Below are 52111 nucleotides of genomic sequence, written 5' to 3'. Positions count from 1 at the left end.
GGCAATATCCTTGATGCAATAAATGGTGTTATTTATACATAAAGCTTTTAGTTTCATGAAATTGTGTTTTATTTTGTTCATCCTGCCCTACATAAAATACCTAAAATTTGCCCATGCTATGAGGTGCAAGATAGGTGGTCAGAAAAACCTGATGTTCTTTTTCCTTTCTTTTGAACAAATGGTAGCATTTCCAGAAGTACCAAACTGGCATTGCTATACAATCTTCTGGCAGTAGCAGGGGTAGCAAATTCTTACTTCTCTTGGGGCTGGTACAATAATGCTGGAGAAGTGTACTCCTTATTGGGGACTTTGGTTAGCTGAGTAAATTCTACATTCTCGTGGAAGAATTAAGAGTTGCATTATACCCTATGGAAATTGGTCTCCATAGTGAATAATTATTCATTGAGCAACATTCACTATAGTCGTAGCCTGGCACTGATGTCACAGAAAGGGATAGTGTATGTTGCTAGCAAAATATCTAAATGGGGCTAACTCCTGGCCTAACGAAGGTTATTTTTGTAAAAACTTTTCATACAGCAGAACAACTCCTCTATAGATGTAGCCCTAAGGACAGAAATATGCTATGAAGTACAAAGCCTTCTGCTTCCTTTTCCTTCCCAGAATGTGACATTTCTGTCAAAAAGTGTATCAACCATTCAATTATCCCTTTTCCCCCAATGAAAATAGGAGTTGGATCATCTGATTCATTGGTAAACTTCAATGCTAAACTCTCTAGAACCATGGGATATTCGGAGTTCTCTGTGAACAACAGGAGCTGTTTGAAGAAGGGGCTGGCATCTTGATTGAACTGAAGAATTCTTTAAGAGGCATGGATTCAAACAGAAAAGCAGGTAAAGTGTATTCTGAAACAGACTAAGAAAATGGCAAGTCGTATCTAACAACTATAAAGACCTTTCAGGATACAAAATATAATTTTGCAAGCAGTAGCACTTGGAGGAAGTTGAAAGGGGGGTTTGGCAATATCATCATTCCATTACCCATAAAAACACTACATTGTGGAAAACTATAGCCCCTTAAACTAGGGTTGCCAGCTCCAGTTTAGGATATACTTGGAGATTTGGGGTCTAGGGAGGAGAGGGACTTTAATAGGGTATAACATAATAGAGTCCACTTCCCAGGCAGCCATTTTCTCCATGTGAACTGATCTCTGTAGCCTGGAGATCAGTTGTAATCCCAGGAGATTTCTAACCACCACCAGGAGGCTGGCAACCTTACTTAGGGCTACCAAGTCCAATTCAATAAATACCTTGGGACTGGGAGGGGGGCGGGATGTGTGTGGAACCAGGAGATTTTGGGGGAGGAGACGAGACATTGGGGTGGAACCAGGAGCAAGGGTATGAGAAGCATGATTGAACTCCAAAGGGAGTTCTGGCCATCACATTTAAAGGGACGGCACACCTTTTAAATGCCTCCTCTCCATTGGAAATAATGAAGGATAGGGGCACCTTCTTTTGAGGCTCATAGAATTGGACCCCCTGGTCCAATCTTTTTGAAACTTGGAGGATGTTTTGAGGAGAGGCATCGGATGCTGTGCTGAAAATATGGTGCCTCTACCTAAAAAAAAGCAGCCCCCCCAGAGCCTCTGTAATGTACTCAATGACGAGACGTGTTGAAGGCAACATACTTTATTAGATGGTACATCACAAGAGGGAGAATGGCGGGCCGGGTCCCGATTATATACATGCCCCGGAACAACCCTCCGTGAGGCCAGGTCCAATCCTGGTCAGTTAAACTTCCCGCCACAGATCTTGATTGGCGGTGCGTATTAGCGAGCTACATCCGGGGACCAGTGGGGTTCCACTGGTTGTCTCTGTAGCGTGCGCTGTGCTGTACATAGAGATTAGAATGCAGGACATAACAGCCTCACAGGTTAATTCTCCATTATACCCTATGGAAATTGGTCTCCATAGTGAATAATGGAGTGCCCAGCAGGCATTTCCCTCCCCCCATCGCACTTTTTGATGATGGATTGAGGTTCTTCACAGCATCTACTCACCTTCCCTGGCCTGAAGGACGTTCGACTTGCCTCAACCAGGGCCAGGGCTTTTTTGGCCTTGGCCCCAGCTTGGTGGAATCAGCTCCCTGTGGAGATCCTGACATACTGCCATTCCATAGGGCCTGCAAGATGGAGCTATTCTGCTGGCCCTTTGGTTGAGGCAGTGGACATCCTTATTTCATCTGCTTGGCTTCCCTCTCTTTCTTGCTTGCTTGCTATGATGCTATCTTATTTCTTATTACACCCTTGGGCCTAAAGCTGTTTATAGACTGTGTCCAATGGAATAGGGTTGCCAAGTCCAATTAAAGAAATATCTGGGGACTTTGGGGGTGGAGCCAGGGGCAAGGGTGTGGCAAGCATAATTGAACTCCAAAGGGAGTTCTGGCCATCACATTTAAAGGGACCACACAGCTTTTAAATGCCTTTCCTCCACTGGAAATAATGAAGGATGGGGTACCTTCTTTTGGGGCTCATAGAATTGGACCCCGTGGTCCAATCCTTTTGAAACCGGGAGGATATTTTGGGGAGAGGCACTGGACATTAAACTGAAAATTTGGTGCCTCTATCTAAAAAAACAACAGCTCCCCAGAGCTCCAGAAAACTGCGGCTCAATTCTCCATTATGCCCTATGGGAATCGGTCTCCATAGGGAATAACGGAGAGCCCAGCAGACATTTCCCTCCCTTTCCCCCACTTTCTGATGACCCTGAAGTGGGGGGAGGGCCTCTAAATAGGGGGGACCTCTGCCCCCACCTGGGGATTGAAAGCCTAAGAAAACATGTTCAAAAGAGACGTTAAACCTCTCAAAAAAGTCTCCAAGGACTAATAAGCAACTTCAAAGAGTTGCACAGGCTCAATGCCAAAAATTGTTTTTACTGCCAGTCTAACTAGTAAAGCTGTGAGCTCGTTAAGGATACAAAGCCTGTTTTTTACAAACTTACACCACTTATACAAAACATTTACAAAATTACAAAATCACAAATCATACAGAAAAACAAGTTACTTGAAGACTCCACCCCAGGAAGGGCTGCTGAAGTCGCAGTGTTGACACACAAATCGCTCAGTAGAAAAACAAAGTAGTTGTTGACAAACTCTCTGAACAACAATGTTGCAGTGTAGTGAAAAAGACAAATAAGAAGTATAATTGATAACACATTTCCCAGGTAAAATTTATGTGTTTCGATACCAACTTCATCTGATCAAAATACTTCAATAATCTCAAACTAAAACAAATATATACAGAAATAAACTGCTTGCACAAATACAGAAAACCCTGCAGAACACACCCAAAAGAACAGCTTACCCAATACTCTATCATAGTATGCGCGCACTTAGTAAATTACTCCAAACAGGCATTAGTGGTTCTCAAGTGAGAGACGCCCAGCCAGATCCTTAAATGTCAACAGCTGATAGAATACATTTTTCTTTAAAGAGAGAAAATAAATTTAACTGACATAGTATGTGAGGTTGCTATAAACAGGCAGTCAAAACCAAAGATGAGTTCAGACCATAGGGCATAACAGTATTTAACTTCTGAATGAAATAAGATTCCTTCAGTAACAATAACCTGTGTATGTCCTTTACATCATAAGGGTTATTCTGCTGCAGTTTAAAAAAAACAACACCCCTAAATTCCTTAGGATCATGGCCATGTTTTTTGTATTACATAGGATCCACCATTAGACCATTCAAAGTCCGTTTTTTGGAGCATCTCTCTAGAGTAAAATTGAAAGTGACGGAACCTCCCATTGTGAGCCATTACTCTAGAGAGATGCTCCAAAAAACGGACTTTGAATGGTCTAATGGTGGATCCTATGTAATACAAAAAACAGCTATGCCAGAGATAGTAAATAATCCTGGACGTTTCACAATTAGAATAATGTTTCAGATGCCATTATTGATGCATACCTCATCTGACTGTATAGTATGCTGGCATATTGCGCAGTTCTTCCCGCACTTAAAATGCTCTGAGGGAAGATGTGCAGCAAAATCACTTTTTAAAGTCACATCAGAATGCACAAGGAGGTCCTGCAAGTTACATCCTCATTTCCAACCCACTGTAGGAAATTCCAAACTTCTTAAGGAGGTCTGTGCTACATGCCAGTGTTTGCAGAGGATCTGAACCAATTGCCTGTCCCTAGGGGTATGTGTAATGGAGCAAATCATGTTATTCGGATCTCTTTTCTTCTGTAAAAACAAATCCTTCCTAGGGACAGAATCAGCCCTACGCTTGGCTTGCTGTATCACCTCAGATGGATAGCCCCGATTTTTAAAAACACCAGCCAAATTATTACTGCTCTTTTGATAATCTTGCTGAGAAGTTGAATTCCTTTTTAAATGTAAGAATTGGCTATATGGTAAACTTTGTTTAATATGTTGTAGGTGGAAAGACCTGAAATGCAACAAGGCATTACAATCAGTGAGTTTTTGAAATAGCTTAACTCCTAGACTAGTAGCACTCTTAAAATAAACAGTAGTGTCAAGAAAATTTAGTTGAACGTTACTACTTACATGGCTAAATCTAATTGAATGGTGGCACCAATTAACAAAAGATTCAACCATTTCAGGGTCACATCAGAAGATGTCATCAATATATCTATAATAAGCCACAATATTTTGAAAAAAAGGATTAACATCTATATTATAGAAATTTCAATTTGTTCCATGAAAAGATTGGGGATTGGTAACCCTACAATGGAATCTGCCACCTATGCTATGTATATTGTTTTGTTTTTCTGTATTGTTATGATTTTAGCTTATAAGTTTTAATTATTTTAACATTTGCTGTTAAATTGTTTTAACCTTGGTGTTATCTGCCCTGAGCCCATTTGCAGGAAAGGGCGGAATATAAACTAACAAAATAAGACAAAATAAGTTGGCTCTCATGCAGTGCTCCCTCTAAGCTGTGGAGTCTTATGAGTAAAAATTCTACTTCGTGAGCTACTGCCATTACAATTGTGAGTGAGCAATTTGGCTACTGCATAAATTAGTTTGCTCTGGGGCTATTTTTCCTGAGCTAAGACAAATATGTGTGACCTGGAGGCTAAAAAACTGAGCTAGCTCACACTAACTCAGGTTAGAGGGAACAGTGCTTGCATGTACATTTGCTTTCTTTTCCCTTTTCAGTGCTAGTTTTACTTGTAATGGTAGTACCTTTGGATAAGCTTTGTAGAGCCACATTCTAACATGTCTTCTCTGGACACAGTGAGCAATTACAGATGGTGCTCTGTGTCATGAGCCCTGACAAGGAGGAGCTGGAAGGGTTAACAGACCTGGAAGAGTTGCCAGCCAGTTCCTCAGCTGAACAAACAGCAGCTGGCCCATCAATCACTCTCCAGGCACCAGTGTCAGCTGTTGACAATCAGTCTCCTCCAAGCTCTCCTCCTCCCATCTCAAGAGCTCAAAGCAGGCTCTGGAAAGAACTTTCAGAGCAAAGACATGAGGCACGCCAATGCTTCAGATCTCTCAGCCCTGAGTTCTAGCAGAGTCACTGCCACCCAGGGAGCAGGCTGATTGAGACTCCCATAGAGCTCCCACCCAGGACCTGGTAACCTTGTGGAAGCAACAAGTCTATTCTCTGGCTTGCATCCACGCTCCTTCCTGATCCTGACCTGCTTGATTTCCTTGGCACCCTGACCTTTTGGCTTTTGGACATTGACTTCTGATTCCAGTTTGTGATTCTGGCTCCTGCTTGAAATCCTGGACTTTGACCTTGGCTTTGGACTCCTGCCTGCCTGCACTCTGAGAACGTGACAGATTGCTTCCACCCACACACTGCACAAGATGGATGAGGAGGCAAGCGGAGGCTCTGGGCGGCTAGCAGCCTTGCTCACTCAGGTACAGCACCTCACTCAAATGGTGGCTCACCTGCAACAGCAGCAGCAAGCCACTGTTGCTGCCCCATCCAAGTGCCCGGTGCTTCCCCCAGAAAAGTTCACTGGGAAGGTGGAGGAGTTTCCTGCATTCCTAGCACAGTGCAAATTGTATATTGAATTACGTGCCAGAGACTGTCAGACGTGTAACTTACTTGAACCAGACCCTAGCTTAGAAATGCTTGACATGACTAATGCCATGATGTATCTTAATGTGACCCCTGCTTTACTAACCCTGAGAAATGTAGCAACCACCTTTCTTCAAAGCATTCTGTAACCGCAAGGAGAAAAATCTCACACCCGGCCTAGAAGCCATCTGTGGCCTTTGAAGTTAACATATCCAAGGTTCCTTTCCCTTGGGAAGGAGATAAGCACCATGGGAAGCACCGACTGTCTTCGGGGGTGTGAAAAGGCTGTATTGTTTCCTGCTTTGAAATGTAGAAAAGATTGGTTTCAGCCTTGAAGGGCATCAAACTCAATTTGCCTCCTAACTAGCATGTTTGTTCTCAAATAAATGGATTAATTTTACAACATTATGATCCGTCTTTATTTGAAGTTCCACGTCTTGACAGAGACTTCCCCAACGACAAGACCAAGGTATGGTTCATTGTCAGCCTCTTAAAGGGGCAGGTAGCTAAATGGGCTTCCCACTTGCTTCTAGCCCCATCGTCCCTGCTGACTGACTACCTGGGCTTTCTGGATCATATGGCAATGGTGACAACCCTGATGCACAAGAGTCCCAAGACTGATGACCCCGAGCCCATGCAACTCGGGGCTGCATGGTCACGGCTCACCACCAAGGAAAAATCATGGCGCAACTCATAGAATCTCTGCCTGTACTCTGGAGGGGCAGGGCACTTTTCCTCCGGCTGCCCCGCCAAGCGCACCCAGCTCAGTACCATGCCACAGCCACCAATAAAAGACCAGCCCCAAGTCTGAGTGGACCCCACAACTTGGGGCACCTAGCCGGGTCCCTTGAACCCTGCGTTACTGGTCAGGGCCCGTACCTCGTACCGATCACACTCGGCTTGCTGGACGAGCACTGGCTGTTCATCTACGCCATGGTCAACTCTGGGGCCACTTGCTGCTTCGTCAACATGGCCTTTGTGAAGCAACACCAGATCCCAGTGCAGGACAAAGACACCCCGACCCTGGTCAAAGCCATCGACGGGCTCCTCCTCCGCTCCGGTGACCTAGGCGACCCGCCCGGTCCCGCTCCAGATCCAACACCATCAAGAGCAAGTACAATTCGATGTTGCTCGTATGCCTCGCTTTCCCCTCATTCTGGGACTCTCCTGGCTTGTAAAGCACAACCCCCTCATGGACTGGGCATAGAGAAAGTTGAGCTTCAAGGACCCTTGTCCTCACCAGGCCCGGTCAGCCACCCTGGCTGCTGCCATCCCGGCTGCTGGTCCTCTACTGCCCCCGACCTACACAGACTTTGCCGATGTCTTTGAGGAAAAGGGGACCGACTAGCTTCCCCTGCACCGGCCTTATGACTGCGCCATCAATTTGGTACCAGGGGCATCCCTGCCTATAGGGCAGCTCTATCCCATGTCTGAACCAGAGCTAGCAGCCCTGTGGGACTTCCTCACCAAAAACCTGGAACAGGGTTTCATCTGGCCATCCACGTCCCTGCTGTCCGCCCCTGTTCTCTTTGTCAAGAAGAAAGGCGGCGAGTTCCGGCCCTGCAATGACTACTGGACCCTGAACAAAATCACCAGGTCTATACCAAGCTGGACCTCCAGGGTGCATACAACTTAGTGCGGATCTGTGCAGGAGATGAATGGAAGATGGCTTTCGGGACCCGCTATGGCCAGTATGAGTATCTCATGATGCCCTTCGGCCTGACCAATGCCCCTACTGTCTTCCAAAGGCTGATGAACAACGTCTTCCGCAACCTGCTCAACCGCTTTGTGATCATATATTTAGATGACATTTCAATTTATTCCCAAAGCCCCGCCCAGCACACAGGGCACGTCTGCCAGGTCCTGCAATGCCTGTGCGAGCATGGTCTCTATGCCAAGCTAGAGAAGTGTGCCTTCGACTTAACAGCAGTTGAGTTCCTTGGCCACATCGCCTCACCCCATGGGACTTGGATGGACCTGAACAAAGTCAAGGCAGTCCTGACCTGGCAGATGCTGCGGAACCACAAGGACGTACAGCGGTTCCTTGGCTTTTCCAATTATTACAGCCAGTTCATCCCTACCTATGCAGACGTAACACCGCTTCTGACCCAGCTCCTCCGGCCCAAAGAGCCATTTCACTGGACTCCAGAGGCAAACCATGCCTTCACCATCCTGAAAACCTGCTTCACCACCGAGCCGCTCCTGCATTACCCAGCGTTGTTACACCAGCTACCAGCAGGATGACTGGACCGCCTTGCTACCCCTGGCTGAGTTTGCCTACAACAGCACCGTACATACGTCTACGCAACAGACCCCATTTTCTGCCACCTATGGGTACCACTCTAGCTTCTTCCCCGCAGTCCTGCCCCCCACAGCAGTCCCTGCTGCTGATGCGCACCTGCAGGAACTCTGGGCTCTCCAAGACTTGCTCCAAGAGCAGCTTCTACAGGCTAAAGAGGCCTGCAAGACAGCCACCAACCAAAAGCGACAGATAGGGCCCCCACTGAAGCTCAGGGACCACGTCTGGCTCTCCATTACCTGTGTCGGCCTGGTCGGTCTTGCAAGCTGGACCCTCGCTTCGTGGGGCCTTACTTGATCATGGACCAAAGCAACCCCGTTGCTTTCCGGCTACAGCTGCCGGCCACCCTCCGCATCCACCTGGTCTTCCACCGGTCCCTCCTTGTTCCTGCTACACCACCGGATCCCATCCAACCACCGCCTCCAGCGCCGCCGCCTCCTGTCCTGGTTGATGGCGAGGAGGAATATGAGGTCCACCAGCTCATGGACTCCCAAATCCACCGTGGATTGGGAAGGCTATGGCCCCAAGGACTGTTCATGGGAACCCGCAGACAACCTACACGCCCCTGACCTTGTGCAGCAGTTCCACACGGCCTACCCTGACCGGCTTGGCCCGTCTGTGGGGGGGTCCTGCAGGGGGGAATAGTGTCATGAGCCCTGACGAGGAGGAGCTATAAGGGTTAATAGACCTAGAAGAGTTGTCAGCCAGTTCCTCAGCTGAACAAACAGCAGCTGACCCATCTATCACTCTCCAGGCACCAGTGTCAGCTGTTGATGATCAATCTCCTCCAAGCGCTCCTCCTCCCATCTCAAGAGCTCGAAGCAGGCTCCAGAAAGAACTTTCAGAGCAAAGACATGAGGTATGCTGATGCTTCAGATCTCTCAGCCCTGAGTTCTAGCAGAGTCACTGCCATCCAGGGAGCAGGCTGATTGAGACTCCCATATAGCTCCCACCCAGGACCTGGTAACCTTGTGAAAGCAACAAGTCTATTCTCTGGCTTGCATCCACGGTCCTTCCTGATCCTGTCCTGCTTGATTTCCTTGGCACCCTGACCTTTTGGACATTGACTTCTCATTCCGGTTTGTGAGTCTGCATTGGTGACTTGGCTCCTGCTTGACTTTCTGGACTTTGACCTTGGACTGGCTTTGGACTCCTGCCTGCCTGCACCCTGAGAACGTGATGCTCTGTCTTACAGTACTTGAGGTTTCAAGTGATATAGTTGAGACTGTAGATATATCACATTTCTCTTCTAGAAATGTTATTTCTACATATGTATGAAACTAATTCATGGGAACTGTGGGAGGTGATGATATTAACATTTTATATGACCAGTAAAACCAAAACAAATTATCTGTGCACCCAGGCCCGCTTCACTAGTGATAAACAAATTCATTCCAGGAAGCTTTCAATTAATTGAAATAACATCCTGCAAAGAAATAACCAATTAGAGAGAGTGGAATTGCATCCAGCAGCTGGGAGTTGAGGAAATGAAGACTGTATTTAGGGAAACTGCACTGCTGTGTTTTTATTTATTTATTTGAGGGAATGAGAAAGTCTCCTGGCTCCACCCCAAAGTCCCCAGGTATTTTCTGAGTCAGACTTACAACCCTAGAGGATAACCTGAGGAAGAGGAGGAAGGCATAAGTACTGAGTGCCACATCCTACCTGATCTGGATCAGTAGAACCAGCATGGACTGAAGTTTCCAGTTCCCACAACTGTAATGATTTTGAACATATGCTCAGGTTGTTGCTTCTGTTTCCACATGCATGGGGACTGGAAACTTGGGGAGGTCCTGACCCCAATTCCATTGGTCTGGGTAAATCTGTGAAGTTCTATATTAAACCTTCAGGTTATGTGGCTGCCCAGTTTGGAGACCTCCTCCCAAGAAAGAATGTTTTCCTCAATCCTAGGCTTTTAGGAGAAAGATTATTACTGTACTATTCAGAAAGCTTTAACGTATCCTAAATCAACTGCTTGTCATTCATATAGATATATTATGCTCGTCAGGGCCTTTTTTCTGGGGGAATAAGGTGGAACAGAGTTCCAGAACCTCTTAGTGGAAACAATATTATCAAGAAATGTTTAAATGTTCATGAGGGGCACCTGTGTGTTTCTCTTTCATTTCCCCCTTGAGAGTTCCAGCAACTCTTTTTTCAGAAAAAAAACCCTGATGCTTCAAAAGCTTAATTTTATATAATATGGTTGTGCCCTGATCTGCATAGCACCCTGATCTCATGAGATCTTGGAGGCTAAGCAGGGTTGGTCCTGGCTAGTATTTGGATGGGAGATCGCCAAGGAATAGTAGGATAGCAACCTGGAGGCAGGCAATGACAAATCACCTCTGAAAGTCTCTTGTATTGAAAACCCAAAGTGCTTGCCTTAAGTCAGTTGTAACTTGATGGCACTTTCCACCACCAAGATGGTTGTAGTAATTTTATTATTGTATGATATGCTGCTAGCAACTTTAGTGCTTTCACTGTAGCAAAATTAGTATGAATATTTGAGAAATAGATACCTTTGCCAGAGAGTCTTTAAATGACAAATCAGGAGGAAAGGCATAGAACTACAGAGGATAAAGGAGGATAATTGATGAAAGGTAGGACTTCAAATGAATCAAAGTCCCAGTTTTCAGCAGTTCAGAAAAGTTCCCTTTATTTCCAGAATGTTTGCTAGTACAATTCTTTAATTATATTTATTAGGGAAAATCCACATTATATTATTTGTTATGACAAAATTTTCTTCCTTACCCCAAATGCTGGGATCCTTCAGGTCATGTTAGAAAGCAAAGCAAAGGAAAAAAGAAATCAGGCAAGAGCCATGGTTCAGGAGTAGAGCATATGCTGTGCATGCTTAAGGTCCCAAGTTCAGTTCTTAGCATTTCTGGTGAAAAAGATTTCAGGTAGCAGGAAAGAATTATCTTTACCTGAAGCCTTGGAAAGCCCCTGCTAGCCAGGGAAATGGGCCAGTGGTCTGACAATATATGACAGAACTACCTATGTTTTGTTTTTTTGCATGAAGGAGATCCTAGGTTCAGTCTACGACATCATCAACTGCTCAGCACCCTGGATAGCTATTGTTAATTAGAGAGAAAAGTTATATGGACCAATGGTCTGACTGATAGAGCAACTTCATATTTTAAAATCCATTGACTATTGAAAACTTCTTTTTTTGCATGTTAACCCTATTCAGTTTGGTGTAGTGGTTAAGAGAGCCTGTTTGGTGTGATGGTTAAAAATGGGGGACTCTAATCTGGAGAACTGGGTTTGATTCCCCATTCCTCCACATGCAGCCAGTCCAGCTATGGGTGACCTTGGGCCAGTCACAGATATCTCAGAGCTATCCTCTCAAGAGCAATTGTCTCAGAGCAGTTATCTGCTCCACCTACATCACAAGGTATCTGTTGTGGGGAGAGGAAGGGAAGCAGATTGTAGGCTGCTCTGAGACTGAGTAAAGGGTGTGGTGTAAATCCAACTCTTCTTCTGTTCAGAATCCCTTCTACAGTTGTGGCTAGTTTCAAAGAAAAGTGGTCCTTTCAAAGAGAAGAGTGATAAATTTAATATCTTAGGTAGTGGGGAATATGTCATGTACCCAATCACATCTCAGACCTGCTAAAGAGGAAGAAATCCTTATCTGTACTGGGGAGGAGGGGTGGAAACAGAGAAGCAAAATGTCCTAATATTCTTCTGTTTCTAGTGACTGCCTCTCATGAGGAATTATGTCATATTCAGCGGAAAGAGGGCATCGGCTCTGTGACCAAGCTATTACAAAAGTGCCCTGTTTCTTAAGGAAATCCAGGCCCTCTGAGGACAAATATAATTAATCTTAGGCTCTGTCACTGAAAGACAATTATAGCTCATGCACAATTCTGGCAAATCCTCAATCTTCGCTTCCTGTTATTTCACCCAAGCAGGTGATAGAATAGATCTACCGTATGCTGGTTTTATGCCAGTTTAACTGACAAGGCTTTCCCCAAGGAATCTTAAAAACTGTAAATTGAATCCAAAGAATGCTGCCTTCACCCCAGAAAGAGGGGTGGGGGAATTACTATCAGATCAGTAAGTCTGTGGTGTAGAGACCTGACCTTTTAATCCAGTAGAGAATAACAGACCAGGAAATGGCAAAGAGCAAATATAAAACAGAGAATAGAGTCCAAAGGGTCATGATTTAGTGTTAGTGATGTTAGCAGGTCTGTAAGTCTATCAGGGGTCAAAACATGCAGCCTGGGGGGCAAATCAGGCCCCCGGAGGGCTCCTATCAGGCCCCTGAGCAACTGGCTGTTGTCTGCCTCCTCCCTCTCTCTTGCTTCCTTCTACATAGCAGCTTGCTTTGCAAGGCTTGCTCAGTTGCATGGGAGCTTCAGAGCAAAAGCTCTATTTTTTCCATTGGCTTTGTCTCCTCCCTTGCATAGTAGAGCTACTGAGCCAAGCCACTCTTCCTTCTATTGGCTGAGGCTCCTCCCCCTCCTGGTCCCTCCTGGAAAGAACCAGTACTTCCTTTGCCCAGTTCCCTGGATCCCGTGAGAGGGATACAAAGGAAGTACCTTTAAGACCAATGAGTGCTAATATTTTAAGCATGTTTTATTTTAAGTTCCATAATTCCATATTGTTCACCCTCCAAAGCAGCCATTTTCTCTGGGGAACAGATCTCTTCAGGAGATCTCCACACACACCTGGAGGTTGGCAACCCTATTTAACATCCTTCACTTAGATCCATCTGGGAACTTAAACACTGTTGAAGAGTCAGTTTATCATCTGTAAGCGAAGATGAATAGATTTGCTTTGAGCTATTGCACGTCTAAGGTTGAAACTCATCCAGGAGCCCAGCATGAGATCTTCCTTTGCTGATTTCAGGATCACCAGGAAATTATGTTTGGCAAGGTGGTTAGTCTTGTGTAGTGAAAATTTGGAGTGAGTTCAACCAATCTGTTGCTCTGATTGTTGAAGTTACACTTCACAAAATCAGTTCTGGAGCTGGTTGTTCCCTACCCTTTCCAATTACCCAATCACCCAAGCTGCAGCTTTGCTAACAGCATTAGCCACTTCCCCAAGACTGAATAAAACTAAACTGGATATATGTTACTGCAGAAATTCCTTTGTTCATAATTGTGGCAGATTGTGCAAAAGATGTGACATCTGCAAAGCAGGACTGTATGTTCTAGAACAGAAAAGGAAGATATGCATCTAAAGTAGATTGCAAGTCACTATGCCTCCATTTTATATATAGTAAGCCTAATAAGTCCCGTTAATTGACTGAAGTTCTTTATTCCCACAGGAGAAATTGAAAGTGTGCCAGTGATTAACCCTTCAACACAGATTGCCCAGGTAAAAATGTACAAGATGTTCCATATAATCCCCAGTTTTTAAGGAATTAGTAGGATTTTAGATACTGCTGATTCAAAAAAAACAACAACAGCTCCACAGGGGGGAAAATGCATAGATGTAAATGTTGTTAGGAATTAACAAAGAAAATATATTGAAAGGCACATTCAAAATACTGTGATTTACAGGTTGTTTTTTTTAAATATTTGCTTTGTTTTAATAGATCTCTGAATATTCAAATAATGCAGAAGTCAGATTTCAATGACAGGTTTTATTGATAACACTACAGACACTTGTGCTACTATTTCTGACTCCTCCCTCAGTCCTTTGACATATGTCTTGGAGCTGCATTTCCAGTTCATTGACCAAATCAGATGTAATATTGGTTGCAGCACCTCCTATTGGATGGGTGGGCTATATGTCCAAGCACTCAGGTTTTCTTTTCATCATTTCCAGTATGGGTTAGTGATAGCAGAACTTTATATGCGAGTGCCTTAGTGTGTAATCCTAAACAGATTTATGTTCTTCTAAATCCACTAACATCAATGGGTTCAAATGGGTTTTAGGATAGCTCTGTTAATCCTGTAATCTGTTAACTAATACATTAATGTATTATTACAATAATGTCCTGCAGGTGCCCAAGGTTTCTGATGCACCCATAGAACTATCCTGTCCTATTCAGAAGCCACTTATGTGCATTGGATTTTCATGTGTGTTTGTAATCCAGAGGAAATTAGACCTGTCATAAACTCATGAAAGCTTTTTAAAGATAAAAGCAATATTAGGAAATTGTGATGTGTGTGTGTGTGTGTGTGTGTGAAAGATCAGCCCCTTCCTTGCAATTGTTTTTCTGAGCTGTTTTTACAGTCACCCTCTAACTGCTTTTTATTCTATGGGTTCCAGCTGGGTTGCCAACCTCCAGCAAAACAAGACTACCTGCAGAAAAGGCAGGAGATGAGCAAGAAGCTATTAATCTAGCCACAGAGTTCAGGCAGGTTGCATCACCTAATGTGAGGGAGAGGGGAATGTCCTACTTATATATTCCCCTGTGCGATTCCTCACATAACCCCAATTTATGATTACAATGGCAGGCTGGAATTACCATCTGTCAATGCAATCCTAAACCCATTTTCTTCTGAGTAAGTCTCACTGGCTAGACCTGTTTAGGACTACTCTCTAAGACTCCCACCCAGTGTAAGTTAAACAAACATATCCCATTGACGTCAATGAGCAACATTCATCCCTATTAACTCATTGATTTTAATGCAATTTAAGTGTGTCTTTTCTCTCTAAACTGGAGCTCTGGGGGTGGGGTGGGGAATGGTTCTGCAGGTTTCCAGTGTGGTTAGTTTCACCCTCGGGAAAAGTTGGTTCTGGAGAGCATCAGTTGCCCAGAGCCAATGATATTACCAGTATGCCTTCACCAACCCAGTCTTTGGAGCAATTTTGCAACAGTTGTTAAGTGCTTGTAATTGGAATGGGGGGGTGGGAATGAAATACAAGCAAACAGATGTACTTGTTTTTTAAAATAGAAAGACAGTCACCTATCTGATGCATACAAGGGTATTTTATTTTTTGAGCAGGAACCTTTTTTCTATTTGGTTCCCTTTCTCCATTCTTCTGAGGCAAAACAGATGGCATACTAAAATCTGGATGTTTGATGCAGTTGATGCATTAGAAAGCCAGAAACATTTACCTTAGGACGATTAGGTGAATTACAGTGCCATCCTAACAGAGCCAACGGGCTTCAAGGGTGTAATTCTGCTTAGGATGGTGCTCTTAATTTTGCTTCTTCCTCTTTGTATAAATAATTCCCATATTTCAGGTTGGGAAGGAATTTTATACCCTGCTCCAATCAGGCAATGTCCCTTGATTTTCCATCCTTACCAGGCAGCCCACCATGAAGCATGTAGTAGTGTGGCTCACTTGCTTGAGCTGACCATTCTTTAACTGTGAGCAAATATGTAAGTATCTATTTTCTGCATCTGGCAGGGATACATGAGTGGTATGTATGCTTGCTAGTTTGTGGAGGATCTACTTTGAAAGTTAGCTTATCAGAACGCTCTGTAGTTATTAGATTCTGTGGTAATTAGTGACAATTTCCATTATTCCATAGAGAGTTTACAGTATCTCACTGCTTTTTAAAATTCTTAATCCTTTAAAATGGCCCCTTTCTGTAAAACTGTGACCCCACAGGTTCACTCAGCCAGCAATCCAAAGCTAAAAACCTCTGGTTGTGCTGCTGTACAGGAAAAGGAGGTCCTGCTCTATTTTCATTTTTCTGTGCCATTCCCATACATGTTGGTAGTAAGAACATAAGAACATAAGAGAAGCCATGTTGGATCAGGCCAATGGTCCATCCAGTCCAACACTCTGTGTCACCCACCTCCTGTGGCAGTGAATTCCACATGTTAATCACCCTTTGGGTGAAGAAGTACTTCCTTTTATTCATTTTAACCCGACTGCTCAGCAATTTCATCGAATGCCCACGAGTTCTTGTATTGTGAGAAAGGGAGAAAAGTACTTCTTTCTCTACTTTCTCCATCCCATGCATAATCTTGTAAACCTCTATCATGTCACCCCGCAGTCGACTTTCTCCAAGCTAAAGAGCCCCAAGCATTTCAACCTTTCTTCATAGGAAAAGTGTTCCAACCCTTGAATCATTCTAGTTGCCCTTTTCTGCACTTTTTCCAATGCTATAATATCCTTTTTGAGGTGCGGTGACCAGAACTGCACACAGTACTCCAAATGAGACCGCACCATCGATTTATACAGGGGCATTATGATACTGGCTGATTTGTTTTCAATTCCCTTCTTTTGGGGCTCATAGAATTGGACCCCCTGGTCCAATCGTTTTGAAACTTGGGGGGTTCTTTGGGGAGAGGCACTAGATACTATATTGAAAATTTGGTGCCTCTACCTCAAAAAACAGCTCCCCCAGAGCCCCCGAAACCTCCAGATCAATTCCCCATTATATCCTATGAGAATTGATCTCCACATAGGCGAATAATGAAGTGCTCAGCAGACGTTCCTCCCCCCCTCCTGTTTCTGGCGACTCTGAAGTGAGGAATTGGCCTCTCTACTCATGAGTTGCAGTCAACTTCTTCCAAGTAACACATACACCCCATTCCAAGAGGAAGCCTTTCCAATTGGAGACTGGAGCCTCCAGAGGGGGAAAGTCACATGGTGGCTTTGGGGGCAGGGCTTCCCTCCGCCGGCCAGCTGACTGGTGGCAGGAAGGAGCCTGGGAAAGCGGAAGAACCCCCGCTGGGACCTGGGGATTGGCAAGCCTAGTTGGTAGACAGAATTCCCCTAGGGCTAGAGGTGCTGATCTTCCTCTCAGGAGATCAGAGATGCCTTATCCCTGCCTCTTGTCTCTTAGACAACTGGAGAGCCAGTTTGGTGTAGTGGTTAAGTGCACGGACTCTTATCTGGGAGAACCAGGTTTGATTCCCCACTCCTCCACTTGCACCTGCTAGCATGGCCTTGGGTCAGCCATAGCTCTGGCAGAAGTTGTCCTTGAAAGGGCAGCTGCTGTGAGAGCCCTCCAGCCCCACCCACCTCACAGGGTGTCTGTTGTGGGGGAGAAAGGTAAAGGAGATTGTGAGCTGCTCTGAGACTCTTCAGAGTGGAGGGCGGGATATAAATCTAATATCTTCTTCTTCTTCTTAAACACAACTGTGTGCTACAAACTGCACAGTATCAACCAGACCCATACAACTTGTGGCTCATCGTGCTAATTCTGCTCACCAGAGGTTTGATAAGGTGGAGTGAGGTTGTGCTGTTTGTATAGGGCTGCAAAAACTGACTCTGTGTGTGTGTCATAAGCCTCTGCCAGACCATGATGTCAGGGGGCAGAGTTCAGTTTCCTGGATCACAAAATGTGAAGGCTTGGTATAAATCTAACATGATGTATTAAGTTAAGCCAGTAACAGAAGAAATCTTTTAATTCACAGTGCATAGTTTTGTCTAGCCCTCAGAGTTGTGGCGAAGACACTGGAAAGGTATGGCCAGTTCCTCAAGTTCTTTCATCAAATATATGGTGTGAGTTTTCCAGTAGTCCAGGAATAAGGTTTCCGGAACAGGAAAATATTCTCATGCCTTATCTACTTCTAATTTCTTCTGCTGATGGAACATATGATAGTCTGAGAATGCTTGTGTCCAATTATAAGACACAATTAAAGGACATTTTATAAGGTGACCGTTATGTATTGAGTTGTATTGTACTACTGACTCTTATACTGTATATAGTTAGTATGGTTAACTGAAGCATGCTTCATAGCCCTCCAGGATCCTGATGCCTATATTCCGAGTGGCTGTTCATTCGAACTGGCCAATCAGGACGCAAGACATTTCTTCAAGGAAATGAAAATGAAGGATCCTGGAGAGACCAATCAGGTGGATTGCCATCAACTTCCAGGGGCGTGTTTAACAAACCCCAGTGTATATAGTGCCGGCCTATTGCCTTTCATTCTCAGTTCTGCTCTGTTCAATAAATGGTTGTTTACTCCATGACTGGTTGAACTCACTTTATAATAGTGACTTTCTGTGGCGGGTTGGAGTTGGGTTAAGCTACCATGTTTTCAATGGCATTCACAACTGATATTCACTCTGGTTTATTCAGTTGCAGGCCCTGGCTTCTGAACTTAAAACTGGTTTCACTGAAGCAATGCAGGAACTTTCAAGAATTCAACATGGGGAGTATGCTCTTGAGGAGAAAGTTCAAAGTTGCCGATGTGCAATGGAGGAGAAAGTGGCAGAGATGAAGAATTCTTTGAACTGTTTCAAGGTAGGCCATATGTGCTGATAACTTGTCCCATTCTAATTTTAAAAGATTCAGATCATATCAAAATAGACCTGTTTGAGGAGTAGAAGAGGCAGTCAGACCATATAGCATGGAGATGTAGAATACAGGCAGGGCTTTATTTTTATAGAAAGATCTCTCTCTCTCTCGGCCTGGCTTCGCGAACGAAGACCTAAGAAGGGTGCAACAGACCACGTCTGCTGCAGGCTCGCTGGTGGCTGACAAGACAAAGAACTCCTTTGCATATTAGGCCACACCTCCCTGATGTAGCCAGTTCTCTTACAGGGCTCTTAGTAAAGGGCCTACAGTAAGCTCCAGAAGGATTGGCAACATCAGGGGTATACAGGGATTTTTTTGAGCAGGAACACACAGGAACACAGTTCCAGCTGGCTTGGCGTCAGCTGTGGCCTAATGATGTGCCACCCTGAGCCTGCTTCGGTGGGGAGGGCGGGGTATAAATAAAAATGTATTATTATTATTATTATTTAAGATGCAACTGAGTTCATGCTGGGCTTTTTCTACAAAAAAGCCCTGTGTGAAACAATGGTGATGTCAGGGGATGTGGCCTAATATGCAAATTTGTTCCTGCTGGGCTCTTTCTACAAAAAAAAAAAGCCTTGTAGACATACATATATGTGTCTTATTGGCAAGTTCTTCCATAATCAGTTTTGCCAGATTTTGAAGTGGGTCATTTGAATGGGAAAAAACTAGCTAGCTGTGGGGGCATTTTTGGGCTAGCATCTATATTGTCCTCAGCATGCTTCCCGCCCCTGAACTCCCATAACTGTAACTATGGAAAAGAAGAAGAGTAGGTTTTTATGCCTTGCTTTTCTCTATGCTAAAGAGTCTCAAAGCAGTTTATAATCACATTCCTTTCATTTCTCGATCACAGTCATGTTGTCAGGCAGACGGGGCTGAGAGAGGTCTGAGAGAACTGTGACTGGCCCAAGGTCACCCAGCAGGCTTCATGTGGAGGAGTGGGGAAATCATACCCTCTCTCCAGATATTTATTTATTTGATAATGTGAAGGGTGAAAAAAAAATAAAGATGGCCAAAATCTGCCTAATGTACAAGACCCAGAGCAAGATTTAGTGCTGATCTAGTGGTATGGGTATCTTTAAGCTGAGTTTACACTATGGTAAAACAAACAAAAAACCCTCTGTGATTACTCAGTATTACGTGCTATCTTCAATTTGGTAAGGTTGAAGTAACCTCCTGGGTCATCATCACTTCTATATCTTAATTATTAGCTTTTCCTAAGAAAGAATCCTCCATTCTCCACAAGCACCGCCTCCCTCAACCCAGGAGACTTGTGAAATCTGAAATTTTATTGACATCTTGAAACTGATTGTTCTATTGATGTTTACATGATGTATTTTATTGCCGGTTTTAAACTTTGAGTTATTTGTTATATGTTCCTTTCTTTTGTAAGCCACCATGAACCCTGTTTGCAGGAAAGGGGTGGGGGGCTAAAATCTAATTAAATAAAAGAATAAAATAAAATGCATCAGGCAATCAAATAAAACTCATCAGTCTTGGCAATCACTCATTAATCACCCCCAGTAATTTCTTCCTTCCACTTATCTTTTTGTTTGAGGAGAAGGATATATCACTCTTGTTGACCTATATCATACCTTCCATGATTACCTTTCCCATGCCACATGACAGCATTTCTCTTTTTAATTAGGAGGAGCTTGATGATGCCAAGTCCATGATTGAGGAAATCAGTACCAAGCAAGAAGAAATGCAGCAGAAAATTGAGCAGCTGCAGCAAGAGAAAAGGAAAGAGTCCCGTAAGCTCAAAGCTAAGTAAGTAAATGAATTTGAAATGGTTTGCACCATGTCTTTATAACGTCAGAGCTTCCATTTCTATGCAGTACCTGGAACTGATACTTTCCTTACTTGTGTCTGTAGTACATAATATAAGATTACTGGATAGAAAATCAGTTATATTAATCTGTGTCATCATAAATTAAACATGTATTTCCAAATATATGTTTTGGTTGTCTTGCTTCCACTCTTTCCTTTCTTCTCAGAAGAATACAAAAGGAGGAGCATGGGTCACAAACAGTCCCAACACCTCTACAAGGAAGCCCCTTTCGGTCACTGAACCTCCCAGAGCCAGTTTTAATTAATGAAGATTTTGTAAACCTTTTGCACAATGCAACTTATGAGAAAGGTATTTATTTCCTTCGATTCTATATGCTTTGCTATCTTGTGAACTCTATGCAGCAATATTCTAACACTTCTTTCTCCTTGGCTCCCTCCCCCAACTTTAGAGGATCAGCGCTAATTACAGAGGTTGAGATAGCCCTTATTATTTTGAATTGTAGAGTGAAGAAAGAAATGCCAATAAATGTAGATTAATACATACTGTTAGATGTTGACCTCTTCTGCATGCATATGATTTTTGGTGTTTTCCCCATTGCCACTGCTTCTGTCAATTCTGTGCAATTGACAGAAGCAATGGGGCTTTGATGGGGCAAGTTTCATGCATTTTCCATGCCCCAACCCCTTGCCGCAGTCATGCAACTGGGGGCTTTTTCATGAGATTTTAAAATTGGTAATTGACAAATTGATATAAAGTTACATAAAGTTATATCAATATGTCACTCACCAATTTTGGGGAAAAAATTGGGAAAGTACCTTTGGTGGCAAGGGAGAGGACAATTGCTGCGGGGGGAGGGGGCTGATAGAGTGGGGCTGAGAAGGTTAGGCCTTTCCTGTGCACATGACAGCCACCCCAGCTTTGCTGTGATTTTTTTTTTTTTTAATATTGTAGTGAAGCTGGTTTTGAAACAATCACAGGCAAGTCTGGGGAAAGCATTGGCAGTATTACAGAGACTACTTTAAACTTGCTCTAGGATTGTCTTAATGTTTCAGTCTACTCCTGATCTACACTCTGGACAAAAAGATATCTTGGCCAGGGAAACAGCAAAGCACAGAGCTCTTGGGATCCAGAAAGAAGCTTCTATTTTACAGGGGGTTAAGGTACAACTTAAATATAGTTTAGCACAATAGATATTGTTGATATAGTGACTATCAATCAACTTTCTGTTTAAAAAGTCATTCCATGCAAGTTTAACTAGTTTGTTCTCGTCATGATCAGTAATCTCCATATAACTCTTTGTTGCCACATGTAGAATTCTTATTGTAGAATTCCTTGGAAGAAAATTTTGATTCTTTCCTTCAAAATGTTGCTAGAGTGGTCATTGTAAATTAACCTATTTGTGACTTTATATGATTTTAGTGTCTCAACCAACAGTCAGCCAGCTATAATCTGGAGAACTGGGTTTGAATCCCCACTCCTCCACATGTAGCCAGTTGGGTGACCTTGGGTCATTCACAGTTCTCTCAGTTCTTCCAGTGTGTTGTGGGGAGAGGAAGGGAAGATGAATGTAAGTCTCTCCATGACTCCTTCAGGTAGTGAGAGTGGGGTACAAGACAGGGTCGCTAGGTCCTACCTTGCTGCCGGTGAAGGGATCCTGAATGCAGGTGTGGTTTTTTTGCTACAAAACTATAGAGCATCATCATGCAGCATCAGCAACGCAATGACATCACTTCTGAATGATGTCATTGCATCAGGGACACTATGCAATGACTTCCCTGTTTGGGAGTAGAGTTTTCCCTGTCAGCCAGCTGGGGGCCAGTGGATTGGAGCTCTGAAAACCAGGAGATTCCCTGGCTGGACCAGGGTTCTGGCATCCCTAGTATATAACCTAGTATATAACCTGTCGGGATGCAACCTATGAGCAGTTCTGCAGGGCTTAAGCCGGTGACTGGGTTCGGGTGATTCAGTTCCCAAAAATGAAGGCTGCCAGGTGGTGGTCCCAATCCCCCTGCACTATGTGACCCAGGGCCTCCTTGGTGGTGCACACCATGCACTCTGCTTGGTCATTGGTGGCTGGATGAAAGGGAGCAGACCGTTTATGCCGGATGAGGTACCTATTCAGGATCTCCTGGAAGTCCCGGGAGGTAAAAGCGGTACCATTGTCCGTGACTATGGTCTCGGGGATCCCGTGGGTGCAAAAGACCCTCCGTAGGGCTCTGACCACGGCCGCGGTGGAGGTTGAAGCTACAGGAATCGCCTCCAACCACTTTGTGTAGGTGTCCACCAGGATAAAGAATATTTGGCCCTGGTATGGCCCCACGGCACACGATTGGACTCCCAGCTGTGGACGGGGGCACTGGGCGGATCTGGCCGGGACTCTTGGCAGAGTTGGCACCTTCTAACCCACCCCTCTTTCTCTTCGTCCATCCCCAGCCACCAGACATAACTACGCGCCAGGGCCTTTGCACGTACTATCCCCGGGTGCGTCTCATGCAAGGCTTTTATTTATTTATTTATTTATTTGTTTATTTATTTATGATTTATATCCCGCCCTTCCCACGAAGGTGATTCAGGGCGGCTCACAACAGATAGTCAAACATAAAATTAAATTAGCATTTAAATATATAAGCATTTAAAACATTCAAAACATTTAAAACCTTGCTTCCGAAGTGCGGGGGGGGGGAACCACCACCCTGCTTCCCCAGAGAATGCACCCCTTGTGTATGGACAGTCCATCCCGGTGGGATGCAAATGGCCTGAAATCAGCGTCCAGTTTGTCTGTGGGCCACCCCCTCTCCATCCAGTCCAACACGCGTGCAAGGATGTGGTCTTTTCCCGTGGCCTGAGCTACCTCAGCGGCGTGGAGGGGCTTCTTCCGTAGAGTCTCCAGTAGCATCACATGGTGGGCAGGGGCCGAGTCGGGGTCCATCGAGGGCAGCGGAAGGCATCTGAGGGCATTTGCATGTCCCGTTGCTTTGCCGGGGTGGTGAACTAGCTTATACGTGTACGAATTGAGGAACTGGTTTCACAGCAGGACGCGCTTTGACAGGATCTGCGGCGTCTGGCAGTCCTTGGCGAGGAGGCCCAGCAGCGGTTTGTGGTCTGTGGCAATCGTGAAACGCCTGCCGTACAGGTAGTTGTTGAATTTGTACACGCCCGCCACGATTGCCAACGCCTCCTTGTCAATTTGGGCATAGTTCTGCTCCACGGGAGTCAGGGTCCGAGAGTAGTAGGCCATGGGGACTTCCCTCCCGTCTGGAAGTTGGTGACCCAGGATGGTGCCCACCCCATACGGGGAAGTGTTGCAGGCTAGAATCACTGGAAGGGACTCATCAAAATGGTGGAGCACAGCATTGGAAACCAGGATGTTCTTGACTGCCTGAAAAGCAGCGGCCTGCTTTTCCCCCCAGACCCACGGGGCATATTTATCGAGGAGCCTATGTAAGGGTTCTGCGAGGGCGGCTTTGTGGGGCAAGAGGGAATGATAAAAGTTCAAGAGTCCCAAGAAATTTTGTAACTCCGCCTTGCATGTGGGGTCTGGGGCGTGGACTATCGCCCTGGTCTTGTTGGCCGTCGGGTATATTCCCGCGGCATCCACTGCAAACCGCAAGAACTCCACCCAAGGAACCCCGAGAGAGCACTTCTCTCATTTCACCTTAAGTCCTGCAGTGTGGAAGCGGTGGAGTATCTCTCGCAGACAGCAGCTGAACTCCTCGGTGTCCAGGGCAGTGATCAACACGTCATCGAAAAAGGGTTTTACTCCGGGAACTCACGACACACATTTTCAAAATTGTGCATTTGTATCTGCTGCACCCCGACTATTTGTATGCCCAGAGGTCTGAACCAGGCCAGACCCAGTAAAGTGGTGAGCTGGCGCTTGACCACGAGTATGTCCAGTGCCCCCTTAAAGTTATTGAACTCTACCCTCACAGTGGCCCATCCCAACATCCATATGGGGTTTTTCTGGAAGTCCCGCAGTATGAAATCGGCAGGCTGCAACGGGGGCCAGCAGTGGGGGCAGAGTTTTCTTAGGAATTCCTCTGATATTATGGAGATGGAGGATCCTGAGTCCAGCTCCATTATTCAGGGAGCACCCTCGATTTGGACTGACACTGTGACCTTATTGGGGGTGTCCAGGGACAAATTCATTACCTGGACGCTGGTCAATGCGGACATGTGAGTGTACGTCGAGTCGCGGTGCGTGGACTGGTGCTTGCAGTTGGTCTTGGCCCTTCAAGCGCACGCGATGTGGCCCACTTTTCCACAGCTCCTACAAGCCGCGTTGCGGTAGGGGCAGTTCTGTCACTCGTGTGGGTCTCCACAGCTGGTGCTGGCGGGCCTATTTGTAGCTCACTGCCGGGTGGAAGATTTCGGCCCGTTTTCTGGTTGGCGGCGGAGCTTGTGTGCCTCTTCCTCCTTGTGGTCGCCTGACGCCATCTCCTCGTGGTGGACGCTTCCGTCCAAGGGCTGGAGTGAACCTTGGTGGCTCTCTCAAATGCGGTGGCTTCATTGAAGGTGAATTGGAGGGTCAGCTCATTTTTTGCAAAAAGCTTTTGCTGTAGCCTTTCGTCCCGGAGGCCCCAGACAAATCGATCCCGCAGGGCTTCCTCCAGCTAGTCGAAGCTGCAGTTTCCAGCGATTTGGCAGAGAGCGGCCAGGTAGATGGCAGCCATCTCTCCCACCTCCTGATCCCTCTTGTGGAACAGGAATCGGCGGGCGATGATGGATGGCTGGGGTAAGAAATGCCCGGTCAGGAGTTTGACTACCTCCTCGTAAGTTTTCGCGGTGACTTTTGCAGGGGCAGAGAGACCTTTGGCGATCTCGAACGTGGCATCCCCACAGACACTCAGGAGCACGTCTCGCTTCTGGCTGTCGTCCGTAATCATGTTTGCCCATAGGTAGCAGTCGGCACGCTCTGCGTAAGTATCTCACTTTTCGGGTTTGGTGGGGTCAAACTCCACAATGTGGCCTGTCATCCCGCTCGGGGTTGCCATGGTGGCGGTGGAGGGCGCTCCAGCAGCTGTGGTTGCGGCAGTGGGCACTTCTGCCCCTCTGGGCTGCGTGCCTTCTTCATCTCCAGCCAGGTTGGCGATTTCCCGACAGGGGAAACTAGCTGTTCGCGGACCCAGCTAGCATCCCACCTTTGTCGTTAGTGTAATGTACTGAGTTCTGAGACATTTAGAAGGCAACATGCTTTATTGGCGAGTACATCACAAAAAAAACATGGGGGGGCAGGGTCCCCGATTATATACATCTCCCAGAACAACCCCCTTACCTAGCCAGGTCCAATCCTGGCCAGTTAAACTTCCCGCCACAGATCTTCATAGGCGGAGTGCATTTTTGTCCTTAGGTCTGGCGACCTGCAGTTTCCCACTGGTCACCTCTGCGCGTATGCACTTGCGCTGTGTTGTAAATTCAGGGACCGAATTGCAAGACACAACAGCAGAGGTCTTTCCCAAGTGGTGTGTCTGAAATTTTTTTGTTAAAGGTACCAGGGATTGAACCTGGAACTTTCTCTGTGAAAAGCATGTGCTCCAGTACTCCTCCTCCTCAGTCCCCCCCCCCCCCAAAAAAAAAAATCATCTCAGATGAGCCCAACTCTCATCCAATATCATTCTCTTAGGAGCAAAAATTGATCTGATGTGATCAAGACCTAATATTAATTAACAGACTAGTTATACAAATACAGCAAATAATTACAGCAGAGTGCTATTGTCCCATCTAGTTTGCCCCCAACTCTTATCAATAAAGATGGCAGCTGCTGAATTGTGTTGCTTCATTGCTCTCTTCTAATACACTATAAGTATTTAAGGATCTTATTTTACTGATGCTTTTCATAAATGGCTCAAAGATCTCTATTGTTCTTTTCCAGTTGCCGATTGCAGACCTTTGGCACGAGGAGAAGGAAATGTGAAAGGTAAATCAATGTGACATTTTGGGGCCGCATGGGGGGGAGTTTCCTGTGGTCAGGTTATGTATATTAATAAACAGTGATGGGGGCTCTTGGAGAGGAGTGACAAGTGGAGTGCCTCAAGGATCTGCCTGGGACCTGTTTTGTTCAACATCTTTATCAATGATTTGGATGAAGGAATAGAAGGAATGCTTATTACATTTGCCAATGATACTAAACTGATACTAAACTGGAAGGGGTTGCAAATACAGTAGAAGACAGAAACAGGATACAGGATGACCCTGACAGGCTAGAAATAAAGCCAATAAAATGAAATTTTAACAGGGATAAATGTAAAGTTCTGCATTTAGGTAGGAAAAATCCAATGCATGGTTATAGGATGGGAGAGACTTGTCTTAGCAGTAGTATGTGCGAAAAGGATCTAAGGGTCTTAGTGGATCATACACTGAAGATGAGTCAACAGTGTGATGCGGTGGCTAAAAAGGTAAATACAATTTTGGGCTGTATCAACAGAAGTATAGTGTCCAGATCATGTGAAGTGATGGTATCACTTTGCTCTGTTAAGACATCACCTGGGGTATTGTGTTCAGTTTTGGGCATTGCATTTTAAGAAGGATATAGACAAGCTGGAACGGGTCCAGAGGAGGGCAACGAAGATGGTGAGGGTCTGGAGACCAAGTCCTATGAAGAAAGGTTGAAGGAGCTGGGGAGGTGGTAGTCTGAAGAGAGAGTCTGGAGAGGAGGCGGTTGGGAGGTGATATGATCACCATCTTCAAGTACTTGAAGAGTTATCATATAGAGGATGGTGTGGAACTGTTTTCTGTGGCCCCAGAAGGTAGGACTAGAACTAATGAGTTGAAATTAAATCAAAAGAGTTCCTGGCTCAACATTAGGAAGAATGTCGCAGAAAAGGAGGAGTCACCCGCTGTCCCATGCCTTTCCCCAACACATATAGTCTCTATTGTATGTGGAAATGACATGGGAGAAAAGTCAAGCTTCTCCCCAAGAGCTCTAGCCTCAACCTAAATTCCTTTGCTACTGTTGTATGCATAAGAGTTAATATCTAAATTTTATTTTATGTTGACAAATGATAATCAAGCTCCTTAAAATAATTGTTTCTTTTCCCCATTTCTCAAATGTGCATATTCAGTTAATGTAGTTCTGACCTGGATAGCCCAGGCTAGCCTGTTCTCATCAAATCTCAGAAGTTACACAGGGTTGGCCATGGCTAGTATTTGGATGAGCAACCCCAAGGAGTACTAGGGGTGTGATTCAGAGGCAGGCAATTGGCAAACCACCCCTGAACCTCTTTTTGCCTTAAAAACAAGTCTAGCTTGCCTGCTAGTGGTGCATAATACTAAAAGACCTTGAACTTCTGCTTGTAGACAATCTTAGGATCTCCTGGCTATGCTATACACACTGCCATACAATCAAGGCCAGCGCATGGGAGTAGGCAAACTAGGCAAATGCCTAGGGCACCAGCTCCCAGCAGAGGCGGGGGGTGGGCGCCCCCTTCCCCCTTCCCATCCCGAGCCTTGTCACTTCCCATCTGCAGGGCCCACTGAACTTCGTGAGCGCTGTGGAGGGAAACCGATCAGCATTTTTTTCTTGGCTTTAAGGGATGGGGGAGCTCCCTCCACCCCTTAAAGCCAAGAAGAAATGGGGCTTTCCCACTGCAGCGCCTGCCTGCCAAACTCGGCAAGCACTGCAGAGGGAAACTGACCAGCATTTTTTTCTTGGCTTTAAAGGGTCAGGGGAACTTCCCCCACCCCTTAAAGCCAAGAAGAAACAGGGCTTTCCCTCTGCAGCACCTGCCAAACTCGGTGAGCACTGCAGAGGAAAACTGACCAGCGTTTTTTTTCTTGGCTTTAAGGGGTCAGGGGAACTTTCCCCACCCCTTAAAGCCAAAAAAAAATGGGACTTTCCCCCTGCAGCGCCTGCCAAGCGCTGCAGAGGGAAGGTCTGAGCACCCCGTGTGATGATGTCACCTCTTGGTGACATCATTATGCCCTGTGTGCTTTGTGCATGTGAAAAATCTACTGGGGGGGGGAGGGTGTGCATGCTGGGGTTCTGCCTCAGGTGACAGAACCCCACACGCCGGGCCTGCATACAATTATTATTATCAGGGCTCTTTCTGTAGGATGAACTCCTTTACATGTTAGGCCATACATTCCTGATATAGCTAATCCTCCTGGAACTTACAGTAGGCCCTATAAGCTCTTGGAGGATTGGCTACATCTGCGGGGTGGGGGGTGGGGGTGGCCTAATATGCATAGGAGTTCCTGCTGCAAAAAAGCCCTGATGATTATTATTATTCTGTTCATGCTGAAATTTCACCAAGTTTCCATGTATTTTATAAATCTTTGCTGCATTTAATAAATTCCAATCTTTGCTGTATTTAATAAATTTCAAACCAGTTCATTTAATAGGGATCTTCATTAATTTTTGGCATTCACTATGAAAACTTGTGGGAGTGAGCAGTAGCCACAATGGTATTCCAGCCTACCCCAATACTGGCATCCTCCTACTGAAACTTAGGGCCACTTTCTCCATCTGTGATCATGGTCAAACTATTCTTTCCTATCTATCGTGGCATTTACATTTTTATTCGGATTTAGTACGTTGGTTTTGCAACCTTCATACCCAGCATGTTCAGCATTTCCTTGTAGGATGATCTCTAGACCCCTCATCATCTTCGTTGCCATCCTCTGGACCAGTGTTCTCTCTAAGCTGAGTTAGTTTGAGCTAGCTCACAGTTTTTTAGTCTCCAGCTCACACATTTTTGTCTTAGCTCAGGAAAAATGGCACCAGAGCAAACTGATTTATGCAGTCGCCCACAACTTTAGTGCCAGTAGCTCACAAAGTAGAATTTTTGCTCACAAGACTCCACAGCTTAGAGGGAATTTTGCTCTGGACACGTTCCGGCTTGCCTATATCCTCCTTAAACTGCAGTGCCCAAAACTGAACACAATACTCCAGGTGAGGTCTAACCAGAGCAGAGTAGAACAATATCATCACTTCACATGATCTGGACACTATATTTCTGTTGATACAGCTCCAAATTTGCCTTTTTAGCTCACATCATACTGCTGACTCATGTTCAGTGTATGGTTGACTAAGACCCTTAGATCCTTTTCACACATACTACTGTCAAGACAAGTCTTCCTCATCCCATAATTATGCATTGGATTTTTCCTACCTAAATGCAGAAATTTACATTTATCCCTGTTAAAATCCATTCAATTTGTTTTAGCCTAGTTTTCCAGCCTGTCAAGATCATCCTGTGTCCTGACTCTGTCTTCTACTGTATTTGCAGCCCCTCCCAATTTAGTATCATTTGGAACTTTGGCACAGAATGATAAAGCTGCAGTATTGCAGTCCTAAGCTCTGCTCACGACCTGAGTTCGATCCCCGGTGGTAGCTGGGTTTTCAGGTAGCTGGCTCGAGGTTGACTCAGCCTTCCATCTTTCCAAGGTTGGTAAAATGAGTACCCAGCTTGCTGGGGGGGGGGGGGTGGAAGTGTAGATGACTAGGGAAGGCAATGGCAAACCACCCCGTAAAAAGTCTGCCGTGAAAACGTTGTGAAAGCAATATCACCCCAGAGTCGGAAATTACTGGTGCTTACACAGGGGACCTTTTCTTTCCTATTCCTTTATCAAAATCATTTATAAAGATATTAAAGAAAACAGTTCCCAGCACAGTCAGCCAGGCTACTGTTGGTATGAGCAGCCTCAGATATCCTCCATTGTGAATTTTATACTAGTTAAATGAGCTGTGAGTCAGCATGATGTGGTGGTTAGAAAGTCTAGGACTTAGGAGATCTGGGTTTGAATCCCTACTCATGCCATGGAATCACTCTCTCAGCCTAACCTACCTCACAGGTAGTGAGGATAAAATGGAGGAGAGGAGAACCATGTAAGCTACGCAGGGCTTGCAAAACCTCTCTTTTCCAGCTCGCATTTGAATTAGGACCAGACTAAACTGATTAAATCATCGTAACTTTAGCCATCTTATGTGTAACTGAAACTGATGTTTGATAGTATGTAATTGGGATGACAGAATTTATAGCACCTATTTTTATCTATTTTAATCTATTTATGTAACTGTACTATACTTAAAATGTTGTTTATCTGTCTTAATTAAATCATGACGTGTCATGTCTGTGAGCCGCCCTGAGCCCGCCTTCTGGTGGGGGAGGGCGGGATATAAGAATAAAATTTGATTTGATTTGATTTTTCTAGCAGGAGCTCCTTTGCATATTAGGCCACACACCCTGATGTAGCCTATCCTGGACCTTACAGTAGGCCTTGTACGAAGAGCCCTCTAAGCTCTCGGAAGATTGGCTACATCAGGGGGGCATGGCCTAAAATGCAGAGGAGCTCCTGTAAGAAAAAGAGCCCTGAAGCTACCTTGTTTCCAGTGGGGAGAAAGGCAGGGTATAAATGAAGTAAAAAAAATGTGGGATTAAAGGAACACATAACAGTTCTGCTATCATGTTTTAATTTCTAGGGATAATGGGTACAAATCTGGACACAGAAGAAAGACCTTCCATGTCAACTGATGCTCAGTTGAAGGGTCATTCATCATCCATGGTGTGGAAACAGCTCAAAGACAGTAAAGAGTGGAGTGATGAACATATTCCAAAGGAACAAACTGACAGGCAAAAAGAAGTTAGCCCAAGTCAATATAACTCAATAGAGAATGTATTGAGAGAACCTTCTATTGCAGGTAAGAATAGCAGTAGATTGCAGAAGGTTTTATGGGTTTTCAAGGAATACAATAATAATTGTCAGCTGTAGGGGCATGAGATTGCTTATCCTATTGCAATTTTTTAGATTTGAGATCCAGTCCATTTGAAATTGACCTGACAGACTGTGGTCTCTTTTGGTATTCTCATGTGTAGAAAAGCATGGTATAAACTTGCTGAAATAAAATAAAATATAAACAATATTAAAAAATAGGATGCTTACAAACTATCATAAAAGAAACAGCTGAAATGTTCTTCCATGGTCACAATTCATTGTGTTTTTTTCTCTCTGAGAGGAAGTCATTAGCATGGTTATAAGGCCCTTGGGATAGGAATCCTGTATTGCAATCATATAAGTAATTTGAAATTTGTTGCAAATATCCAGATATTTTTATGGGAATATTTTGCTATGAACTCACTAAAGCTCCTTGAATTATTCTAAAGGGACCTGTACCACTTAAACAGATGGATGGATGAGGGCTGACAAACTGAAGCTTAATCTCAACAAAACATAAGTTCTACCGGTGGGAGGAAGGCTTGACCCAGGAAATGGCGTGGGGATTTACCCAGGAAATGGGATAGCTCCTGTAATTGAAGATGTTTTACTTCCCCCAAAAGGAACAGGTTCATAGCTTGGGGTGCTGCTGGACCTAGGCCTCCTGTTGGATAAACAGGTGGCAGAAATGGCCAGGGTGCCTTTCAGCAGCTTCAGCTGGTGAGCCAGCTGTGGCCCTTCCTGGGCAGGAAAGATCTTGCTACTGTGGTTTATGCCCCAGTAATATCTAGAGTGGATTACTGCAGTGAACTATGCAGGGCTGTCCTTGAAAACTGCCAGGAAGCTACAGTTGGTATAGAATACTGTGGTCAGAATGTTGATGGGAGAGGATCATAGGGAACCACATAATTCCTCAGCACTACCTCCCAATTTGCTTCCTGCTCAATTCAAGATGCTGGTACTGTCCTTTAAAGCCCTGTACAGCTTAGGACCAACATACCTTATTGTCTGCCTTCTCCCAAATGAATGTACCTGTCCACTCTTGACATCTTTGGAGGACCTGCTTCAGGTGCCCCACCATCTGAGGCTAGATGGGTGGCAACCAGGCCCATAGCCAGAAAATTTTAGGTGGGGGGGCCCACAGAATAAACTTTCCGATGGAGGGGCCCCCCGCTCTGGCAGCCCTCGCTCTCTCCCCCACCACTGCTCTGGCAGCTCCCAATCTCCCCGCCGCTCTGGTGGCCCCCTCCCCCTCTGTGACATCTCCCCCTCTCTCCCACCTGGTGAAGTGCTGGCTCCTGGGGCTCTTTCAAGGCCTCTCCCCACTGATCAGCTGATCAGTGGGAAAAGTTGCGGGGAGGCTGGTGCTTCTCTGCCGGCCTTTCAGCATTCTCTAGACCTTTAGTGCTGTGGTGCGGCAAAAGGAAGGACCAGAGAACTGGCAGTGGAGAGAGTGGGGCTGCCAGGAGGGGCCATACAGGTCAAACGGGGGGGGGGGGGTTTCGATGGCTGGGCCCCTCTGGCCCCCCACCCCATGGCTTTGGGTCTGGTGGCAACCCGAGGAAAGGACTTCTGGGTCCACTGCCAGTTCTCTGGTCCTTCCAAATCTCTCAGAGAAGGGAGTTTCTCTCTACTTATGGGTGAAGTCATTTGTTTTGTTTTGCACACCCCAATCACTATTATTGGCCCTCTTTCCTCATTTTGGTGTGTTGTGTGTGCATTTATTGAATTATTTAATATAATTTTTAAAATGATGTTTTAATGTTCAAAAGTTTTAGCGAACTTTTAGGGAAAGTAGGGAACCCTACTTAGGTGGAAAGGTGTCACAAAAATGTTTTAAATTAATAAATGCAAAGAAATAAAAATATATAACTTCGTAGGTTTTTAATATATTAGAAATTGTTATTATATATTCTAATAGCAAACTGTGGCCCCATCTGTGTATACTTAAACCTGTAGATCAGATCCACTGTGACAGAAAACAATTATGTAAACTTGGGGGACCCCCCCCCCAAGTTTGCAGAAAAATCTGAAAACTTGAAAAAAAAATCCTTCAAAGCACTTACCTCCTTCTCTAGCGGTGGCCAAGACAGGGACCCTTGGTGGTGATTGAGGGGAGGGGCTCAGGAGGCTGCCGCTACAGTGTCTGAGCTGGGGTCAGGTAAAGCTTGGGGGGAATTCTCCCCCCCCCCAAATTCCCACAGGCCACCTCTTATTTTATTGTGGAACACATTAATTTTTGTATCAAACTTTTTTTTTATTAATTGGTGTGACCCCATACATATTTTACTTTAGTTTTTACCTGTTGTACCTTGTTAAAATCTGCCTTAAAGTCACATCTTGGTCTTGGTGAATTTTCCCCCAGGAATGTTTCACACAACTATGTTTATGTGGCAAAGTTCACAAATAGACATGCTTTATCTTTGTTGCTGTTTTGACACATCACTGACAGATGTTGTCATCATGGCCCATCTCTTTTTAGAAAACTTGTAGTAAACTTTTGAAATTTGAACCAGTTAATTGTCCTCATGGGCCATTCCAGAGAGAGGTCCAATAATATCACCTTGTTACTTTATATATTTGAGGTTTACACCCTAACAGACACATTAAGCTAAAGGTGATCTGTGCTGGCAGGGAATGAGACATAATGGTTAGCAACAGGGACCTAAGTTGCCACCCATGCCAACATTTATTTGTCCTCGATCTGATAATATCTAGGTCTAATTAATCAAGGTACTTTACTGCAGACCTGGCTCTGAAGGCTGCCCATAGCTGTGTTTTGTACTGAAGGACCAAGGACTTAGACTGCTTGCTGGTATAAGTAATAGGGACAATATCTTACCAGTTGTAAAAACTTTACACTGGCTGCCAATTAGCTTTTGGGCACAATTAAAAGCACTGGTTATTACCTATAAAGCCCTAAACTATTTAGGGCACTGCGGTACTTGTAGGAATTCCCCTAGGAAACTGTCCAATAGTTAAGGTTAACTTCTGTGTGCCCCCACTTTCAGAGGCCAGGTGAGTGAGAAAGAGCCTTTTCTGTCATGGTAAGGTAAGGTAAAATTTTATTTGTATCCCGCCCTCCCCCGCCGAAGTGGGCTCATGGTGCCTAGACTCTGGGATTTCTTTACCAATGTGCCTCTGAAAGCGAAACTCCCTTCTTCCGATACTTAAGAATATTTTATTGAGAGTATTTTAGTTGGCAAATGAATCATAAATATAGATAAAGCCTCCTTCCATTGATTTTCTGTTGCTTTATTCAAGTGAGCAACAGTGTGATAGGCACATGAGAAAACCATTGCTAAGTTTTGCATGTGATGCTAAACAATGCCTTTTACAATAAATGAGCCTTGTGCAAATATTAATGTAGGAGAGAACAAGGTGGTAGAGAATTAGAAGCACATTCCAGCTTGGTTTTCTGTTTGCATTATTGTCCCATTTAGACAACAACTGAATGAATTTTTCTGTTAAAATTCCCTTAATGAATCCATACCTTTGTATTTTGGGGGAAATTACAACAAAAAAGAAATTGAATCTCTGTTTTATGTTTGCTCGTGTTTTCATCTTGCAATGACAACTTGGAATAAGTAATGTTTATAACTGTTATTAACCTGCCCCAAACAACTATGTTTTTATCATAGCTAAAAGGCAAAATATTGCCTTAGACTTGCTAGAGTCTGAAAGGAAATATGTTGTTAGCCTCTCCCTGATCCTAAAAATCAAGGCCACATTGCATGGACCAGAAATGAAGAGGAACACCAAAGAGAGAAGGTACTTTATTAGTTGTACCAGGGATCCAGGTGTGTGGGTTGGGCTTGTTCGGGTATCCCACCATTGCTGTTGATCACCAACTCCCAACCTTCTTCCCTCTTTGTCTGCCACCTTGCTCGCATCTTCTTGACCCATGTGCCCATGTCCTGCTATGCCCTGGTCACACAGAACTTCTCCCTTTTCTCCCTCATGGTACACTCTTGTACTCCTGTCAGACAAAGCAGCTGCTGATACCTAAGGCTGCTGACCAGTGTTCCTGTTCCAAGAGCTGCTTAAGTGCACTACTAAACATGGTCTGCTTGTGTACACTGTGACCACTGGAACCCAAGAGGAAATGATGGGAAGCCAATGTAATGTGTCCTTCTTTTCTGCCTGTCCTGTGGGAGTGAAGGGAATGGCTCCTCCTCCAACAGAAACATTGCCACTGGTGACTTGTCAAGTGTGTTATCAAGTGGAAAACCCTTCAGAGACCTAGGTTTTCTGAGAGCCACCACATGTCCTCAGGCAAAGAATCCTCCTTGTGCCACCTTGTCTGGCTACTGGACCCCTAATCCTGTCTCAGATTCACAGAACTGCACTACTCAGTGCTGTGTACCCAGCAGAGATTTTGATGCCTTCAGAAAAAAAGGAACTGTAGCATATTTTTTTAACATGCAGTTTTGTGGTCTCCTGGACATATTCTGCAGAGAAGGGGCTAGAGCAGGGATGTCAAACTTATGGCCTGTGAGCTGGAAATGGCCCACTCAGGTCTTTAATCTGGCTCTTTTCTTCCCCTCCCCCGCCTGTCCTTACCTTCAGAGCAAAGCAGGTTTGAGAAATATCAGAGAATATCCAAGGGAACCCCCAAAGGTGCATGAATGCACCATTATGCTATGAGGAAAGGAGGGGGGGATTTCTCAAAAGCACTGAACTCCAGGCAGATAATCTGTGTGGAACACACCAATCTCAAGGGAGGTGAACCCTGACCCTAAACATTACAAATTGTAATATATGTAGTTTGGAGTGGATGACTGGATAGATAAATTAACACCAATTTTAAATCAATTTAACTGCCATAGGTTCCCTAAGGAATCTTGGTAGCACTTGGATGAGGGTGCTGAGAAACAGGGATCTTTTAGCTATCTCCAGCATAGGGCCTACCTGGCCTATTGGGACATGCCAGCCTCACATAGAGTCGTACTTCCAAAGCATCCATTTTCTCCAGGGGAATGATCTCTGTATCCTGGAGAACACTTGTAATACCAGGATATCTCCAGGCTTCACTAGGAAGTTAGCATCTCTACTCTAAGCCTGTTCACAGGAGTGTTACACTGTAATTGGATGCAGCTACAAGGAATGCCTGAGGTGTTGAGCACAGTGCGAGGATGATGGTATTGTTGAAAGAGCATTTTCAGTCTGTTTTATTTTATATTTATTTACTTTATTTGGAAGATTAATATCCTGCCTTTCAGCCCAAGCAGGGCCTCCCAGGCAATTGGCTATTTTAAGTGTGACAAGCAGTGCTGTTTAGGACCTGGTAAGCTCTTTAGTGTGGCTGAGAGAGACTTTATAATTGCCTCCGCCTCTGTGAGAAAATAAGGAGTTTCTTCTATTGGGATTTAATTTCAAATAAATTTCTGGGCTCTTTAAAAATGGTTTGTGATAAACTAATCCTTGTTTTCTGGCTTCAGTTTCTTCCCCAACTCATTGCGATATCTGGCCCAGCAGCATGTAGATTTACTTCATGCTCTTCAGGAGAGAGTGCTGAGCTGGCCCCGACAGGGAATCCTGGGAGACATTTTTCTTAAACTGACCAATGATGAAGTATGTATATCATATAAAGCTATGCAGATGAGATGGGGGGGATATGCTTTTTGAAGCAAGTAGTCTATAATAACAAATTCAAATTATACAAATATTTTTCATGATTTTGGGGTGGGGGGTGGGGGAGAAACAAAGTGCTGCTGTTACTGTCTGAAGCTGGTTCGGACACTTGTATTATGCTGACTGTGTAACTGAGAACTGTGTTTACCTTCTAGCAGGAGAGTGCACCACTACAGTAGATTTTATATGGTATGGCACTGGCATTAATTAAATTTTTACCATAGCTCAAGAGACAAAACACTTTAAGAACTACTTTTGCAAGCATAGCACAAGCATAATTGCTGCATGGGACAAGAGTCATAAATTTACTAACAAAGATCTTAGCAATTTAGCTATTTAAGGAGCTTAACAGTGCCGTCCTAACCAGAGTTACACCCTTCAAAATCCATTTTAGGGATGCCAGCCACCAGGTGGGACCTAGGGACTCTCCAGAATTACAGCTCATCTGCAAGCTACAGAGGTCAGTTCCTCTGAAGAAAATAGATGCTTTTTAAGGTATTGTACCCCAGTGAGGTCCCTGACCTCCCCGGACTCCATCCCTAAATCTTTAGGAGCTCCCCAACCTGGATCTGGCAACCTTGCCCCCTATCCCCCACTGGGACCTGGCAACCCTAATGTCAGTAGACTTAGAAGGATGCATCTTGGTTTAGAACTGTACTGTTAGTAAATTAACAATGCCATCTCCCTTGGTTCTTACACTTGAGTTAGATAACAACAGTTCACAACCTATGACCCATGAACTAGATCCACCCACTAGGATCTTTTGGTCCATAGAAACAAGGCTGTCCATTCCAACAATATTGAATCAGTCTTCAATTCTGAATTGCAGGGATAGACTAATAGGATCTATTGACCATGCTGAAGCAGAATTGAATTACGAGAATCTTCTGGCACTTATAAATAAAGCATTAAAACAATGCCATCCAAAGAACACCTCATTGGGAGCATGCCCCACTGATAGAACTCAAGTGGGATTCTGATCAGAGCTGTTTAGGATTGCTCTCTAAAGTGTTTTGGGCTGAAGCACTACTGGTTTTAATCCCATATCTAATTACAAAGTGGTTAATGTCAGAGAGATGCAATCTATTTTAGAGTTCTTTTATAGCTGCTTCTCATTGGGGCCAATAGGCTTTTAATTTTTTAAAACATTTTCCTTAAACCAAATACAAATAACTGTTGATACTTACAAGAGAGTAGCCATGTTGGTCTGAAGCAGTGAAACAAAGTTTGAGGACCCAACTTTGTTCTATTGATACATAAACCCTTAACTTACTGGGAAAGTTCTTGGTGGACTGCATTGGTGGTGGTGGGGGGGACTGAAACTGAAACTTGAAACATTTCCACCTTTATGTTTAAGAGTTCCATAAATCTTGAAAACTTCTGCACTCCAGTTTCTTTAGAGGTGTTTGCTGACTGACTTATAGAAGGGGCAGAGCTCAGTTGAACAGACACAAAATCTCCAGTAACTGATTACTGAGGTAAAATGCCAGTAACCAGCAACGTGACTTGTGTATGTCTGTTTTTCATCCATTGCATTTCTATAATTCCAAAGGAAATTCTACTTCAAGGAATATTTTTACCAGTGGAGTGTTTCTTAGTCTCTACAACAGGGTCATGCATAATCAGTTAGTTGGTGTCAGTTATATAGATAAGCATTCTTAATATTTTTATTTGTTTTTAAGAACAATTTTCTGGACTATTACGTTGCTTACTTGAGAGATTTGCCAGAATGCATCTCATTGATCCACGTTGTTGTTCTAAAAGAGGTAAGTGTGATCTCATTAAGCAGTTTCCCTAATTTTATTCTTGCAGCAAACCTATGAGCATGGCCGGCATGTGGGAGTAGGCCATGTAGGCAGCTGCATAGAGTGCTGCATGGCCTATGGGGTGCTGCTAGGCGCCACCTCCCCACACACCAGCTGGCCGTGGAGGGCCTCTTTCGCCCACCTGAGTCTCAGGTGGAGGAAAGAGGCGGCTCTGCCTCGCTCCCAGGCTGCCTTCTCTCGCAGGGGAGGCAGCCTGAAAGCGAGGCAGAGGCCCCGCACTGCCTCTTTTCCCCGCTCGAGACTTTCTTGTGCTGCGGGAAAATTGAGGGGGGGGCTTTTGCACAGCGGGCTTTCAAGAGGAGCTCACTGCCACAAATGGGTCCTGCATTTGGCTGAGTGCTCGAGGCCTTCCCCCACTGGAGGGCGGGGTGGGGGGTGGGGCCTTGCCAGGGGCAGCAAAAGCCCCAGTGCCAGCCCTGCCTATGAGGTAGGCTAGGCTGAAAGAAACTGACTGGCCCAAGGTCACCCAGCGAGCCTCCTGGCAGAGTGGGGATTTAAATTTTGGTCTCCCAGATCCGAGTCCAGTACTCTAACCACCACACTGACCCTCAGCAGTATATATCGTAATATATGTTTTAGATAATGAACTTGCCCAATATTTCAACCACAGTCTAACACAGAATTAAGCCTGCCTAAAGTCATTTAAATCAAATTTTCTCTCAACAACAGATCGAAGAAGAAATCAGGTCTGACCTCTACATATTCTTCTTTCATATAGTTCAACGTATCCCTGAATACCTTCTTCATTTGCAGGTAAGACCCAGAAACTATCAATGTCCTCTCTTTAAATGTTGTACTTTAAAAAACAGCACATCACACATCCTTATGGGTGGAGGTCAAACCTCAGAATATTGCTATTGGCTCATAATTATTGCTGTTCCAAATGATGTGGCATTCTGGAAACTCACAGTGGTTTAGTAGCTTCTTGGAGGCCTAGGAGTGTACACTTTTCCCTCCAGGGACTTGTTCCAAATTGCTGGCTTTACTACAAAACACTACATAAATTATCTCTGAGTAAAATAATGCTCCCCAAATGGCTTCAAAATTCATGATAAAAGTCACTAACAATCCACTAGAACCATCAGAAAACAGAAGAGTGTGCTAAAACAATCAGCAGTCTTAAAATCAACAAAATGAAATGGACCATACAATTATTTAATATTAAAGTCATTTATTTAACAGCCATTGGCAACCAGTAAAAGTGAAGCTAGAATAAAGGAAGCACATAAAAATCAACCAAAAGCTTGGAAGAAAAGATAATTTTTTCCTGGTACCTAAAACTGAGCAGACGTGGTAATTAGGAGTGTATTGGGGAGATCATATCAGCAGAACCATTAGGCTGGAGGCAGTTAATGAGGTTGTGGTTCTATACACATGTACTCAGAAAGAAATCCCATTGACCACAGTGAGATTTACTTTGGAATAAATATGCACAGAGTAGGACTACAAGTGAGTTCAGTGTAAAATTACAGAACAATAGTTGCCCATGGAGTGTCCATGGTCATCTAATTTGTCCTGTTGTCACTGGTAAATGTACTCCCAAGCCAAAACACCAGCTCAGTTCTCTGAAAATCTCATTTTAGACAGATGTGCTCTACCATATCCATAGTCACAGGTGCATTCGGCCCTTGTCTAGCTTTGTGCATATCTACAGGCTGGATATGTGCATGTGTTGTTCTGTTAGATCTCTGGCAATTATGTCCATCTCCTCTTTGACAGGGAGAAGATTCAAGTGGGTCTAAATCAGGGGTATCACTCATTGTTACGAGGGCTGGATTTGATGCAAATGGGACTTCATGGGGCCAAGCCATGAGTGTCATAAAATGTAATGCAAGGTAGCGGAGATACAAGCTTTATAAAGGACACAGATAAACACAATTAAATATATTATTTTTAACTTAAAATACAACCATGCTTAAAACTCTTGTGATATTTTGTTTAAAATAGAAAGGCGAGGGAATAGTGGGATTTGGCAATGCAAATTTAAAAAATAAAGCATGAAGAAAAAGCACAAGGATTATAGCAGAAACTACAAATATAAAATGCATGGAATCTAGGAAAACTTTGATTTGCAAAACTCCATTGAAACACATTGCAGCACACACAAAGTTACAAGGAAAACCTGGAAGGGATTTTCCATTAAGGTCTCTGGGCCCAGATAGATATCTTTCTGGGTGCAGAGACCTTAATGGAAAATCCATTCCACATTTTCTTTGCAGCTTTGCAAGCCGAGAAGAGCTTCCTGCTGCAGCCAGCAAAGACAAAGCAGAAGGAGCTGGGAACTTTGGCAGCCTAGGAGCTTCTAAGGGTGAGGACAGGAGGGGGAGGAGGGGGAGAAAAGAGCTGTGGGCCTGATTAAAGCCCTGGGCAGGCTGGTTATGGTGTGTGGGATAGATACCCCTAGTCTAAATCCAGCCTTACCCCAATGGTCTTCCTGAAGAGAAGTTCAGACAAGAGCTGGTTTATATGCCTTTTCGAACTTGAATATAAATCTGTTTGTAAGACCTATTTATATATCAGAATTATGGTTTTTATAATAAATTTCTTATAGGATTAATTGAGAATGCCACTCATTTTTAGATAAGATTGAAAATGCCCAGGGCAACTACAATTGGATGAAGCAATCATCAAAGCAAATCCCAAGATACTAAGAAGATTTTTAGTATTGAGCATCCCAAAGCCTAATGAACAAATGGCACAGTTTACATACTGAGACTATTTTCTCATGTTAGTAACTGGTGGCAGGATAATTCCTTTTGCATTATCATACACAGCTTCTCCATATATGAATATATATATAACAAATAAATAATTAAAATAACAATTAAAGAAATGATCAAAACCATCCAAATTTTGGGAAGGGGCTGTGGCTCAACAGTAGAACCTCTTACTGACATTCAGAAGGTCCCAGGTTTAATCCCCAGCATCTCTGGTTTAAAGGGTGAAGTAGTAGGTGATGTGGAATATCTCTTGCCTGAGACCCTATAGAACCACTGCCAATCTGAGTAAGCAATACTGACTTTACTGGACAGGTAGTCTGATTCAGTATAAGGCAATTTTGTGCATTCACGTGTCCAAGTCTGAAGTATCCAATTACATAGTTCAAGAGCATGTTGCTTCACAATGGGTAGGTCTTATTCATACTATTTTATTGCCTTGCATTGCAGATATGGCTAGTGCAATGTTAATGTTATGCGTACTGCCATTTCACATCCAAGTGACAAAGGATGTTACCCAGCATTTCTTGTTTACTTTTACTTCAGAATATTCTAAAGTACACTGAGCAAGAGCACCCAGACTACTACCTTCTTCTGGTGTGTGTTCAGCGCCTGAGAGTCTTCATTTCACACCACAGCCTCCTTTTTCAGTGCAACGAAGACTTGCTCATTCAGAAACGGAAGAAGCTGAAAAAGTGAGTTTGGCCCAATAGTGGCTTCTTTGTGGTTCTTCTGAGGACAAGAAAAAGCAATTCCTCTTTAGTCTTCTATCTCCAAGTTTGCCAGATTTATGATCACTGTTAAGTGCTATAACATTGCGGTTCATTAAGATGTGCTTATCAGTGCAGTCCTCTAGATGGAATTAGACATTGTTCTTGGACAGCTTTTTTGCTCCTAGGCTGGGGGAGATTGTGCTGCTGAAAGGAGATAGAGCCAGATCTCAGTATGCTCTCTCTCACATACCCTTTCACATACACAGAGGCTGTGTGGTGTCACAAAAGCTGCCTGTACTCTGTGTGAAAATAAATAAAATTATTTACCAAAGTTGTTCAGACCCTCTTCTAAGAAAAGCTGGAGTATGTGTTTGGTATAAACTAAGCAAGTTAAACACATGTGCATATTTTGCATGGAGCTTGGAAATCTCTTGTGGATTCAAGCCATTCTATTTTGCCTTGACAACTGTAGGAACTCAAAAATTCAATTCTTTGTCCTGAACAGCTTTCAGGATGTTTTCTCAATTAAACTGTATAGCCAGTGGTAATGGGAGTAGTCCAGATACTGGAAGGTAAATGTGAGAGTCTCATAGCACTTTAAAGACAAGCATAAACTTTTATGAACTAGACCTAGCTCCTGCATCTAACAAAGTGAGCTCTGGCTCATGAAAGATTATGCCTCAATACATTTGTCATACTTTAAGATGCCATGAAGAGTTTTTGGTGTTTTATTACAAACAAAAAAAATATTTAGTGTTCAGATTAAGGTGGCAGTTGCACCTGTGTTTCTCAATATATCTGATTCTCAGCATGGTTCCATCTATAGATACTCAAATCCAGGGACTGGAGCCATGATCACACAAGGCGTATCTCTCCATAACCTGAACAAAGCCCCAGGTTTGCAGAAAAATCTGAAATCTAAATAAATACATGGTATGGTTAAAATCCCCCCCAAAGGAAGCAGCTTCTGTACCTTCAAGAAATGGATGCTTGCTGAGATCTCAGTAGTCACTGCAGGTTTTGTTGAGCAATCACAATATTGCCAACCTTCAAACCTTTATTACTGTCAGCAAAAGACTGGAGAGATGGCCCTTTCCAGGATTATTATGGCCTATCAATCCACCCCTGCTCTCCTACCTCCGCCTTGGCCTGGACAACTTGCTAACATGCACAGCTCACCCAGCTTGATTCCACATAACTTGCTTGGCCTCAGTAGCAGCCTCTGCACAACTTGTGTGGCTTGGCTTGGGCACAGCGGCGGCCACCACACAACTCACAAAGCAACTTGCTACAATACAGCTTTTGCAATTTCACCAGATTTTCTCCAGGGAGAGGCTCCCAGGAGGAGGGTAGGAGAGAAAACTGAGGACCACTGTGGTCTAGGGGTTAAAGGGTCAGACTAGGATCAGGAAAAAGAGAGCCAGGTTCAGATCCTCACCCTACCAGGGAAACTTGCTGTATGATTTTGGCCTAGGTAAAATGGAGGAGAGGAGAATGATTTAAGCTGCTTTGGGTCTCCATTGGGAATAAACAAAGTAAATAAATAATACATAAAGCTGAAGAATGGGAAGGCTAGATAAAAGAAAGGTTTTTTGGTAAGTGGGAAGGAGAGAAGGAAGAAAGCAAGGAAAAGGGAGAGGATATGGGGGATGACCTCCACAAGTCCTTGCATATTCCCTGCTTGTCAATTAACTAATGTTGATGCTACCTCTTGATTTTACTAGATCTTCCCTCGTCAAGTTATACAAAGGTCTAGCTTCTCAATGTGGCAACACCGGTCCAGAGGTGTCTCCAACACTGAGTGCTACCTCCATCCGGGATAGCGGGATCCACTCAGAAGAGGCAATGCAGCTATTCCCCTCAGCTCCTGCTTCTGGCACAACAGCGATGTGAGGACAATACTGTCATAAGAGAATAGTTCAGCAGCGCATGTTATGGTGCTTTATTCTGCCCATTTTTTCTCATGCCCGTAACTCGCTCAAGTAGTAACCAAGGTCCATTGATAAATGCAGAGACTGAAAGCTGTTCATAAAAGAAGAGATAGTAAATGTTTGGCATCTCTGCATAAGACTGATAGATGCAGTGTGGGATGTAAGATGACAAGCTTGGGAAGCATGAGGGCTGTTGTCTGGATCCAGTGGAGTTCCACTGGAAGAAACAGACTTTCTTCCACCTCTTGCTGACTCTGCAGATCAGGGACAGAAGATAGGGGGCTATAAACAGGGAGGAATTGGCAGAACACAGAGATTGCGTCTTCTACCCTTGCATGAATAGAAATGCCTTCCATTTATATGGGCCTCCATTGAATCCAAGCCTTTGTTTGTAGGAACAAGTGTTCAGGCAAGAGCTCCGTACTCACCAGATGATAATAGAAGCAGGAGTTTTGGGAGGTGGGCAACGTCTATATGTATGTAATGGAAGCCTTTTTGGGGGAAGAAAAGGCTCACTTGCCTCCTAGGCATAATCTCAATTTGGCTCTGTAGTTGACTTTACTATTTTATTATCTATGTATATTTGTATAGTGCTTCCAGTGATGTATCCATTATGACACTTTGGCCTCCTTGCTTCTATCCAGCCCCTGACACCAGAATGATTCACTTCTAATCATTTTGAGCATGTGATGTCCTTCCTTAATTCCCTACACTGGCTTCCTGTCCACTCCTAAATCCAGCACAAACTCTTCAGGTTTACATTCAAAGCTTTTGTCAAATTTTTTTTGGTGGGTCTTAAGGGAATTTTGAAAAAGTAGGGTTTTTCAGGCAAGAGACACGCAGAAGTGGTTTGGTATTGCCTGCCTCTATGTAATGACCCTAGACTTGGCAGGTTTGCTATCCAAATACTAAGCAGGATTGACCCTGCTTAGCTTCCAAGATCTGATGAGACAGGGCCAGGCTAGGCCATTCAGGGCCACTCTGCAACTTGATAGCAGTTTCCACCACCACCAACAAAGGAGAGTACTGGCAGAGGAGGAAAATGGTCAGAGAGAGCTAGAGAGATTGGAGCAGATAGTTGGAATGCAGTCACTGAAGAGAGCTGTAAGTGGGAGAGAGGGGTGCAAGATTTCATAGACATCAAAAACAGGAAAGAGACATTGAGGATGTCTAGAGTTGGTGTGAATCAAGCAGGTTTTAGTATGTTACTTAGTTAAGTATACAGCAATCCAGGAGGAGCAGAAGAGGATGAATTTGTATTGAAGGTATTCAGCTGCTTGAGAGCATCAGTGGAGATCTGAAATGGAGGAAGTGAGCCATAGCTAGGCCCAAGGGACAAAGTATACAAGATGGTAATAAGAGTTCCATGTTTGGAATGCCTAAACATCTTTGTTTGTAAATATTAGCCATGTATGTGCCTGATTCTAATAGGGACTGTGGGTGAAGGAAACTTGCTCAGTTGAAATGAACAAGGAATGAACAAGCAGGCACTATAATCTACTGCCTGTAGCTTTATAGAGACTCTGCAGGTCCATTTGAGATTAGGGAACTGGCACAAGGAGACATGGTTGAAGCTGTGTCCCCCCACACCATGGCATCAGGCTTCTGAATAGCTGCTGTTTACAAGGAAAAATGCTTGAGAGCTCTGATCATGGAACTAGCAGCTATTAATCGTTTTTGACCCTTATTCTAATGTTTAATCTGGCCCTGTGCCATCCATGAAACATTCCAGGGCTTGGCCCATTGAAGCATAGACTCAACAGAATCATAGAGTTGGAAGGGATCTCCAGGGTCATCTAGCCCAACCCCCTGAAAAATGCAGGAAATTCGCAAATACCTCCCCCTCACCCCCAGTTACCCCTGCTCCATGACTGGAAGATGGCAAAACAAAACAAAACACTACCATTTAGGGTCCCTTGCCAAACTGGCCTGGAGAAAATTGCTTCCTCATCCCAAAGTGGCAATCAGAATTTCCCTGGTCATGTAAGAAAGGGCCACAAGAACTAAGCACTGATGCAGCCTGTGACAAGGCGACCACTTTAATAATTTTTTCTCTAAAATGCTCACCTTGTCTGTTGCTTCAGTCATCAAAATTTACCCTTCAGAAAATGGCATGGTAGACACTGATAAAGATTTAAACAATTTTTGGTTTATTTAAACACATGGGCATGGAAGGGGGTTGATATTTGCATAGGCTTTTGGATTTTGGATTAAGTAGGCAGAAATTTAAATATAAATACAGAACTGCATTTGAGCATGCTGGCTTCACCAGAGACGGTTTTAGGTATAACACTTTTTGGCTTCCTCTACAGGTATTCCAGACATTAAAAGATTTTGTCTTAGAGGTTACTTAATCTAGGTGTCCTGTTACCCTTCACACGTTATAATCGCATGATCTGCTTTGTCCCTTTTGTTAAGACTAAGGTCTCTCTATTAGATCCCTTTTCCTCTGGCAAGATAATTATTTTCTTCTTGTTAAGAGCAATAACTTTGTCTTTTGGCTTGTTTAGGGCCTTTCAAGGCCACCTCTAAACCCTTTGCCAAATCCTTCTCTTCTAGATGGAACAGTCTTTGTACACTGGATTTTAAACATAGAACTGGAGAACTACAATGTGTGTTTCTTTTTCACACAGAGACTGTTTAACTTGTTGAGAACTATCTCTGGCCAGAGACTTTTCTGGGTTCAAAGTCACACCACTTTGGTTCTGAACCAGACTTTGCTTCAGGAATAGGCTCTCCTCACATAAGAGACACTCTTAATAGCATCCACTCTCTGATCCATACACTCTCCAACTGTTTCAGCTCCCCCGCTGCATCAACCAACTGCCTAAATGTCCCCTCTTTTTTTTATAAATTGATTTTTATTTTATTGAATCTAATCCAATACAAAGGGAGCATGGAGAAAATAAATAATAAAAATATAAATCTAAACATACAAGAATCGAATTCAGATCATTAGATGCATATAACAAACAATTTACAAAAAACAATACATAATATGGTAGGTATTAAGAATTAAGAAATAGCCTACAATTCATTCTATTAGGCAAAAAGGAAATATTCCCAAAGAATTCCAAAACCAAGGTCCAAAGCAAATAATAACCTATGGCCAAATCAGTATCATTTTCGAAGATAATCAGTATCATTGTCTTTCCCATTACATACTGGTCCCATAAAGTATCATACCACATTTAAATTGTGGGGATATGTGGGGGTTTCCAATTTTCAGCAATTGTCATACAAGGTATTACCAACATTGTTGAGATTAAAGATTTCTGATCTTTACTCACCAACTTGTCAGGCCAGATATCAAATAAAAGTTTAAAATCTACTGGAATGGTTAGATTGAATATAACTGTTCCCTCTTGACAGCTACAGTCCTTCTGCGAGCCCTCTCAGCCCCACCCATCTCACGGGGTGTCTGTTGTGGGTGGAGAAGATATAGGAGATTGTAAGCCGCTCTCTGATTCAGAGAGAAGGGCAGGGTATCCACAGTCGTCTTCTGAGGTAACAGAAAAACAACTCCAACCTCTGTATGACAGCCCTTTAAGTACTTGAAAATGGTCATCATATCACCACTCAGCAGGGCTTCTTTTGTAGAAAGCCCAGCAGGAACTCATTTGCATATTAGGCCACACCCAATGTCACCATTGTTTCACACAGGGCTATTTTTGTAGAAAAGGCCCAGTAGGAACTCATTTGCATATTAGATCAGCCCCCCTGATGCCAAACCAGCTGGAACTGCGTTCCTATGCATTCCTGCTCAAAAAAAGCCCTGCCTCTTAATCATCTCCTCTCCAGGCCGAACATACCCAGTTCCTTTAACATTTCCTTGTAGGATTTGGTCTCCAGATCCCTCACTCCTCAGCAGACTTTGGATCTCTATTTGCTCTACCTTAGATTAGCTTTTGACTATTTAAACATGCTACTAAGGGTTGCAATTAATGCTTCTGGCTGCTGTTTGAAATTGTTTGGCTGTCTTTTGCTGTTTTTTATTTTAAATGTGATGCCTTAATTGATTTTGTGAATGTTTCATTGGCTATGCTGCTATTCTCTGCACTGGGAATGTTATTAGACAAGTTATAAAAAATTTTAAATAAATTAAATGGACAATATTCTCCCCTCTCTTAAGGCACTTGATGTCACACATGAAGAAGAGCCAACAACAGGGGGTGGAAAGTATGCAAGGAACCCCGCAGGGTGAGTGGGAAACCGACAGCAGACGGCATGATCGGCCAGAGAATGTCCTGACTCCATCTCAGTTCAGCGAACAAGATTTGAAAACTCTTGCAGCTTCCCTGCAGGCTTTCCCAGACTTGGAGTACAATGCTCCTTCTTCTGACACAAAAGGGAACCCAGAGCGAATGCGGAGGGCCTCAGCTGCAGATCTTCTCCAGGCTAGCACAGGTTTTGCTCCTGACTATGAAGACTTTGAGTACCGAAGGGATTCATACACCATGCCTGGCCCCTATGAGGAAGAGTCTGGTCAAAACCTGGCCATCTTTGAGACTTGCTCTCCGGCTTCTTCTGAGTCCAGCATTGACATATGTTTCTTGAGGCCTGTGAACTTCACAACAGAGCCAGAGAGGACAGAGCACACAGTCCAGCCACTCCCGAAGAGCTGCGCTCCAGTCAGCAGCAGTACATACAAGCGCGATGTTTTCCGTAGCAAAGGCAAACAACTGAGCCGGTCGTTGAAGGAGTTTCCTCGCAGTGGCACGGAAGGCATGAGCTCCAGGCTCTACAGTACCAGAAGCAGCAGTGGGAGTCGGTTGCAAGGCAAGCAGGAGAGGGGCTTCCGGTCTCATATGGCCCCTACCTCATCCAGGAGCTCCCAGCGGAACTACTTTCCTCCACAGAGAGGAGCTGGTGAAAAGCAAAGCTTTCTGGAAGTAAGGAGAGTGAAAGGCAAGGGCACACCCACTTCCCAGCAGGGTTTCAGAAACATGTAAGCAGGGCCTTCACTCAGCAACCAAAAAGGGTGGCGGGAGGGCAAGACTGTCCTGAAGCCATGCCCTAACCCCCAGCTTGTGTCCTGATTTTGTCCACTGTCTAAGAGTAGATTGGAAATAGCTCCCAGGTGGCCTCCCAGCCAGATGGTTAACTGGCTCTGACCAACTTTTCTGTAGCAACTGAACTGTTAAGTACCTTCAGGCAGTTCTCTGGGTGCAGCAAAGCCTCTGGCATCATTACTGTCTTATTACCTTCTTATTTGAAACGTCCTGTCAGTGATGTAGCTCAGTGGTACAGCATATGCCTTGGATGTAGGAGGCTCTGGCTTCAGTCTCTGGCAATTCCCAGCATGTGCTCACTCCCTTTTTGCCATGCGTAGAGTAGTTGCCAGAGTAGGCAATAACTGAGTTCAGTGGGTGAGTAAATGAGGCAATTTCAGCTGTCTTTCTTTCTTGCCTCTCCATGTTCCATATTCAGAACAGATGCAGATGAATGTCTGGTTTATCTACCCATAGCACAGGTAGAAAAGTGATGTATTCACCCTTGTCCTATGATGAGCAACGTGTGAATATGTAACAGCCAGCTCCACTCCCCTTCTTCAAGACTGGAAAGAATGTCTCTCTCCCCACTATTTAGTAGATGAGCAAATGGTCCTCCCTGCTCTCCCATTTCTCCTGCCTGACTGACATGTTGGCCAATCAAAGACAAGCGGTAGGTTTGAAGGCATCTGAAAGTCGTATGAGAGTGGCATCATTTGCCAAGGCATGCCACAGTCTTTGTCACCTGTGGTGAAACACATTTTTAAAGCACTACAGAATTTGCACAGTAGTGGGGGGCAGGTTGAGAATGCACACAAGCAACAATGCATGTAGCAGACCACTTTGAATGTTCTGAGGGGAAAAGCACAAGAATTGCATGTTCTGAGCCTGAAGAAGAAAAACAAACTTTAAAAACTGAGCTATTGCTAGAGCTCACTATGGAACCCTTTGAAAACTTGCCTTGCTCATCAGAGTACAGAGCTGCTCTGCCTGCCCAGCATGACTGATCGGGCAGTTCTGCCTTCAGAAACAGTGGCAGGAGCATCCAGAACACAGAATACCTCTCTGCTGCTATCTACGAGCATGCTCACAATGGTTGAGAAGATGACAGTATGGGCGAATTCCAATGATGATGAATTAGAAACACAGTTGTTGGAGGCTGGTGGCAATGTATGACAGAAACATCTCGAACTGTCAGGCGAGCTATTAACGAGTTGCAGAAGATATCCCATTAGTACACAGGACTGAACATGTGAATCTGCCTTATACAGAGTCAAACTGTTTGTCTACTGGGGATTTTCAGGCACCACTGGTCCTCCCTGCTCTTATCACATTGATTGGTGATACCAGGGATCAAACCTTGGGACCTTCTGTATGCCAAGCAAATGCTCTTCCACTGAGCCATAGCTCTTCCTCTCCCTGAAAGGGAAATTGCTCTAGCTTTGTTTCTCCATTGTTCACAGGTATTACGTGCACCCTTCCCATTTAATTTGGAAGGAAGTTTGGTGGGATTCTGTCCTCCTGTCTTAGCATACTAGGCTCTTATATCTTCTCTATAAGGCTAGCAGTTTCAGGTTGCAGCTTCCAGGGAGGCAGCTAGTGGCTTGAACCCATCCTTCTCTCTGTAGATCATACTCACTCAACCCCGCCTTCACACTACTTCTTATCCAAGTTGCTGCCTCACAAATAACATGTGGAAATTTATGTAGGCCATTCAAGGCCAAGTGACTATCCAAGTAGGGCAATATCAGAGGGAGAACTCCTGGATTAGTGGTATTGCTGTGGTATTGTTGGATTAGTGGTATTCTATGAATAGGCACACACAACTGCAAGAAGCTAGGCCAGCCTAGGAGAACAAATTTCACCCCTCCCATAAGGAATGCTTCATGTTCAGATTTCATTTTCTATGTAGATGCTAATGGCAACCATTCAGTTACGCAGGAGGAAGTGTGGGAGCGTATTGATCACTCTGGTAGGGTAAGAGGAGAAACCTTCATTCTGGCACTCTCCCACAGTAACCTACAATTTGCCCACTTCAAGCTACAGAAACAACTGCTGACTTATATTTACAGAACCCTGACCTTGGATTCAGTTTCTTTGTTCAGTGCTAGAGTATGACAAAAATAATCCATACCCTGGCTTTTAGAGATAAGCAGACTTCCTGCACCTGGTTAATAGCAAACCAAGGTTATGGCCAGTGCCAGTGTAAGCCTTAAGAATGGTGGGGTGGAGTGGGAAAGGAGCAGTGGTCAGTTCCCTTAACTTTGGTGAAGGGGTTAGAGCAGAGGCCCCCAGCGTGGTGGCTGTGGACATCATGGTGCCTGCTAAGTGGTTTTAAAACATGGGTGGGTGAAATAGGCTTCTGATTGCCATTGGAGATTTGATTGGCTGTGCAGATTTTAAAAAATGTTTTGGGAGCAGCTGCCACCACAGCACAAGGATCTTTCACTGTGTGACTGAAGGTAAGATGTGGCAGCCTTTTTGCAGCTGCACCCACCATACTGTGTCAGGATTTTGAAGGTGCCCACCAGCTCCAAAAGGTTGGGGACCCCAGGGTTAGCACTTGTCACATATGCATAATTTCAATAGCCTTTGTAAATTTTTCCACACACCCTACTCTTGTTTCATACCTGGCCAACAAGAAGGGATGGCTTTTAAAACCCTGCTTCAATTTGTTTTCTCTATTTCAGGAGATGCATTTAGAAGACAACACCAGATTTTCTCATAGGGATGATAATGAACAAACTTCCTTCAGCAACCACAACCCAAGACAAGAACAGAAAGGGGGCTTTCGCAGTTCCTTTCGCAAGCTCTTTAAAAAGAAATAAGCAGCCAAGAGAAAGGCCAACCCTACAATCACTTCAGCACGTCCTCTGGACTCTCTGCTGTGAGTCCCACAAATTCTAGTGGTCTTTGCTTCAGGCAGCTTTAAGTTTGAGAGTTGAAAATGGAACCTAAGGTTGATGGTATATATTTTTTTAAATTAACAGACCCCAGAGAAGAAATAATACTTGTATATGCCAGGCATGGCCATTTTACATTCAAAATACATAAGTTGTTGAAGTGTGGGATCTCAGTTATGGAAACTATTTTTATTTTCTTTACAGGAAAAAATTGGGCAAAAATTTTGAGCCAAAACTTTATTAAAATTAGACAGCATCTTGAGAGCTGGAAGATACCTCTCTGGGCTTTGGACCATGCAGTGAGCATCCCTAGTCAATACCACACAGCTCTGGCCACTGTGTTGATTTAGCTGCCTCAGTAGAGAAAACCTGCAGGATTTACAAGACTCATACCACCTACATTGCACTGCTCTATAGTAACCTTTCAGTGATGCAATACACAGTTTACGGACATCAAAAGTTCTGATCATCTTA

At 44.2% G+C, this 52111-nt stretch overlaps 1 protein-coding gene across 1 annotated transcript; it reads left to right on the top strand.

Moving 5' to 3' along the window:
• Positions 1-689: 689 nt before the first annotated feature.
• Positions 690-51844, top strand: ARHGEF33 (Rho guanine nucleotide exchange factor 33). Its single transcript, XM_060259712.1, has 15 exons — positions 690-851; positions 13588-13637; positions 18259-18423; positions 20126-20247; positions 20478-20617; positions 26142-26186; positions 30690-30908; positions 34564-34693; positions 36364-36496; positions 38239-38322; positions 39052-39135; positions 41646-41794; positions 43537-43701; positions 47876-48635; positions 51425-51844. Exons 1-15 carry the CDS (start codon positions 830-832, stop codon positions 51560-51562), a joined length of 2406 nt encoding a protein of 801 aa, XP_060115695.1. The 5' UTR covers positions 690-829; the 3' UTR covers positions 51563-51844.
• The last annotated feature ends 267 nt before the right edge of the window (positions 51845-52111 follow it).

The sequence above is a fragment of the Heteronotia binoei genome, chromosome 1 (assembly GCF_032191835.1).
Source record: "Heteronotia binoei isolate CCM8104 ecotype False Entrance Well chromosome 1, APGP_CSIRO_Hbin_v1, whole genome shotgun sequence".
NCBI classification, from domain to species: Eukaryota; Metazoa; Chordata; class Lepidosauria; order Squamata; family Gekkonidae; genus Heteronotia; species Heteronotia binoei.
Note: the sequence above shows the minus strand (reverse complement) of the source record. Positions and strands in the feature narration are given on the sequence as shown.

Coding starts and splice junctions, on each gene's coding strand:
- ARHGEF33 (XM_060259712.1), top strand. CDS start 830: ATGGATTCAAACAGAAAAGCAG. Junction 26,187..30,689: donor AGGAGAAGGAAATGTGAAAG/GTAAATCAATGT, acceptor TTTAATTTCTAG/GGATAATGGGTACAAATCTG. Junction 39,136..41,645: donor AATACCTTCTTCATTTGCAG/GTAAGACCCAGA, acceptor CTTTTACTTCAG/AATATTCTAAAGTACACTGA.